General features: G+C 32.8%; 5 protein-coding genes and 1 long non-coding RNA gene across 11 annotated transcripts; 4 read left to right on the forward strand and 2 right to left on the reverse strand.

Moving 5' to 3' along the window:
• Window positions 1-10,089: 10,089 nt before the first annotated feature.
• On the reverse strand, window positions 10,090-11,026 carry LOC121225156 (uncharacterized). The gene is made up of 2 exons (XR_005923074.1): window positions 10,777-11,026; window positions 10,090-10,492 (listed from the first exon to the last, which is right to left on the reverse strand). It is a non-coding gene; the product is annotated as an uncharacterized lncRNA (long non-coding RNA).
• Window positions 11,027-27,550: 16,524 nt separating this feature from the next.
• Window positions 27,551-31,410, forward strand: LOC107936896 (uncharacterized). 2 transcript variants are annotated; one of them, XM_016869692.2, is made up of 7 exons: window positions 27,551-28,366; window positions 28,446-28,532; window positions 28,647-28,919; window positions 29,418-29,588; window positions 29,761-29,814; window positions 30,520-30,666; window positions 30,757-31,410. In XM_016869692.2, exons 1-7 carry the CDS (start codon window positions 28,124-28,126, stop codon window positions 31,132-31,134), a joined length of 1,353 nt encoding a protein of 450 aa, XP_016725181.1. In that variant the 5' UTR covers window positions 27,551-28,123; the 3' UTR covers window positions 31,135-31,410. The 2 variants fall into 2 exon arrangements, with proteins under 2 accessions (XP_016725181.1, XP_016725172.1); XM_016869683.2 differs by having other exon boundaries at window positions 27,659-28,366; window positions 29,367-29,588.
• Window positions 31,411-34,380: 2,970 nt separating this feature from the next.
• LOC107939998 (uncharacterized) lies at window positions 34,381-35,097 on the forward strand. Its single transcript, XM_016873411.2, has 2 exons — window positions 34,381-34,643; window positions 34,718-35,097. The coding sequence occupies exons 1-2, from the start codon at window positions 34,531-34,533 to the stop codon at window positions 34,938-34,940; spliced, it is 336 nt and encodes a 111-aa protein (XP_016728900.1). The 5' UTR covers window positions 34,381-34,530; the 3' UTR covers window positions 34,941-35,097.
• A 1,706-nt stretch (window positions 35,098-36,803) lies between these two features.
• LOC107936888 (exosome complex component CSL4) lies at window positions 36,804-39,253 on the forward strand. The gene is made up of 6 exons (XM_016869669.2): window positions 36,804-37,108; window positions 37,559-37,633; window positions 37,793-37,881; window positions 38,498-38,582; window positions 38,722-38,803; window positions 38,947-39,253. The coding sequence occupies exons 1-6, from the start codon at window positions 36,944-36,946 to the stop codon at window positions 39,036-39,038; spliced, it is 588 nt and encodes a 195-aa protein (XP_016725158.1). The 5' UTR covers window positions 36,804-36,943; the 3' UTR covers window positions 39,039-39,253.
• A 370-nt stretch (window positions 39,254-39,623) lies between these two features.
• On the forward strand, window positions 39,624-42,845 carry LOC107936878 (uncharacterized). The gene is made up of 9 exons (XM_016869658.2): window positions 39,624-40,018; window positions 40,102-40,161; window positions 40,289-40,336; window positions 41,162-41,294; window positions 41,391-41,467; window positions 41,887-41,985; window positions 42,077-42,147; window positions 42,234-42,324; window positions 42,396-42,845. Exons 1-9 carry the CDS (start codon window positions 39,776-39,778, stop codon window positions 42,504-42,506), a joined length of 933 nt encoding a protein of 310 aa, XP_016725147.1. The 5' UTR covers window positions 39,624-39,775; the 3' UTR covers window positions 42,507-42,845.
• A 28-nt stretch (window positions 42,846-42,873) lies between these two features.
• On the reverse strand, window positions 42,874-49,460 carry LOC107936855 (zinc finger CCHC domain-containing protein 8). 5 transcript variants are annotated; one of them, XM_041109232.1, is made up of 11 exons: window positions 49,224-49,452; window positions 48,849-48,943; window positions 48,473-48,529; window positions 47,637-48,079; window positions 47,377-47,452; window positions 47,119-47,194; window positions 46,446-46,523; window positions 45,941-46,077; window positions 44,976-45,231; window positions 44,354-44,417; window positions 42,874-43,819 (listed from the first exon to the last, which is right to left on the reverse strand). In XM_041109232.1, exons 3-11 carry the CDS (start codon window positions 48,481-48,483, stop codon window positions 43,203-43,205), a joined length of 1,758 nt encoding a protein of 585 aa, XP_040965166.1. In that variant the 5' UTR covers window positions 48,484-48,529; window positions 48,849-48,943; window positions 49,224-49,452; the 3' UTR covers window positions 42,874-43,202. The 5 variants fall into 5 exon arrangements, with proteins under 5 accessions (XP_040965166.1, XP_016725131.2, XP_016725122.2 ...); XM_016869642.2 differs by having other exon boundaries at window positions 47,631-48,079; window positions 49,224-49,451; XM_016869633.2 differs by lacking the exon at window positions 48,849-48,943 and having other exon boundaries at window positions 47,631-48,079; window positions 49,224-49,460.
• Window positions 49,461-60,948: the final 11,488 nt, after the last annotated feature.

Here is a 60,948-nt window from a genome sequence, read left to right on the forward strand (position 1 = left end):
ATTTGTAGTTATCGGGTGTATAATAAGCACTACTTTGAGGCTTTAATTGAATTATTTTTAATTGAATTTTTATATTCTATTCATCACCAATCAATCAACAACGGGATCTTTATCAAATTCGTCTTGTGTCTAGCTTCGATATCAATCGTAAATGTTGAGTTGTTGGTTCTATTGTTATTTGAGATACAACTAAAGAAACAATTGAAATCTAGAAATATAAAGCAAAGAACATAACCAAGCATTTATATAGTTCGAATCCAATCTTATATCTGCAAGGCGTTAATAGAATAATTCACTATAATCTCAACTGTACAAGAAATGATTTAAGCTTAACATTCTCACACTCATTGCAGCCTCACCCCATATAATTACAAAGATTCAACCTCCCTATTAAAATTTTTCCAGCTTAGCTGCAAATTGATAGAAAACAGTCTCATGAATGTTTCCCACAATGAACAGATTTGAGTTGTCTAATTCGTAAACAATTTTTTTATTATATAGGTTTTTGTGAACTTGTGAACCAGAGTTGTCCATTGAAATTTTGCTCGCAATTGCACTCCGAGATCTTTTACCATTGAACTTTTTCAATCACATATCTCTTTGAACAAAGCAAGTAAAGTTGTCATTGTTTGACAACATATTTTCCTTAAAAAGCACAAAATAAGCATAATCATCGAATCAAAATAAGCCAACTGCACTGACTTAATTGCAAAGTTGTTGCAACTAGCAGCATTAACATAAACAAAAACTGACAGTTTTATTTATCACTCTTGATGCATTAAACAAAAAAAGTAACTTAATATTAGTCCTTAATCTAAAGGATTTTTATCCAAAAACTATTGATCACCCTTACAGACATTGACATTTTGACCTAGAATAAGAGTAATTTTTATATCATGGTATCATATTGATACAACTTAATTATTTATATTTTATAAATTTTTAATATGTTGAATTCTTTTGATTCTCTTAGTAATTAAGGTTTGTTTACTCATACAACTCATTCGAGTTTGAATCTTCGGAGAGTAATGGTAGACTTTTATTTGGGTAACTCCCTTTAAATATAGTGTGTGGTGTGGACATATCCCTACTATGAGTGTGCGAATACATTACCAAATGAATAAATAAAATTTTAATATGTTTTAATTATTTTCTAACTAAGCCATTCAAATTATAGGTTTATGTTTTATCGAGGGTTGAAAATGGTGACTTTCTTTCTTTTTTGTAATGACTTTCTTCTCCTTCTCCTCATTATTATTATAAAAAATTATTTCATACATCAAAACTTTTTCAATTTTACAAGTGGGCTGAGAGTTTGATAAGTGTGCTATAGGATGTAGTAAAAAAATTTTAAAAATTACATAAATAAATGTAACACTTGTCACACTCTCAAGTCACTTATGTAGTCAAAAAAACTCCACGAACCATGTATCAAATAATTACCCTATTATTATATTATATATGTTATATTGTTGATGTAAAAATTTATGTGTTTATAATGAACCATATAATAATACTAGGGGTGATATCGGTTCGATTCGATCAGATTTTTAGAACTTTTTGAATTGTTCATAATAATTCGATTTGGATCAAATTTTTTTCTCAATTTTGAAGTTTAAAATTTATTTTGACAAAATAAATTTTATTTTATGGCTTTTGAATATTGTTGAACAAAATTTTAAAATATTTTTCATAAATATTTTTAAAAACAGTAATTTTTGAAGAAATTTTATATTATTTTAACTTTTTTAAATATAAAATATTTATTTTTATATAATAATAAAAAAATTATATATGAAGTAAAAATAGAATTGTTTTGATTTCGGGTAGCCACGATTTTAAAACTTACATTCTATAAACCGTCAAAATATTTTAATTTGAGTCGATTCCGCCTTAAATAACTTCATTAATAAACCTTAAAAGATAAATATTTTTAATCATACCTTTTATATGACACTTTCTATACATAAACATTGATGTGTTACTCTTTTCACTTAGTGGTCCAAAAATCTTTATTAGAAGTAAATTTTTTTATAGGATGCTCCATTTTGAGCATTGCACGTTATGTTAAGATGTTCTATTTATAATAGTGGACCTATCATTTCATACTCAATAAAAATATGCAAGCATTACTTAGCTGGAAATATAGATCAAACTAACCACTTCTACCAAAGTTTTCATCCTAATTTAAACTATTATTATTACTCCTCAAACCTGTCTTTTAGGCTCTTCAATTCAACTATATTCACATCCCTACAAACGTAACTATTAAATTGTCTTGGTTTATATTACAACTTCCCACGTTAAAAATATATATAAGTACTTTTAAGTCACACCACATGTGTAGATAGAAACATTCACAAAAGTCAATTCGATTCGATTCAAAAAATTCGATAAAAGATTCAAATTTTGAATTAAATAGTTCGAGTTATTCGGATCAACTTGAATAAAAAATCAAAATTACCGGTTTAACTCGAATATGAATTACACAATTCAAGTTATCTGAAAATCTGAATAATAAAAGGTGAAATTATGTTGTTTTAATAAATGTTTATCAATTAAGTTAAAAGGCAAAATCATTATATTGTTTATGTAGTTAAATAATCTTGTACTTATGTAAATGTAATATTGAGTATAAATAATAAGATTTGTTAATTTGACTTAATTTGACTCGATTCGAAAAAAATTCAAATTGAGTTCGATTGTTAAAATAAGATTCGTCAACTCAATTAAGTCGAAATATTTTTACTCGATTCGACTCAACTTGATCAAATGCTCACCATTGTAGTTCTCAATAGGGATGCTCGAGGGGTGAATTCTATTCCGCTTAAAATTTAGATCTGTTTCGGTGGTTTCGAATAACGCATTTTCACTTCTTTCAACAAAATTGAAGGTGCCAGACAATACCAAAACTTTAGAACTTTAGAAGAAACCCAGTTTGTAAGAGTGAAGACTGAAGAAACGTTTTTAAAAAAATATACGGTAGAAAGAGAGTCCATTTTAAAGTTAAGAAGTAGCGGTGAAAGAAAACTTAGAACAAAAAAAATATTGGTGTGTTTCTATTTTGGTCATCGAATTATAAAAATTTTCAATTTCATCGTGAACGTTATCATTTGTATTATTTTGGTCACTCCTCATTAAATTGTTTATAGAAATGGTGAGGTGACTTTTTTTTACTTGGTATAATAATATATTTAATCTTCAACACTTACATATTCTATTAAATTAACCCTAATTTTAAATAATTCAACAAATTTAACTCTTTACATTTATAGATTCAATCAATTTAGTCCTCAAACACATTATCATGCATCTAACCCCCACTCCCATTTTGCATTCATTCTTCTTCTCTTTTCTCTAAATTGGGAAAAAAAAACCTAATTATGAATCTGCTTTTCTCAAAGTAGTTTTTAAAAACTCAAAGCATTTTCAGTTTCATCTTAAAAAAACATGGCTGTCACTTCTTCTTCAATTTATTGACTTCTCGGCTTTGCAACTCCAAGAAGAAGCCATGCTCTGATCGTTCTGCCAACACTCTCGAACTGGGCCATTTTGTACCTACCACCAACACTGTCGCTGCATCTTTGGGTTTTTAATTTTGGTGCTACTATATATATATATATTGAGAATTTGGTTAGATTTGTTGAGAATTAAAATAACAATTTTTTTGGGGTGTAATTTATATGGAGGATGGTATGATTTTTACTTATAAATCTTAATGCACAGAGAAGCTTGTTAAGTTCTCTATAGTGGAATTGTGGGATTTGTTGCATTGGTCTTTAGCTTTAGAGGAATGGTAAAGAAAATGGTTTTAATAGTCACCAAGTAATCCAAAGTTGTCAAATTCATGCTAGAGCTAGGCTTATCCACGTATGAGAACTAAATTGAAAGAAATTGTAAATGTCAATGATTAAATTTGTTAAATTATTTAAATTTAGAGTTGATTTAATAAAATATACAAGTGTTGATAACTGAAGTAAACCATTTTCACTAACAATTTAACGGGATGACCAAAACAAAAATAAATAATAATATTAGTGATGAAATTGAATTTTTTTATAATTTAGTGACCAAAATAATAAAATAGGTGGGGGCAACCATTTTACTCTTACAACTACAAGACTTTCAATGATTTGTTGGGTTTGAAAATTATAGGACCTAACGAACAACATTAACTTAATAAATTCTGCCTAAACCAAAAATAAATAAATTGATAATAAATAAAATATATTATAAAATTATTTATATAAAACATCAATTAGTTTTCGACTTTTAATATGATGCAATGACGTATAGTAACTATAATCAAACCAATAATTCGTGATATTATATATGATTAACGAGTATGATTTAATATCTGTAAACATTTTTCTTATATTATATATTTTTTAAACTATTGAAAAAATGAAAATGATACATCAAATTATAGCAATATCAATACACATCGATACCAATAGCAAAACAGGACGTTTGTTGATATGGTATTAATTACCTTAATTAAAATGTGCTAAAATCTTGATATCAATATATACCCACACCACACACGCACTCACTATATCCAATTGGAGCTTCCCAAATAAAGGATTTATCATTTCTTCCCCGATGATTAGAAATCGGGTGAGTTTTATAATTAAACCAAATCAATTAAGGGTTTATTTATTTAAACAAAATAAAGTAAATTATATTCAATTCTCTTAATATTTTAATTACCCCAATTTGGGGAAAAAAATATTATAAACAATCATTTTCTTAACTTTCCACTGTTTAACCAAATAAAGATAGTGAAAAATCTTTCACATTCATTTCTTTTATTAATTTTAACTATTCAAACAGAATGCCAACAACCTAATGCCAAGAGTATTATGCTGTTAGATTAAATCTTAAACAATTCCATTCCCCATCCCCAATTATATATTTTAAAAAAAAACTATTCAAACAAAATAAACATATATCACTTCTTCTTTTTAACCTTCTCTTATTTTCCTTTACCATTATTTACCCAAAAACAGTCTAAATATATATAAGCAGCTACTTATCAGTTATCACTTAATATTAAAAAAAATATTTATTTTTGTTCTTTTAGCATTATCCTTTGAACACTTTAATTTTAAAATTTTAAAAATTATTATTTATCAAAAAATCTAATTATATTCTACACCAAACAAATTTTAGTACTTATTTAATTTATGGTATTCAATGAAACCAAGCCCTAATTAAAGTTGGGCTTTGCCAAATGGGCAAATACCCAAAATATGCAAAAGGTTCACATAACCCAATTTCCTAAGACACCGAATTAGACTCGGGCCAAAATGGGGCTCCATGCCAAGTCTTAAACAAAATAGAAGTGGAGAAAAGGAAATATATTCCTAGTGGTAAGAATAGCTGATGAACATCTCCAAGCTAGTATCATTCAAGAATAACTTATGATGTTAAACTAATTATAAGATTACCCTAAACCCTTGAATCTAGTCACATAATGGTGCTAAGGTTCATTTGATTGGTGTACTTGCTTGAACCAATCATCTTCTGTTGAACAAGCAGCCTATTAGGCCTCCCTTAACGTTTGGGTTTAGGGTACAGGTCCGATTCTATTGTGCAGAGCCCCATTCCTTTGTAAGCTGCTTGTCCACAGCAATCTAAATTCCATGTAACAAAATTTACCCCAAACATCATGTTCCTGTGACCTTTCGCTCCAAAAGGAAAGATTTTTACTTCAAATCTCATGAGCTAGTCGGGCATGTGATTTCCACCGTGGATAAACTATGGTTATTGTTATATCCCTCCATATCTAGATATGCAAAAACTTCAATTTTAAATTTTTTTTTTGTTATAGTAGAAAAATTAAAATTTTAAAATTTAGTCAGATTGTGATTTTTATAGTAATAATTTTTTCTCGAAAATTACACATGCTTTGTGTGAGACAATTCCTTGACGTTTCCGACTTTCAACCGAACATCCTTCTTCGTGATTCTCATACCACGAATCGTTTTGAATGTGAGCTTGAACAATCACGAATCAAACACAAAATTAAAAAAAAATTATTACTTTCAGTAGTAAAGTAAATCTCTCTCTCTCTATAGAAATCGATAGAATTGTTATTCCAAAAAAAATTATTTTTAGAAAATAAATTCTCACTCTTTTCGAGCAAAATAATAATATCTAAAAGTTGTATATAACTTGTGTGTGTTTTGTTTTTTAGCCCTACTAATGTCATTTATTTATAGGGAGAGACAGAAAAATGTTGGTTGAATAGTATAATACAAATAATACTTATATAATAGAAAAATTAGTATCATAGTTCAACTAGTAGAGGGGGGCGATACACCCTAGCTAAATATATACTAGGTTTGCCACGCCTCATATGTATTATGAGAGATTTTGGATCTCTCCTTATTGGGTCCAATTATATGTGATTCCTAAACTTTTAACCCAACATTTTATAAATTAATTCAACTTCATACATGTTTTTCTATTTCTCAAATAAATATTATTTATTAATTTAATTTAATTAATAATCCAATTAAATAATTTTCTCAACTCATTTCTAATTCTGTTAAAACTATGATAACTTTACCGTAAAAGAATTTATAAGAAAATATATTTAATTCTCATATTCAATGGATTCACAATAACCAATTAATTTAATTCTATTCTTGAAGTTCAATTATTTAATTAAATAATAATTCGAAAAACTTAAATTAATTCTCGGGCTATTTCCAAACTTTGTAAGAAACCACGTCCATTTTCAAATGTAACTCATTTCTCCAATGTTATCATTTCTATCTAATTTTACACATTTAATTCTATATACAATTTATTTTTTATTTTAACAAATTAACGAAAAAATCGTATAAACATAAATAATTAAAATTCAAATAATTTATGTACAAGCTCAATTTTGCCCGGGCCCATACCAGCAAAACAGATACACCAGGTCCAACTAACCCAATTACAACCCAAAATAATAACCAGCCCAATAACTTGGCCCAAACCCGAAACCCATCACAGCCCAAATACCCAAAAACACAAATCAGAAAAAATTTACCCTAACCCTAGGTGCGCCGCACCTAGGGCCTTCGTCCCTCTGCCTCTTCTGACCAGCGCCGTCTGCAGGCTGCCACCGCCACTGTCCCATCGTCCTGCTCGCGCCGCCTGCCATCTGCAAAAGAGAGAAACGAACAAGACAGAAGCAATGACAAGAAGGCTTTAAAAAGCCAAAACAAATGTAAAAAAAGGGGGGGACTTTTGTTTTTTTGAAATCGGTATACAAACAGATTGAAACCTTTGTAACGGGGGGGTTTTGATTTTCTTTTCCTTTCCTCTTTGTAACATTTTTCAGAAATAAGAAACACAAAAAAAATCAAAGGTGATTTCTGGCTCTTTTTGTTTTCGTTTTTACATATCCTTACCCCTTTTATTTTTTATTTTTTATTTTTATTTTTATTTTTTTGTTCATTTATTTATATACGTATAATATATATAACAAAAAAAAAGAAAAAAATTACCTTTTTTGAAGTTTCCGGATTCTGGGCTGAGGGAGAGGGAGAGAGATTTGAGAGGAAAATTTTTGGCTTTTCTGGAGAAGAAGAGAAAAAATGAAAATTTAAAAAAAAATTTGGTTTTTATAAAGAGAACAAAACGACGCCGTTTTAGGTCTCCCCTTTTTTGACCCGCGCGGTGACCCGACCCAGGGAAGGATCCGCGTTTTACTTTTAGGGGATATTTGCGCCATAGATCCCCCTTCCTTTGTGGTGTGTTCGATGCGATCCTTTTTATTTTTTCGATTTTGGCCACGAATTTCGTGTCTGTTTCAATTTGATCCGTGAACCCTGTGCATACGCTGCACTGTAACGGCACCGTTTAACCAACGCGGGGAAATTTCCTTTCAAGTCCCCTTCCTGTCGCGCTTCGCGATTTAATCCATTTCTTATTTTTGATTTTGCCCCTTAAGATTTTGTTTATTTTCAATTTAATCTTTTTTGTTTTAGCTATTTTACTGTTAAATTAACTATCTTTAATCTTGTTACTACTACTATATTATACCATTAGCCTTATATTATTATTGTTATATTATTATTTTTGCTTATTTAAATTTAAATATACTTGTCCTATTATTATTACTATTATAACTATTTATATACATATCTTATTATATATCTTTATATCTTATTATGTATATATATCTATATCTCTTCTTAAATATTTTTTAGCTTATATATATACATTCGTTTTACTATATATATATATATGTCTAGCTCCATTATACATTTATATATATACGCCTATAAGCTTTTATTTTATTTTATTTATTTCATATATATACATACATACATGCATATATATACACACATTATAATTTTATTCATTACTATTGTTTCATTTGGTGTCAATTTATTTATGTATTTATTTATATGCTCATTATTATTATTTACTTAAAGTACTTTAATTTTATTTGTTTATTTACTTTTATTTGTTGATTTCTTTTTATTATATTTGCCATCTATTTATTTATCTTTTCTTATTTTGCTTGTATTATTTTATTTGCATTATCATCATTATTATTATTTTACATTCATTTTTTACTCGGATTTTATCCAAAAACGGAAAATTTCAAAATAAAAATAACACTCGATATTTGAGATCTTCGAGAGAATCGAGCCCTAACGTATTGGATTCTGATTTTCTTCGTTGAATCAAAATAATCGAGGTTACTCTTTTATAAAAAAACATAAAAAGCTCATCATTGAGAATTCAATACGTCGTGTCCTAATGCATTGGATGTGACACGTTGATTTCTTAAGATGAAGATTTTTTAAAATAAATGCAATATTCAATGTTTAATATTTTGAGAAATTGTGCCTTAACGTATTGGGTTGTGATTTCTTCATTTGATTTAAACAAATTGAATATTCTTTTAAACTGTATTACACGAATCTTTTCAAACTCAAGTTTTAAACGATATCGGGAATTAAAAAAGGATCATGTCCTAACTTACTAGTTGTGATCCCTTTTTTAATCCAAGATAGTTAAATTTCTTTTAAATAAGCATTTTTCATTCGCGTATCGGGAATTTGAAACATTGTATTCTAACTTACTGGATATGATTTTTTTTCTCGATTAACGTGAAGTATGCTTCTTTTCCCAAATTTTTACTTAATACAAAGATCGTATTTTTAATTTTTCCAAGTTCTCGATTTTCGACATCAAGACATTAACTAATCAGCTAGGTACCAATTTCTGGGCGTTACGAGGGTGCTAATCCTTCCTCGTACGTAACCGACTCTCGAGCCCATTTTTTTGAATTTCGTGGACCCAACTTGTTGTTTTAATAAAATCAAACCGTTTATTAAAAACAACCCCTTTTCGAGGTGATCCAATCACACCTCATAAAAAAAAGGATTGGTGGCGACTCCCGTTTCTTTTTTTTTTTCAAAACCCAAGTCGACCCCGTTTTCATCCAAAAAATGGTGTCAACAATTTATAATTAAGTTCCAGCTATATCATGGGGCTTTTGGTGTCTCGAGCTTTCTCAAATTGCTTTTAACATTAAAAGCCTAGCGAGCATCTAGTACGGAAAGATAATTACATACATTGTTTAAGTTAATGCACCAGCCAACCATCTCTCATTTTCAAGTTGCAATCACTTAGCAATCTACACTTGATTTATAAGCATATATAGATTAGGCTGGTTCTCCAATTATTCAAAGATACCATCTACCATAAGTTTTCAGGGGTGAAATTAGAGGCTAGCCGAGGCGTGGCCCCTAAAATGAAAAATTTTTTAAATTTTAAATTAGTAAAAGTAGAATTGTATTTTGGTCCCTCTAAAAATATAAAAATTTTATTTAATCATTTAAAACTTATGAAAGTATAGATTATTAAAATGATAAATTTATATTTTTACTACCATAAAATTCATAATTTAATTTTGACCCCTAAAAGAAATTTTATTTTCGTCCCTGATAAGCTTCTGAATACAATGGGTGGATTAAGAGTAGAGGCAACGGAGTCCACAACTATTGAGCTAATTTGGTTGTGTTCTCAGCCTATAACTCTATTTTGTGAGTGCTATTTAGTACGCATTTCATGTTCAAACAAAACATATCCAAATTGATTACCATTACCACCTAGAAAGGATTGTTAGTCACTCGTTTTTTTGCCAAGGCCTTACCATTATATTACTTATTTTTTTAATAATAAAACTTGTAAAACTTTCTATTTGGTACATAGTGTACAGACCCAATTTTACCCGGGCCTAGTGCCAAAAATATTAACCCGGGGCCCAATTACAAAAACAAATACCTAATAGCCCAAGGCCTAAAATCTAAAACGGCCCATTGGGGCCCAAAAATTAAACAGCACAGCGAACCCTAGGGTTCCCTGCCCTTGCCCGCGCCGCTGCTCCCATGTGCATTGTCAGCACGCCCACCGCCCGAGGTCTTCTCTTCTGGTACGGCCTTGCACCAATGCAGCAAGTTGACTTTGCCCGAACCTGCAACACAAGAAAACAGCAAGGACAAACAGAGCAAAAAAAGCAACAAAGAAGAAACAAGAAAAAAGAAACAGATAGGACCTTGTAGTTTCAGCTATAAAGCCATTTCTCTAAAACGATTGTAAAGGGGGGATTTTGGTAAAAAAAAACACATTAGCATAAAGAAATAAAAGCAAAAAAAAAGATTCAAGGTTTTTTTTATATTAGATTCGCACTTCTTTTTTTTATTTTTTTATTTTTTTTGTACATTAAATAGAGAATAAAGGAAAGGGAAAAGAGATTACCCGAATTACCCCGTCGTTCCACCGTCTTGGGCTTCGCCGGATTGGTGTTGAAAGGAGGGGCTAAGGGCTTTCTTCTTCTTTTTTAGGGTCGAAAATCCATACCTTCAGGTTCATTTTGGAACACGGCCAAAGAGGGCCTTCTCACGCCGCATCGGCCTTTGGCCGCGGTGGTCACACGGCAAAGCGCCGTTGAGACAAGCGCCAGAGTTCAGAGAACCAAAGAGGGATGGGGAAGCTCCCTCTCTTTCTTTTTTTTATTCTTGCGGCTGTAAATGAAATTTAGGGTTTTTTTAGTTAGTTTTTATAGCATTTAAAACGGCGCCGTTTTGCCTATAGCCCACATGCACGACCCGACCCGCCAGGAGGGGATCTGCGTCTTTTCCCTTAGGGGATATTTACGCAATAGGTCCCTTCCCTTTTTGTGGCGTTTGCAATCAGGTCTTCCCCTTTTTACATCTTGGCCAAGGCATTTTAAAACAGTTTCAGTTGGGTCCGGCACAAAACGACGCGCATAGGAGTGGGGTTATTGCGCAATCAGTCCTCCAGCCTTTAAGTGCCTCGTATTTCAGCCCCCGAATCATTTTTATTTATTTGCGATTCGACCCCAAATTTTAGTTTAGTTTTCAATTTAATCCTTTATTTGTTATTTTAGTTATTTTATCATTAAATTAATTATTTTAATATTATTATTACTATTATATTACATTATTATTATCATCATTATTTTTATTTACTCATTTATGCCATTTAATTTTAAATTTAATTACATATATACATACATACATTTTATAATCTATATAGACATAGATATGTACATATTTATATAGCTCATGTATGCACCCTTATATATATATATATATTAGTTTATGATTTGTTTACATATCTGTATATATATATATCCGTATTTTCATTTTCACACACACATTAATACATACTCATATATATATATATACTTTTTATACTTTATAATTTTAATATACATACCTATACATCTTTTAGGCTTTTACAATTTTATCCATTTTCTTTATTCAATTATTCATTTACATTTTTATTATTATTCTAAAGGAATGTTTCAACTTTATTTGCTTATATTTGCTATTTTGCATGTTATTAATATGTCCCTTTTTATTCATTCATTCTTATTATTGTTGCTTGTATTATTTTTTATACTATCGCATCCAATATTATTTTATACGCATATTAACCTCGTGTTTCATCTCTACTATTTTGAGCTAGATTAATTTATCTCGATGTATAAATTTTGACTTTCAAATAAGCAAAATCTCGTGTTTAGATTTGAGAAAGTCGTACCCTAACTTCCTAGGTTTCGATTTTTCCAATATATCTAAACACACGAATGTTTTCAAACCTAAGCTTTAAACAACCTCGAAAATTAAGAAAAGTTAAGTCTTAACTTATTGGGCCTGATCCCTTTTTTCTGAAATTCGAGATAACTAAATATCTTTTAAATAAGCAAATTTTTGGCATTCATTCGCGTATCGGGAATTTGAGACATTGTGTCCTAACTTACTGGATATGATTCTCTTTCTCGAATAACGTGAAACATGCCCTTTTGCTAAAAAATTTTAATGTTTTAATACAAGGATCGTATTTTTAAAATTTTCCAAAGTTCTCAATTTTCGACATTAAGACATTAAGAAATCAACTAGGTACCAATTTTGGGCGTATCGAGGGTGTTAATCCTTCCTCGTGCGTAACCGACTCCCGAACCCGTTTTCTGAATTTCGTGGACCAAAATCGTTGTTTTAATAAAATCAAACTGTTTATTAAAACAACCACTTTTCGAGGTGATCCAATTACACCTATTTAAAAAGGATTGGTGGCGACTCCCGTTTTTTTCGTTTTCGTCAAAACCTAAGTCGACCCCGTTTTCATCCAAAAAATGATGTCAACAGCTTGGCGACTCCACTGGGGAACTTTTTTTAAAAAATAAGTGAGTCAAGCCACGAGTTGATTATCTTTTGTCTTTTTGTCGAAAGATATAAATATACGATCCTTTCATTGCATTTCATTTGTTTTGAGTTATAGTTTTCATCATGTTTTGTATTTTAAATTTTGCTGCATTGCATTGCATGACCGTTGGTCACACCTTTTAAGTGGGAGTGAGAAACTACACCTTCGTGAGGTTTTCACCTCCGCATAGGATAGTGAATCGCTTTCGGGATACATCCATACCTATGTCTTCGTGAGATTTTCATCTCTGCATGGCCATAGGGAAATGTATTCCCCTGAACCGAACTCAGTCCGTATGAGCCTATAATGGGTGAGGATCGAGGAATCTGCTGGTTCGGGTACCTTGACTTTAGAACCAACCCTCATATAGTAGACTTAGGAAGTTAACCTAGGTAGAGCCACTCCAAACCCCTAGTATCTACCTGATTAGGTACTTTTTGCTTTCTGTGCTTGCTTATGTTTTGCACTAACCCCTCTTGTTGTGTTTTGATTATGATTGCATTACATTGCATTTGCATCCTAGGAAAGATATATGGATTCAAGTTCGATTAATAAATTAGAAAGCTTGTCATGGAATACGAATTCCTTGATAAAGTGGAAAATAATACGACTTCCCGAATATATTCTGAGGAACGCAAGAAGGGCGATGGAAGAGTTCGTGACCCTGCTTCGTGGCCTGAGGATTCCAAGGCGATTGTCTAAGAGCCTTCGACATTCCAAGAAGCTGACAAGCCTTATAAAGATGGGCAAATGATGGATCGCGACCAAGATCAAAAGAAGGTGCTAGCAATGGTATCTATTGGCGAGATTACTTCAAACATGCGGATGAAGAAAAAGATCGATGTTGTTTCTTGGAATATGAAGATGAGGTCGTACATGTATCCATTTTATGTAAGGGAATTTTCTTTCTAGAAAAGTTTCCTAAATGTAATTGAATCAGAATCAACGTCTCTTTAGGCATTCATTTCATGCATTTGCATCACATTGCATTACATGCATTAAAATCCACTGAAAGAGTCTGAACGAGTAAATTTATTTCAGCTAACCTGGAAAACCAACCAACCAAACACTCTTACGATATCCAAGCAAAGGCTAGAGAAATGGAACGAAGGTTGGAAAAATTAGAGCGAATGCAGATTCAGATGCAGGAGCAATTGACTGAATTTCAACAGAAGATGAGAGATCAGATGCTAGAATTACGGAGAACTATGATAAACCAGTTCAACCGATTGCTAGCTGGAAAGTCAAAAGAAGTGAAAGACCCGATGGTTTACTTTGGGGTTGATAATAAGGATCTTGTCTATTTCTTAGATTGTACTCCGACAAGTGTTCAGGTCCAGCCAGATGGGCGTCCACAAGGAGCACTTTTTACTATCGGATCCCAATATTATCAAACTGGTACATCGACACCAGTGAATTGCCTGACAGGTTTAGGATCCAATTTGAGGAATGATTTAGCTAATCCTGTTGCTAATCTAGCCGAAATAAAGTAGATGAGGGTAGAGTACCCAGATACTACAAAGTCCCCAAGGAAGAAGGGGAATAAAAGGGATAATGTAGGCGGATATAACAAGGGCCACTCAAAACTAATCACTGTGGGCAGGCCAAAGACGGAGACCACCAACCATCAGAGCCTTTTAAAGCAAGAATCTGGAGTGAAACCAGGTACGGAGAAGCTCCAGTTCATACAAATTCCGATGTCATATAAGGAGCTGTATCAAAGCTTGTTCGATGCGCATGTTGTTGCTCCTCGTTACTTGACCCCTTTTACAACCTCCTTATCCCAAATGGTACGATATGAACGTTCAATGCGACTACCATGCGGGAATTACGGGGCATTCTGTAGAAAACTGCACTGCCTTTAAAAAGTTGGTCGAAAGGTTTATCAATATGGGAATTGTCAAATTTGATGATTCAATCAGTATAGAAAACCCGCTGCTCAATCATACGGATAATGAAGGGAATGCGATGAATGAAGAAATGTTGGGAAATGTTCACATCAGTGTCGAATCTGAAGAAACAACTGGAGAAGAGATCTTATTAGATGTTCGCCCTTCTAAACTTGAGAGTGTTCTGAATATTTAGAGCTTACTCAGAGTAATATCCAGAACACACTTGTTGCTTTTAGCCTAGAGGCAATAAGAACTCTTTTGTGAAATAGGCTCATTCTAATAAAATACATCTTTGCATTCCTTTTTGAGAAAATATTCTTTCATTCTTTTTGAATAATTATTTCTGATTATTTCATTCTTTTAGATTTTCTTCCACATCATTCATTCACAATCATATTGTATAAATAATTATTCATAAATTTATACTTTCTTTTATATATTCTTTGGTACTTATTATGAGTCCCTGGATATCAATGACGTGAATAACTCTGCTACAGACCCAGATTTTCCTTTTGAGCGAGGCATGTGTTCAGAGGGATCTCAGGGCTTTGAAAATGACAAAGATTGTAGTTTATCTCCTGACTTGTTAAGGACGGTTGAATAAGAGGATAGACAGATCCTACCTCACAAAGAATCATTAGAAATTGTGAGCGTGGTAAAGTTTAGAATTGACCTGACCGCAGAGACGAAGCAACACCTTATTAAGTGACCTCAGGGTTCAAAGATGTCTTCGCATGATCATACCAGGATATGCCCCGGGTTAAACGCCAATAATGAAATCTGCACAATAGCACAATGTTAGAAATTTACAGTATGAACGATGTAATTCTTTACCGGGGCAATGCCTTTCTCGTGGAGTCAGCATAGCTTTGTCCATTTGAAGTCGAATTTTTACCTCTTCAAGTTGTTGTTGGGTCCATCCTGATTAAAGAAGAAGATCCAAAATTTTCTGTCGTAGTTGCGCTCCTAAAGGCTCAGATCAAAAAAGTGAAGAAAAAGAAAAATCAAAATCAAAGTCAAAATGAAAATGAAAAGGAAAAAAATAAAAAAACAAAAAACAAAAAGAAGAAAGAAGAAAAAAAATCAAAATCAAGATCAAAATGAAAAGGAAACTGAGAAAAAGAAAGAAGAATGAAAAAAGAGAAATCTAGATGAAAAAATCAGAATGAAAAAGAAAAAGAAAAATAAAAGGAGAGGCCAAAGCGAAAACTCGCAAAGGGCGCTTTGTGACCAAATGAGGTTTTGAGTTGACAACCCGAAAATGGGCGACTCAAATTTCGAGCACAATGAGGCATGGACTTCACCATTATCGAAGACTTCTAATGGGCATTGCTTCATTTTGAGAGGCTACTTCATGAGCCAAAGTCATCGTATACCGATACAGAATTTCAGAGAAGAGGGTATTGGAGAATGCATTGAGCTTGAACAATGGAACGATCGCTGAGGTCTCAAATTAACTCAGAAGTGGACACCACGATTCGTCACTAAATTGCCTAGAGTTGAACAACGAAAATTGAAGGAAAATGACTGAGACTTACAATGATTGGCATGAGAAATTACTATTTGCCTTCATTGCTTGTCGAACATTTGTACCGGGGCAATACCTTTCTCTTTGGTTTGCGGGGTTTAGGTAGTTTTACCTATTGAAATCTTTGCTCTCCGGGTATTAGTTAAGTTAGAATTGGATGAAACAGAATGGATCCAATCGTGATGCGATCAGTTGAACCTAGAAAAAAGGTTAAAAGCTATTCTTCAGGGTCGGATGTACCAGAAACAAATGATACGAGCCCGTAATGAACAGTGTCATCTCAAAGAATTCCACGAGAGGGTTGTATGTCGAAAAAGATCATTCCTCTCCAAAAGGATTCCAGAGGGAAATGAATGCCAAATCGAGAATGTCCCTACGTTGTAAACAAGACATTTTTCAGAAGAGCACTGATCCTTAGTGAGATCGCTAGTCCTATAAACTCGGATCCAGTCAAGAAATGCTTCGTTTAAAGAAGAAGAAAGGACCAAGGTGAAAACCCGCAAAGGGCACTCTGAAAAAATGAAAAATGAGAATGAAAATTGAAAAAAGAAAATGAAAAATGAAAAATGGAGAGGCTAAGGGAAAAACCCGGAAAGGGCGTCTTAGGCCAAAGGGGATTTGAGTTGAAAACCCGAAAAGGGCGGCTCAAATATTGATCAGAATGGGGCATGAGGTGATCAGAGCAATTCAAATTTTGATCAAATTGGGGCATGTGGTGATCTTGCTATACCTGAATCAACATGAAGGGATAAGCGACATCTTGGGGCGTCGACAAAGCACTGTAAATCTCCTAAACACATGTTAAACTCAAAATGGTCTTCAGAAAGTTTGTACAGAAAAGTTCAAGCTGCGATATCTAAGGCACCCAATTCTCATATTATTTGTTGTTCTCGGAATACCTTTTATTCTTTTCCAAGATATACATTCCCAATCAATTTCTTTGTCATCCTTCTTTACTATTTTTGGATAACTTGTTCTTTCGAGCTATGCTCAGAACCAATTTTATTCTTATCCATTGTTATGACCCTTCTTGCGAGCATGTTGCATTGGAATAATGATTAATGGACTAATAAAACTTTTACAAAGGAAATTTTGCTTATTACTCTGAAAAGTTTCTAAATAATATAGGAGCCTAAAGTAGGACTATTGTTTAGAACACACCAATTTTAAAGGTTGGAAATTTGAGAAGGAATAATCTAAATTTAAACTTTTTCTTTGGATTTTTGTTTTCAAATGCGTTGATTGACAAGGCGCCATGTTGGTGGCAAAGCTTAAATAAACAAGCAAGCAATGATTATCAGGAAATAGTAAGAGGTTACCTCGGAGAAGAGATCCTTCATTTGCACATGAGTATGACACCTTGGGAATGGTGTGAGGAACTAGAACGATTCGCGTCCTATATCCTTGAATTGTGATAGGAGAAGATTGAGGAAAAGTCACATATTTCTACCCTTGGATTGCAGTGGGAGAATGATGGTACAAATTTTAGCGTCCCAATGGATTGAACTTTGAGGTTTACAGTGGGGGCAACCTGGCCAAATGTTTCTTCAGAAAAACTAGTCAAGCGAGAAGGCGTTGTAGCACGTCAGTCACAAAGCCTTAATAAACTTCGAGTAATGACAACCTAAGCGAGATCATTCTCGGAAAAATAAAATTTTGCATTCATGCAAACACCATTCACACATGTCTATTTAGGAGCATTTGATTCATTTTGATCATGCCATCCTAATCATTAGGCATAATTAGGTTCATTATACAGGTCATGTTCCCCAGAGAACGGATCAGCAAATATGGTAGATCTTGTCTTCCTGCATCGACAGCGAAGCAAATCAAAGAGCCAGAGATCTTATCTCCTGAGATTACAGCGGAACAGATCGAAGACACTATCCTATCTCCATGAAGTTATAGTGAAGCAGATTAAAATAAAGGATCCTATCTCTCTGAAGTTACAGTGGACAGGTTGAATATGCAAGTCTTATCTCCCTGAGGTTACAGTGGAGTAGACCGAAGAATTTTAGATCTTATCTCCCTGAGATTACAGAAGAGTAGATCGAAGGCACAAACCTTATCTCCCTGAAGTTACAGTGGGACAGGTTGAATATGCAAGTCTTATCTCCCTGAGGTTACAGTGGAGTAGACCGAAGAATTTCAGATCTTATCTCCCTGAGATTACAGAGGAGCAGATCGAAGCCACGAACCTTATTTCCCTGAAGTTACAGTGGGGCAGGTTGAATATGCAAGTCTTATCTCCCTGAGGTTACAGTGGAGTAGACCGAAGAATTTCTAATCTTATCTCCCTGAGATTACAACGGAGCAGATTAAAGCTAGTAATCCTATCTCCTTGAGATTACAGTGGAGCGGATTAAAATAAAGGATCTTATCTCTCTGAAGTTGCAGTAGAGTTGATCGTATCAGGTCTTATCTCCCTGAGATTACAGCAGAGCACATTGAAGCTAGTAGTCGTATCTCCCTAAGCAGTAGTGGTGCAGGTCAAAGATGGTAGATCTTATCTCCCAAAGCAGTAATGGAGCAGATCGAAGACGACGAATCTTATCTTCCTAAGCAGTAGTGAAGTAGATTTAAGCCACCAGTCCTATCTCCCTAAGCAGTAGTGGAGCAGGTCGAAGATGGTAGATCCTATCTCCCTAAGCAGTAGTGGAGCAGGTCAAAGATGGTAGATCTTATCTCCCTAAGCAGTAGTGGAGCAAATCGAAGACGGTGAATCTTATCTTCCTAAGCAGTAGTGAAGCAGATTTAAGCCACCAGTCTTATCTCCCTAAGCAGTAATGGAGCAGGTCGAAGGTGGTAGATCTTATCTCCCTAAGCAGTAGTGGAGCAGGTCAAAGATGGTAGATCTTATCTCCCTAAGCAGTAGTGGAGCAGATCGAAGACGGCGAATCTTATCTTCCTAAGCAGTAGTGAAGTAGATTTAAGCCACCAGTCCTATCTCCCTAAGCAGTAGTGGAGCAGGTCGAAGATGGTAGATCTTATCTCCCTAAGCAGTAGTGGAGCAGGTCAAATACGGTAGATCTTATCTCCCTAAGCAGTAGTGGAGCAGATCGAAGATGGCGAATTTTATCTTCCTAAGCAGTAGTGAAGCAGATTTAAGCCACCAGTCTTATCTCCTTAAGCAGTAGTGGAGCAGGTCAAAGATGACAATTCTTATCTCCTTAAGCAGTAGTGGAGTAGATCACATCAAGTCTTATCTCCCTAAGCAGTAGTGGAGTAGACAAAAGAAACCAATCTTATCTCCCTAAGCAGTAGTGGAGCAGATCGCACCAAGTATTATCTCCCTAAGCAGTAGTGAAGCAGACAGAAGAAACCAATCCTATCTTCGTAAAGTTGTAGTGGAGCGGATTAAAACCACAGATCTTATCTCTCTGAAGTTGCAGTAGAGCAGATCGCATCAAGTCTTATCTCCCTAACGTTGCAGCGGAATAGACTAAAACCACAAACTTCATCCCCCTGAAATTGTTGCGAAGAAAATTGAAGCTACAAGTTAAAACTCTCTAAAGTGTAGTAGAGTGGGTTGAAGCAACAAGACACAGTGGACTGGAATGAGACTACCTGAAGAAGAAGAGCACCAAGAGGTCAAGATTCGGCGAGACCGGGCAAAATTGGTCTTTCTTAGTCTTTGTTCTGTTCTCGTTACACGACAACAAGCAAAGAGGGGCAGCTGTACAGACCCAATTTTACCCGGGCCTAGTGCCAAAAATATTAACCCGGGGCCCAATTACAAAAACAAATACCTAATAGCCCAAGGCCCAAAATCTAAAACGGCCCATTGGGGCCCAAAAATTAAACAGCACAGGGAACCCTAGGGTTCCCTGCCCTTGCCCGCGCCGCTGCTCCCATGTGCATTGTCAGCACGCCCACCGCCCAAGGTCTGCTCTTCTGGTACGGCCTTGCACCAATGCAGCAAGTTGACTTTGCCCGAACCTGCAACACAAGAAAACAGCAAGGACAAACAGAGCAAAAAAAGCAACAAAGAAGAAACAAGAAAAAAGAAACATATAGGACCTTGTAGTTTCGGCTATAAAGCCATTTCTCTAAAACGATTGTAAATGGGGGATTTTGGTAAAAAAAACACATTAGCATAAAGAAATAAAAGCAAAAAAAAGATTCAAGGTTTTTTTATATTAGATTCGCACTTCTTTTTTTTATTTTTTTATTTTTTTTTGTACATTAAATAGAGAATAAAGGAAAAGGAAAAGAGATTACCCGAATTACCCCGTCGTTCCACCGTCTTGGGCTTCGCCGGATTGGTGTTGAAAGGAGGGGCTAAGGGCTTTCTTCTTCTTTTTTAGGGTCGAAAATCCATACCTTCAGGTTCATTTTGGAACACGGCCAAAGAGGGCCTTCTCACGCCACATCGGCCTTTGGCCGCGGTGGTCACACGGCAAAGCGCCGTTGAGACAAGCGCCGGAGTTCAGAGAACCAAAGAGGGATGGGGAAGCTCCCTCTCTTTCTTTTTTTTATTCTTGCGGCTGTAAATGAAATTTAGGGTTTTTTTTAGTTAGTTTTTATAGCATTTAAAACGGCGCCGTTTTGCCTATAGCCCACATGTACGACCCGACCCGCCAGGAGGGGATCTGCGTCTTTTCCCTTAGGGGGATATTTACGCAATAGGTCCCTTCCCTTTTTGTGGCGTTTGCAATCAGGTCTTCCCATTTTTACATCTTGGCCAAGGCATTTTAAAACAGTTTCAGTTGGGTCCGGCACAAAACGACGCGCATAGGAGTGGGGTTATTGCGCAATCAGTCCCCCAGCCTTTAAGTGCCTCGTATTTCAGCCCCCGAATCATTTTTATTTATTTGCGATTCGACCCCAAATTTTAGTTTAGTTTTCAATTTAATCCTTTATTTGTTATTTTAGTTATTTTATCATTAAATTAATTATTTTAATATTATTATTACTATTATATTACATTATTATTATCATCATTATTATTTACTCATTTATGCCATTTAATTTTAAATTTAATTACATATATACATACATACATTTTATAATCTATATAGACATAGATATGTACATATTTATATAGCTCATGTATGCACCCTTATATATATATTAGTTTATGATTTGTTTATATATCTGTATATATATATACGTATTTTCATTTTCACACACACATTAATACATACTCATATATATATACTTTTTATACTTTATAATTTTAATATACATACCTATACATCTTTTAGGCTTTTACAATTTTATCCATTTTCTTTATTCAATTATTCATTTACATTTTTATTATTATTCTAAAGGAATGTTTCAACTTTATTTGCTTATATTTGCTATTTTGCATGTTATTAATATGTCCCTTTTTATTCATTCATTCTTATTATTGTTGCTTGTATTATTTTTTATACTATCGCATCCAATATTATTTTATACGCATATTAACCTCGTGTTTCATCTCTACTATTTTGAGTTAGATTAATTTATCTCGATGTATAAATTTTGACTTTCAAATAAGCAAAATCTCGTGTTTAGATTTGAGAAAGTCGTACCCTAACTTACTGAGTTTCAATTTTCCCAATATATCTAAACACACGAATGTTTTCAAACCTAAGCTTTAAACAACCTCGAAAATTAAGAAAAGATTAAGTCTTAACTTATTGGGCCTGATCCCTTTTTTCTGAAATTCGAGATAACTAAATATCTTTTAAATAAGCAAATTTTTGGCATTCATTCGCGTATCGGGAATTTGAGACATTGTGTCCTAACTTACTGGATATGATTCTCTTTCTCGAATAACGTGAAACATGCCCTTTTGCTAAAAAATTTTAATGTTTTAATACAAGGATCGTATTTTTAAAATTTTCCAAAGTTCTCAATTTTCGACATTAAGACATTAAGAAATCAATTAGGTACCAATTTTGGGCGTATCGAGGGTGTTAATCCTTCCTCGTGCGTAACCGACTCCCGAACCCGTTTTCTGAATTTCGTGGACCAAAATCGTTGTTTTAATAAAATCAAACTGTTTATTAAAACAACCACTTTTCGAGGTGATCCAATTACACCTCTTTAAAAAGGATTGGTGGCGACTCCCGTTTTTTTCGTTTTCGTCAAAACCCAAGTCGACCCCGTTTTCATCCAAAAAATGGTGTCAACACATAGTGTACATCGGTTATACATATCCAACTCTCTAGACAAAGAATTATTCATTGATTGTGTTAGTATCATGAGATAATCGAGTATCAATTTGTCAGATAAATTAGAAGAACATCTTTTCAGATTTAAATTATATTATATTATTTGAGGATACTTTAATCTTTTTATTTTAACAAAAAAACTCTAACAATATGCATATGATGAAATTTAAACACACGTCAATTGGATTGGTAAAACTTTAAATTTACCCACTCAACCAAAACTTCATTTTAATATTTTTTTATACGTTTTTATTCTAATGTTACCAATAGAGTTGGTGTCACAAGTTAACTCAATATGAACTCAAGATTGATGACAACACTATTATAAATAATTGTACTTATTTAGTATTCATAATCTGATACATTTATGTGTTTAAATTTTGTTTTACTCATAATTTAATGTTTTTTACCTTTCTAATATCATACATATTTTATGTGTTATTATTAATTAATTCCAAAATATACGTTTGATTATTTATTATATGTAATTTTCAAACACACTTATATGTTCTAAATACGTGGTTTCCACGCGCATATGCGTGTGATAAAATTTATAGTATATATTGTGGTAGTTTCTAATAGTTACTTTCCCATATGATTTTTTTTTAAATCGTACTGACCTTTTTCTACTTGAATTACTATTTAATTAGTACAAAATAGTCATAATGTCAAATTTAACATTCAATATTTACATTTTTTTCAATTGGCTTTTATTCTTTTTTTTATATAGCTAAATTGACCCTCGACCTTTTAAAAAGAGTCAAATTTAACCATCAACCTTTAAAAAGATTTGAATTTTTTTTAACAGAAATACTAACTAAAACATTAAATTTTTAACATGGTAGGTCACATGACAATTCTCATAGACTTCATGCTACTTTTGTGTATTTTTATGAACTTTTTATAATTTTTTGGATTTTGGATTTTTTATTTTATTGAATATATTTACAATTTTTAAATTATTTGTTAGCATTGCATGACAAATAGTGTCATATCAGCATGAAGTACATATGGACTGCCACGTTAGCATCGTTAAAAATTAATGTTTTAGTCAATATTTCCATTTAAAAAAATGATTTAACTCTCTTTGAAAAGTTAATGGTCAAATTTAACTAAAAAATACAAGGGCTGAATTGACAAAATATGTAAACATTGAGAGTTAAATTTGACTATGCCTAAAATATACAAGTACAAAATCATTTTTAAATGTGTTTTAATATATTTTAAAGGCTTAATATAACATTTGGTACCTAAATTTGAAAATTTTTCTAATTTGATGCATAAACTTTCATTTTGGTCTGATTTGGTACCTGAATTTGTCAAACGCTATACAAAATACTCCAATATGCTAACAATGTTATTTTTGTATGAGGTAGCAAAAATAATTAATGTATGAACAACATGTGACAGATGACATGGAATTTCTTTTTTATATTTTAAATGTTCAATCACTTTTATTTTATTTTATTTTATTAATTTAAAATAATGAAGTTATTTTATTTTGGGATTGTAAAGCTCTTGTTTTCTTATTCAATATTAATTCGTTATGTATAGCTCAATACAAAATAAATTTAATACAAATTTCCTCTAATACTGACGATGTCTTGGAGGAATTGAGAGCTTTGTGAAGACCAAACTTGCTTTAAGCATGCGGTCTCTCTTGAATCATTCTTGCCATTAACGGACAAAAATAATTTCAGCCTCAATGAAAAGTAAATTTTGAGCATAATATTTATCGAAATAAAAAAAATCTAAATAAATGTATTCATTCCTACCATTAAATTCCATGCCATCTGTCACATATAAGTCATATATTAGCTATTTTTGTTCCATAAACATAACAGTACCGTTAGTGTTTTGGGGTAATTTGTAAACATTTGGCAAGTTTAGGTACCAAATTAAACCCAAAAAAACTCAAGTACTAAATTAAGAAAAAATGTCAAGTTTATTTATCAAATTGAGTCAAACATTCAAGTATCAAATTAAAAAAAGTTGTCAAATTCGAGTATCAAATAATATATTAATCCTAAGCAAGCAATTTCTTTCTATTTGAGCTTAGTTGGATCCAATTTAATTTTTTTTTGTTTTTTGTACAATAAAATTTTAAACTCACACACCTATATACACACTTATTTAAATTAACACATAAACACGACTTGCAAATACATCCTACGATTTTAGATATAATTAACACTTTTGACTTCTAATAAAAAGCTTTATAAAATTTAAATCTCAATTTTACAACCTTTCACGCTAAACATAAACATCTAATAAAAATTATTATAAACTTTATAAAACATGAATCTCAATTTTACAACAATTCACGCTAAACATAACCATTTTGGACGTGCGGTCAATTAAAACACGGTCCGATACGTTTAGTTTACTTTTTGTCTCACATTACAATATCATTATAATATTTAATTTCACCATTATCTCTATTTTTATACTAACCGTAAGTAAACACACTGCCCATCAAAATCTAAAATCTGAGTTTAGACCTTTGCCATCTATAAATTTTTTTATTATACATCTGAACTTTTTAATTATATATGCTATGATGAAGTGAAGATGAATTAGTTAATCTAAAATGATAACAGGATCAAAAAATAAATAAATTATAAATAGGGGCATATAGGTTCTTTCATGAAAACATTATTTAATTTCCTTTTGCATTTGTAATTTATTTCAGTCAAAACCATAGTTCCAGGTTGGTAGAGTTAAGGAGGCTGACAAACAAACAAAATATTTATTTAATTATTTTATGTAGTTTGAATGAAAAGTGAAGAATTCGAGGTTCCAGAATAGAAGCATTGCAATCTTCATTTAATTTCATCTCACCCCATATTAAATACCTACATTCATTTTCTTCAATTGCATTCAATATTCGTTAAAATTATTAAAATTATTCTTTTTTTATTTTTCTAAATAAAAATATATAGTAAAAAAAAGATATGCAAACCATAATATTTTTTAATTATTTTAAACTCAAATAACTCATTTTTATCAATTTACTCCCTCACATTCATTTAATGTCTTTCTAGATGGCATCTCCACATAGAGATGAGTGTTTTGCAGCACATTTCAAGGGGTTGGATTGCTTCCATTTTACATTTCCCAAAAAACAAAAATAGTTTAATCTAAACTTATTATAAAAGGAAAAAAGAAAGAAAATTACAAGCGTAGAAGCCTCCCCAATATGTTGAAATTTCAACAAACAACAGTACTCCTTTTTATTTTCCTTGCCTTTCATTAATCTCAAATCCCAAACACATGTTTGTTTTACAATTCATGTTCGAATTTCGTGACTATCATTTTTAATAATATTATCTTCAAGAGATAAACTTACATTCCCTCCTTAAAAGTGCAACGTGTCTTACCATTGCACATAATTACTTGTTAGTGTTTAATATACTACTTTATAACAACAATATTATTATATTAAATATGATAATTGTAATTTTTTTATTTATTATCAATATATTAATGAAAATTAGTATATTTAATTGTCATTGTGGTCCAAAAACAATCAAACATGTCATGACAATTAATAATTGAAATTAACCAAAACTATATATTTATATTATATAGTGAAAATTGAGGTATGAGGATGAAGAATATGGTAAGGTTTCATATTCAAAGAAAATGGAAAAAAAAATAATTATACCTAGAAATTAGGTGTGAGGAAATGTTGATGAGAAGGCATGGACATGTGGTGGCCTTAAAGGATGGATAAAAAAGATAATACCAATTGAGTGCTACTTAGAGTTCAATAAAAGGTAAAAACCAAAAGAAATGGAGAGACTGTGAAGTAAAGAAAAGCTAAAGGTAGAACAACCTGAAAAGTTGTGTATATATTTTTTAAAAATTTTAATATGATATTTATAAATAAGAAAAAAAAATCAATGCATGAATAAAAATAATTAAATAATGTTTAATCGGTGCCCACGAGTAGAAAAGTAGGGAGGGGAAAGCTAGGGTTTCATTCTCCAATGTTTTTTAAAATTGAAATGATGGTTAAATTGATTAATTCGTAGTTTTTCAGTACAATTGGTTAATTAAATTTAATTGAATATTATTTTAAAATAGAAAAAAATTAATTCAATCACCTTATCAGTCAATTAATATAAATTTATAAGTTAATCAATTCAACTGTTTGAATCGAACAATCTTGCTTTTAAGCTTGGTGCCAATAAGGGCCAGATAGGGCCCTTAAAACGGGAGTATATTACTTTTGCCCTTTAAATTCTATAAAATTATAAGTTAATAAATGGTTAAATTGTACTTTATTTCTAAAATGATAAACTTTTAGTTTCGTCCTTCAAAAATTATAAAGATATAAAATAATGCAATGAAAAAAATTGCATTTTAGCTTCATAAAAATACATATTTTAAGTTATGTAAGTCACAAGGCTCAATTTCTGATACATGGATGTGATTGGCTTACAAAGTCCAATAATAAAGTTAAAAGTCAAGCAAATCAAACTAAGATTCGATCAAAGACAATATGTGAGGATGAATCTTTTCGAGGAAACGAGGAAAAATACATGCACGGAATGAATGAAATTTATTAAAGTCGATTAAACCAAACTGTCAATTTTCAAACTGAAAAGATTAGTCAACTTGCGATAAATTTTTGGATGAAATCCAGACAATTATGGGCTTAGATGTCTATATAGCATTTGAAGATATATCTCTTAATTTTGAAACACACTTTGAATCATTCGATTTCGAGATCGGGAGCTCAAGTTATGACTGTTTTAGTGAAGATTACTCGAACATAATTTCTGGACGGGATTATTACAGAAATTACGAGTTTTGGGCTTTTAATTTGAGTTTAAATCATATTGGGTTCGGTTTTTAGACTAATTTTTATTATATATTAGCCCAATATTGTATTTTTTAGATTTTATTATTTTATTATTTCGAAATTTTAAATATTATTTAAGTATTTTAGGTTGTTTAGTAATTTTTGTTTCAATAAAATTTAGTTTAAAACTAATTCTTGTTTAGATTAATTAGAGTTTCAGTATACCTTCATGTTTTAGTTGATGCATTTAGTTAGTCTATATAAAAGTTTGAGATTATTGTTCTATTTAAAATTTTAATACTTTTTATATTAAAAATAATTATTTTTATCCTTAAAAATTAATAATTGAATATAGTTTAGCTTGATGTTTCTAATATAAAACTCTTAGCTGTAAGAGATAGAGAGAGAGAAGAAATATTAATGGGAAAGTATAAGGTGGCAGATACACACATTGAAGGAGAACTGCAATTGAAATAAAAGGGGGACCTGTTTAGTTGGGTAGGTCAGGGATTTTATTTATTGCCTTCAACTCTCTTCTTTCTTCTTCCTTCCTCATTTCTTTGCTTTTGGTGCAAATTTAACAACGCAAACGAATATTTAAAAAAAAAAATAGGGTTTCGATAAAAATATGAATATATTTAGTTCATTATATGAAACCAATGCAATTGCAGGCAATCATGATTTTGATAGTGAAATAGAAAGCTAGCCTTTCCCTTTGCCATTGCGTTTGCCTCTATTGTGTTCACTGTTTCAGGGATAATTAAACCCTTTCAACCACCTCTCTTGTCTCCGCCATTAAAGCTTCTGAAAGAAAAAAGAGAGTCAATTTTCATTCATTTAATTCCTTCGTTTCTCTGGTACAAAAGATCCAAGGGGAGATAAAGTGTTGTTTGTTTTTAGCTATTGTTTTATTTTTATAGTAATGCATTGCTAGCTTCTCCAATTTCATCACTTTCCTTTGGCACTGAATGAGATAATAATGGCTTCTAACGCTTACATTATTGCTAATAAGAGAGCCGTTTCGTCTCATCCTCATCCTCATCGTCAACCCCGTCTTCCTCTTCTTCTTCTTCTTCTGTTCTCTCTCCTTTTCATCGGGAAATTCGATCTTGTTTCGGCTCTAAATTACACCAAGTATACTAGGAAAGTGAGTAACTTGAGGCTTCAAAGAATTCAAAAACACTTGGAAAAGATCAACAAACCTGCTGTCATCACCATTGAGGTACATATATATTGCACCCTAAACTATATACATAATTATCTTTCATCTTTCTCATGGTATTTTTTTTCTTGTTTTTCAGAGCCCAGATGGAGATATCATAGATTGTGTTCATAAAAGAAAACAGCCAGCTTTGGATCATCCTCTTCTGAAAAAACATAAGATTCAGGTAAATACCCAAAAAAGGGGGTTTGATCATTTTCAATCAAACAGATATATTTACCACGAAATTTGAGTCTAGTCTTTGAATTTTGAAAGCTTTGAATGATGAAATATGTAACAGAGAGTCGCACCGGAGATGCCAAAGGTGAAAACGTTGAAAAGAGATGAAGGAAGTGGAGATTCAAAGAGGAAAGAAGGAGAAGATTTAATATGGCAAATGTGGCATAGGAATGGGACAAGATGCCCCAAAGGAACTGTTCCAATACGGCGGAGCACAACTCGTGATGTTTTGAGAGCCAAGTCGTTGTTTCACTTCGGGAAGAAACAATCTACCACCATCAACCCTACTCGCCGTGCCGACGCTCCCGACGTCGTTAGCAGTAACGGACATGAGGTACAACATCAATTTATTTTAATTTATTCAATCAATAAAATTATTAGTTATAATCAATGAAAATGAGGAACATTAAAATTTGATAAACAACATGTAGTACACAAAAAAGGGCATTGACTTACTAGGGTTCCACGCTTTTGGGTTATTGAAAAGTGTAATGACACCAAAATTAGTGGCTGAAATTTTTAATTACAAGAAAAACTGGAAAACATGTGATTGAACATCTTCTCGAAAATGGGCTATTGACCTTTCCAAATTAAATTGGAATTTTTAACCTTCTTTCAATTAATCATATACTTTATTCCTTAATCAACTCTAAAAGCATCAAGAAACAACTGTAAAATCTTCTTCTATTCTAAAATTGCATGAATAAAAATATATTAATATATTTTTAAAAAGGTCCCAAAATATTAATTCACTGTTCTCAACTCAATTTCTTGAATAAAGTCAAGAAGTAATAAGAATTGGACGGTGATGGATGCATGTGCACGTTTGCAGCATGCGATTGCATATACGGCAACATCCCAAGAGGTATATGGGGCAAAGGCTACGATAAACGTGTGGGACCCATCCATCCAAGAGGTCAACGAATTCAGCCTATCACAGATTTGGATTCTTTCGGGATCATTCGACGGCTCTGATCTCAACAGCATCGAAACTGGATGGCAGGTACTCCTTCCATTTCCTGTCCTTACATGCACATTATCATTATTCTTCACTTCAAGATTCTTCTTTGATATTTTATTTAAATAAACAAGTTGAAAATTAAAAAAAGAAAATATAAATAATGGAAAATTTAGGTGGTAGAGTATTCTGAAGTTTTGATAATTCTACTAGTCAGGTCAGTCCGGAGCTTTATGGTGACAGCAGGCCAAGACTCTTCACATATTGGACGGTGAGCTCTCCATATTTCTTTTTTATTATTATAAAATTCCACTGATCATAATCAATTAATATGTTCAAAACACTCATTACCAAAATGCGAAAGAAATTGTGTTCAATAATTAAATTAAACCAACCAACAAAGTCCCCATTATTGTTGCGGATTCTTTAAATTAACCTTCCGAACCATTTTTTTTACTTTACTATATGAATTTTCAATAATGAATGCTTCTAGGATTTGTCTAAATATTATTGATATACTATCATTAGTGGGTTGATGGAATTTGGCATTAGTTTCTCAAGGAGAATATATTTATTTTCATATAATGAAGTCAACAATATTTATATAATAATATGCTAGGAAGATGGGGATATTTATTATTAGTGAATCTCATGTAAGTTGTCACTTTCATAACTGAGGTGAAAATTAATTAGTTTTCTTTTTAATTATACTAATGGTAGGTGGATTTTACTTATTTTTATTTTATTAATAATTCGGGTTTAGTTATATCTTTTTAGATTGTAAAAATTTATTTCGAACCAACATAATGGTAGCCTAAAAGCCTTTACTTCCTTAAAATTTAATTTCAAGATCCACCACGAATAGAAATAAGCTTATCTAGTTGTATACGCAGTTAAGCATCTCTAGTTATATAATATATGGTAGAAAAAATAGTACAATGAATACAGTTATTAATTAACAAGATCTTTTTTACAGTCTGATTCCTATCAAGCAACTGGATGCTACAACCTTCTATGTGCAGGCTTTGTGCAAACAAATAGTAGAATTGCCATTGGGGCTGCCATTTCTCCTGTCTCACAATATGATGCTAATCAATATGATATTACCATCCTCATTTGGAAGGTAAATCACTTACTTTCAAATAAAAAATTGCAAATATTTAACTTAATATATGGTCGGTGTTTCAATCTAAGATTTTTTTCTCAATTTTAGGATCCTAAGCTAGGAAATTGGTGGATGGGGTTTGGTGATAATAACCTGGTAGGTTATTGGCCAGCAGAGCTATTTACTCACCTAGCAGACCATGCCACCATGGTGGAATGGGGTGGTGAAGTAGTGAACTCAAGGGCCAACGGCAAGCACACGTCTACGGAAATGGGCTCCGGTCACTTTGCTGAAGATGGGTTTGGAAAATCGAGCTATTTCCGGAACTTGGAGCTTGTTGATGCCGATAATAGCTTGAGTTCGGTCCATGACATATCAACCCTAGCTGAGAATACAAATTGTTACAATATCAAGAATTCTTACAACAATGAATGGGGAACATATTTCTACTACGGAGGGCCTGGGAACAATCCACAGTGCCCTTGAGCATCACCGTCCGATCGACTTTACGGCAAGATATGATTTTAAAGATAACGTAAAAAAAATTATTGTCAAAATATTCTTTATTTGTGTAAGTATGAATTATGCTATTCCCAGTCTTGGAATTTTGCTAATTTTGGTTAGCCTTGATTTGGTGAGGAAGGAAATGTGTATTATTAGTGAAAGAAAGACTAAAGGCAAATTGCATAAACAGGCATGGGAGTAGCAATATTTTGGGAATAGGGCATGGTTTAATGTGAAATTTTCCTCGATATTGTAACATTTATAGTACAGTTTCATTGTTGTAGACCCAAATGTTTATTGCTAAGCTAAAGTCTAAGCTTTTCGATTAGAAAAATAAAAATATATATTAATGATTAAATTTAATATCTATAACTCTTTATTGGTTACAATCTATTTATACTAAAAAAAAGGAGGTTGATTGAGTTTTAGTTCAATTGGTATGGGCATTGTTGCTAATGCAGGAGGACTTGAGTTTGAGTGCGCTGAAGCGTATTATCCTCCTATTTATGAATTCGAGAGGAGTTATGAATAATTCTAAACATTGTGTCAAAATAATAGATATGATCAAATCATATAATAAAATTATTCAAAAACAAATATTTATTTTATATAGATAAACTCCAATATTTTTATCACACATATAAACTCTTAAATTTTAATTTGTACCCCAACCCAAAGTCCCTAAACACTTGAAATAAATCAATCTCTCTCTTTTAATATTAAAAAATAAATAAATCTTTCATTCTAAAAGGTTAGGGCATTTAAAAAAATGGGCAAAGTGCAAGAAGGAAGGAGCATGTTATTCCCAAGAAATATAAAAATGGTAGGGCAGCATATTGAGTGGAGTCAAATGGATTTGAGGAAATGAAGGCAGGCAGTTGTGTGAAGTAGCATCCTATTCAATGTCATTCAATGTTTGATGTTGGGAATTGAGCCTTGTTATTTAGTTTATAGTTTTAATCTTAAAAATGAATCAATATTGCTTTTTTTAAATAAAAGAATTTCCTGGTTCCAATGAAACCTGTTAGTAACGAGTATTAGCACAAGATTATCCATTTTTGTGTTTGCAATCAAATATTTAGTAGTTGTTAAACATTCAGAAAATATTGTTCAAATTTTGTTTAGAATTTACATAATTACATGAATGGACTTAGTGATTCATCACATTAATTAATGCTTTTCTTTCATTATGGGATTAACACATGCTTTTTCATAATGTAATCATGCTTCATCCTCTTGATAGTAATTAGTTTATGTAAACATGTTTTTCAATACATGTATAGATATGTAAGCATATGCTGATAATATACTTATTATTAATTGGTTAATATATATAGTTATGTATGCATATGAACTGATTTTAAGTTTTAAAGATAATTAATAGACATGTTATAAAATTTTATTTTAATTAAGTTTTGTACCCTATATATATATGTTTTGTGGTAAATATTTTGTCATTCTCAACCGAAGCTACTCCGAGTTACCCATTGAGCAATAAAAAATGTGTGGTTGTTTTACGATCATCAACCGTTCCTGCTTCTTTGCATGCTCTGCTGACTCTGTGGAATCTTGTTTCTGTCAGAGGAAGAAGGAAGGAACCGAATGAAGCCGCAAGGCATGTTTCTTTGTTTGTAGTGGTAGCATTAGAGGGTTTTTCTCGTAGCTAGAATTTATCATGTTCGCCACTGATTTGAAGAACCACATGAAAAAGTTAGAGGATTTGAATAAAAATATAAGTCAAAAAAATACGACTCGTTTTTAAATGAATCAGGCCTTGAATAAGGTTTTTTGACCTTGGTTCAACTCAAATTTGCAACAAAAAGAAAATGTTGTTGTTTTCACTGTTTTGGTCATACTTTGCTGTCATTTCACTTTTACATTACTATTATTTTGTTGTTATTATTTGAATTTTGTATAACTCTTGTTTTATTGTTAATTTTGCCATTATTTTAGAGACATTTGCTTGCTAATTTGAACCTGTCTTAATATTATTTAAGCATAAATATTAATTTTTTAAATTTATTTTCAATTTATTGAGAAATATTTATTTTAATGTTTTTAGTGTATTTAATATATTATAATTTTTAAATTTATTTTTATATAAAATAATAATATAAAAAAATTAATACGGATGAGTACCGAACTCAAATTTTAACATTTTTATCCAAGCCAGGATTGAATAAAATTATAAACCCATTTTTTAGACCAAGCTGAACCCGAACTTAAAAACGGACCTAAAATTATGTTAAAATCCGACCCATAATTACCTCTACTCATAACAAGTTTTTAGCCTTTAATTGAACTGGGGCTCTGCCATTACAGGGCTTTTATAGATTTGAATTTGATCCATTTAGTTCAGGAAATTTTTAAATCTATCTTCTATACTATATTTAAGCTAGTTAGTATTATCCTTAATTGAATTTATAAAATATTTTTTAAAAATTATAATTAATAATATTATTATATTATTATTTACTTTTCACAGTTTTATATAATCTTTAAATGAAAATTTTTTAAATAAAAACTTTAAAGTATGAACATATGTTTAATAACATTAAAATACAAATTTACCACTACCTTACTTATATTTATTATTGAATAAATTAAAAAAAAACATTTTCTTTTATCCACGTTATAATTGTATCTAATTAACACGAATAACAGAGTAAAAGTAGATATAATCCAACCTTATTCATGGGTTATAGTTCAGTTCTCTGGCCCCTCACTTTCCTCCTGCTTTCTCAAACAAAATGTGGTCACTTCATAAAATGCAAATTCAGGGTTAGTAGAGGACAATATGTATACATACATATATATTATGTAAAAGACGTTTGATCATGCTCAAAGTACGTAAGACTGCTAATGTATTTCATTTGTTTGTTTGTATTTTTGGCAGTAAAATTAGACTAGATTTCACTCATCTCTCTTTCTGCACCTCTTCTTGAACCCAAAATTATTAGTGGAATTGAGGTTGATTGTACGGTAACGGACATGTCTATACCTAACCCAAAATACAAATGGTAAAGCTAGAAGCAGCCGCCCAAACGTTTCCAATCTTCTTTATCCACACATGTTTTAGACTAATACGAAAACGTTGGAAATAGTAATATAATAATTAAAATTAAAATAAAACAAAGTGTAAAATGGGGGGCATTGATTCGTATGGTGATAAAAATTTGCAGTAAATAACAAGTTTTCTCATCAAGGAAAGATTCCTCCATGTCCTGGCAGGCAGCTAAGCCAACCTTATTATATATACAAATATATAAAGGCAAAGCCAACGAGCATATTCGTTAATCTTGTTGTCTACTTAGCCAACTCTTTTAGTTATTCTATTCTATTCAATTCAGTTCAGTTCCGAGCCCTGTTCTGTGTGCGATGGCAACAACATCTACGCCACAACCAGATTCATCTTCAAATTTGAGTATAACAGTGGAAAGCAATCCTTCCGATTCAAGACTATCTGAACTGGGGATTCAGTCATGGCCTAAGTAAGTGTGTTTTTCATTCCTATATATGTGTTTTGTAAGTAATTAATGATGATGGGTGTTTGTGGTTGTGGTAGATGGGGATGTCCACCAGGGAAATATATGCTGAAATTTGAGGCAGAAGAGACATGTTATTTGGTGAAAGGGAAAGTGAAGGTGTACCCAAAAGGGTCGTCTGAATATGTAGAGTTTGGAGCAGGCGATCTTGTCACCATCCCTCAGGGTCTTAGTTGTACTTGGGATGTCTCCGTCTCTATTGATAAACACTATAAATTTGCTTCTTCTTCTTCTTCTTCATAAAGTCTACCATCTTCTGTACCATCTCCAATCTCTCCTTTTCTAACCTTATCTATACACGAAAGAGATTATGTACAATTAGATTCAACTGTTTCCTTCAAGTATTAGGTCATATGAATGATTTTTTTTTCTTAAATGATTAATCTAATGGTCCAAAGTTCAATTGGGAGTTAAACTCTGACCTCCTTTGATGGGATTAAATAATTTGTGGAATTTTTAAAGGTTTTTAGTTTATGACATGTGATGGCCAGCAACACTCTCTAGAAGCTCACAAACACTATACCGCTAATTGAGAATAAAATCTCCAAATAATATATTTTTAAATTTATTTTAAAACATTTATCATTATTCTAAACATCGATAATTATTTTGTTCATTATTAAAAAACTCCACAAAAAATTTTAAATAGAAAATATCTTTTTTTAATTATTTATTATACAAATAATATCATTTTAAATCTACTTCTGAAGAGAAAATTTTATGATACACTAGTCGTGACCAATGAAGCCATGCTCTTCACCAAAAAATGAAGGTTTTGTCAGACAAATGACTTGCAAACATTGCACAAGGCACCCTTAATTAGCACAACCTTGATTTCTTCTGTTCTTCTACCTTTACTTCTAAGCATTTCAAAATTCTCGGCTTTTTTTATCTGGGTTTTTCAGAAAATAAGATAAAATGTCTTTTATTTTATGGGTTTTTAGACTTATTCCACAAATGGGATATGGGTGCTGAGAAACTTGCAGCTTTTCTCTTACAGTTTATTACAATGGTTAATATTTGTTGGCCATAAATCTTCACTTGTGATGTTTCCATGGGGGAAGTAGCCGTAGAAACACTTCATTCAATCATATATAACTCCCAAGTGTTTGAATCTTTGTTGATAACGCACACTAGAACTTAGTTCTAATCACAAGTTTTGCTTTTCTTCAAATCACTCCAATGGTTGCCTGAGATGAGCGATCTTGAACTCCAAAGCAAAGCAGCACTTCATTTTACAAGAAGACGTTGAATAAATGTTAATTATCAAATTTATTCCACGTGTTAATTTAGATTGGTGGTGCACAGAGAGGGACACAAACTAAGCCAAATGAAACGACAAAACCATATTGCTAAATGTTGACTTTGCCCGTAAATTACATAATTCAAAGAAAATATTAATATTAAATTTTATATCACGAATCTAGTCTAGTGACTCAATTCATTAGTTTAACATTATTATTAATTTTAAAATGTATCTCACCTTTTTTTGCATAAATAAATATTAATTTTGAATAAAATGATTTATTATATATTAACAAATATTAATTAATTTGAATGCCCTCAAACATGCCTGCCCATTTTCTTTTTTATTTATTTATTCAGAATAGTTTATAATTTCATTATTTTAATCTAAATATCGGATAGGTGATTTTAAGAAAAAAATCGATACCAACCTTTGCAATGTCAATTTTTTTATTATATACTTAAATTTAACATAAAGATTTTAATAGGGACAACAACTAAATTTAAATTTTTAAATTCGAAATTAAAATCCTAAAATAAAAGTGAAATATAAAATTTTGAAACATATTTTAACCTTCAAATATTTATTTTAAAATTAGGCCTAAATACATTAGAAACCATTTTATTTAAAATTAATTTTGATGCCATAAAAATAAAAATGCTTTAAATAAAATAATATACGACATATTATCATTAAATTAAATAAAAAAATATAAACAACTTATAAATAAAAATATAATCAAACATTAGTAGTAAATATTATAAATAACTCTCAAATTTAAAATTTTAAGTTTAAAAGTTTAGATTCTTAGATATCGAGCATAGGATTTAAAATATAATATTTTAATGTTTACTTATAATTAATTATTATTTATGGAATATTCCCCCTTTTATTTATCAACAAGACTATAGGTAAGCGAAAGGCAGCCTCCGACCAAGAAGGAAGCAGCAAGCAAGGGCAGAGTTTGGGCTCAATTCATTGCAGAAATAAAAAATAAAAAATGGAAGAAGCAGATGAGATGGTAACGCCAGGAGAGGTATTAGGAAGAGCCACTGATCTGAAAGCAGGGAAAGGAGCGTACGCCGCCTCTCACAACAACACCATCTACGCTTCCCTTACCGGCTTCCGCCGCATCCAGGCCCCTCCTCCCGCTTCCCATGACAAGGTTTTGGGTCTTTTTTAGTTTTCTTGTTATTTTTATGTTCATCCATTAATAAAAATTCTGGGTTTTACATTTATTAGAGGGTTTTAGCTTAAATAAATATGACCCATTATTGTTTTCCCTTGTCTGGTCATATGTTGTTTCTCAAAGTAATTTTTGGGGTTTTAGTTTAGGCTACTTTGAACAATTTTTGCCCACTTTTTATTACGATATTCTTACAAATAATGTCAAAGGTTTTAGCTTTATTATGTAGGTTAGATAAATTATTCTCTCTTGCCCCCGCCCCCAACCCCACATTGGGATGGAATATATTCTTGTAAGTTTAGGTAGGTATAATTCATACTTTTAGACTTTTAATTGAATCAGTGCTTTGAGAATCAAAATTAATGTTATAGAATGTGTTACTATTCTGGACATTTGTACTGATAATAATTTTATCGTACTCATTTGCAGAGACCAACTGTGGAGGTAACTGGTCACAAAGCCCATGGTCCTGTTCCAGAACCCGGTTCGGTTGTCATTGCCCGAGTAAGTTCTAGATTCATGTTATCAAAGAAACATTTTGACATAGAATCACACTTAAGTTTTTGGTTGGAATGTATGATGTTGATTGCTTGTGCTTCTTTATATGTTGCAAGCATTTATTTACTTTGTGATATCAAAATGTTATTTTTATTTGAATAATAGGTTACTAAGGTGATGGCTAGGACAGTATCAGCTGATATAATGTGTGTTGGTCCGAAATCTGTGAGAGAAAAATTCACTGGTATAATTAGGTACATGATCTTCTTTTCTCTTTTTTTAGGACTAAGCTCGGAGTTTTCTTCTTTGAAAATAATGTAATCGTTTAACATTCAGATATTGGTTTCAATCACAATTACTCAGGAACCGGTTTGCCGATAAACATTGTTAAATGTTAAATATATCCTTGTTGTATTTGTTACCTGGAAACTTTATATATACCTTCTCCCCTCTTGTTCTAACATGAAAGAACTGCTTTCTTTCCTTTAGAACCACATGGTTTACTTTGGTTCTATAATCCAAAGGCTGTATACCCATTTGTTCTCGGGAAATTCGTTTTTCCTTGTAGCCCATGATTCATTTAATAAAAATCATGTTAGGCAGCTAGCCGTTCCATGCAACCAAGTATTCAAACCTTAAATTGGTTGATGAAATTCTCCTTGTTTAACATATCTGTCTTTTTCTCGATATGGATATATCGGCCCATTGATAGTGTGTACTGTCTATTATAAGTTTAAAAAATGCCATTTTCCCATCACCTTCGAGTTGTATAGAGTCCATGAGATTTTGTAATGTTTGATAAATTTATATACTTCTGGCTAGATGTTGCAAAAGGGTATGTATTCATTGAAAGGCTGTTTATTTTAACAGGCAACAGGATGTTAGAGCTACTGAAATTGACAAAGTGGATATGCATTTGTCATTTCGTCCTGGCGATATTGTCAGAGCAGTAGTGGTATCCTTCATGTTGTAGAATGTCTTATTCATAAATCGTAACATTTCATCCAGTCAGTTGTTATTTTAGCGAAATGTGTTGCCATGAATTTCATTTTGTTTATGCAAATGGTTTTCCTTAACATTGTTCCTTTATTAAGCTGTCTCTTGGAGATGCACGGGCTTATTACCTATCCACGGCTAAGAACGAATTAGGCGTCGTGTCTGCTGAAAGCTCAGCTGGTAAGATTGCTCTTCCTTTTCTTTTCTTTTTAACTTTGGCCTGAACCATAGATGTTTCTTATTAGTCCTATTGGCTTCCTACTGTATGCATCCAGTATTGTGTTCAACGACTACTCAACTTCTGTTTCCATTGGATACTATAGGTGCAACAATGGTTCCGATAAGTTGGACTGAGATGCAGTGCCCATTGACTGGCCAAATCGAGCTAAGGAAGGTGGCGAAGGTCGTTAACTAACCCAACTGATACCAAGCTAAGCTAGTAACAGCCTCAAATGTACTCAATTTCAAGTTTTGGCTATTTGAGAAACATGGTTTTAGGCAATTTTGTATCGCAAAGCCCTTCCCTCCCTTATATGTACCTATATTTTCAGGTTTTAACTTTCTTGTTCCATTTTGTAAAACTATATATTGGTGGAGAATTTGAAACATGTTTTCTTTGTGTTTGACTTATTGAATGATACTCCTTTTATTTTTCGAAAAGGAAAATTCCTTTGGTTTTTACTTGTACTATGGTATCCAGGATATCTTCAATTTATATATATATGTGGAAGATTATATTTATATGTGTAGGATATAAGTATTATAAGCATGGAATTTTGACAAATGAAAAGTTTGATATTTATAGACTACATAAATTTCATGTTGCACCAAAAGGAAAATTTTCATGGTGTGCATAAAGTTAGTATCCGGAAATGGATTGTAAAACGGAAATGAAATGGTACTAAAGGAGATAAAAATAGATTTTAAGTATAAAAAAAGATTTATTTCATATATAAATGAGTTAAAGATTATCCAAGATGAAAAAATTCAGATGTGGGTCTGCAATCCTAATAAAACCCCAACCCATATCCACAAGAAAACTAATTTATTTTAAAAAGAAAGGTATAAAAAGTAAGTGGAAGAAGCTAACTTCCAAAACGATCGAAAAATCCCAACAGTTTCTGGCTTTGAACAACTCAAAAACTTTGAAACATGTCTTCTTGTTCATCATCTTCTTTTTCTCTGCTTAAACCTCTAACCTTTCCTTCAACTCCATGCCCCTCTCCTGCCCTTCTATTTCACAATAATCCCAATTACATCCCCTTCAAAACCACTTCCAATCACTCCAAAACTCTCCACCTCTCAAAGCGTCTAACCATTCCATTTGCTCTCACTGAATCCGACTCTCCCAAGTCCCTTCAACCCGACCTTCAAACCCTTCTCCTGCAACTTGCTGTATGTGCTAAATTCATTGCCTTTTTTTTATCGAATTTTGTTCTTTGTATTTGTTTTCGTAATGCCATTTTGGATGGTTGCAGGATAGCTTTGATCTTCCATCGGATTACTTTTCCCAGTTACCGAACGATCTTCGTTTAGACGTAAGATGAATTTGATGACCCTTTGGGATATAATTAACAATGTTTTTTTTGGTGGGGGGGTTATGGGTTTTTTAAAGCAGGTAAAAAAATTGATGATGTTTGTGGGTATTGTAAATGTGTGTTTTAGTTGAATGATGCTGCTTTTGATCTTTCAAATGGGCCTGTGATTGATGAGGTTAGTTATCTTTACTCTTTATTTTGGTTGCTTAATTTCTTCAATTAAAGTTTCAGTCTTCAAAATTCTTTTGAGATTATTTGAAAAGGATGAATTGCAAGATTATATAGAAAGATTAAACCATATATGTTTTGCTAAAAAGGATTCTGGAATATGGTCTTGAGAAATGGGTGATGCTTTATTTCCATATTGAGAGTCTCATTGTTAATGACTCCAATTGTGTAGCATATACATAGGATGCAAACAATGGCTTCTTATCTAGTTATCTTCTTGTTAATGGTGTTGTCCCACATCGATTAATTCTTAGATTTCTCAAGGTCTTGTATTCGAGTTCATGTGTGTTATGTTCTTCCTGTCTGAATTCATATGCGGTTGTTCGTGTATAGGCCATCATCGCCCTTGTTAATTTACAAGAGAGAAATGTTATATCACATTATGTCCTAGGTTGCCTGTGATCTTGTATTCAGACTGTGCCTATCTACCTTTCTTGCCAATTGGTTTTAAATTGTAGACTAAAACACGGTTTTAGGTTGAATGCTTAACACTGACGTGTCGTTTCTAGTTCATGACAGCCCTCATTTGCAGATATCCACCATTACTAAGTCTAAGTTCGCATAATTTGATGCCTGAACCAATTTGGGGAACAATTCTCATTCTCTATCATGCTTTCAGGAATTGTACAAATTGTTCAATCAACGATAGGCATTTTGTTAGCAGCTTGTACAAGTTTCGATATCAACTATACAGTGTTGTTGATAACCTTTTTGGTACGAACCAGAATAAAACCGGTCATAAGGAACTTATCTCTTTGAATGATTTTTTCAGTGTGGTATGGAGTTGGGAGAAACATTATTAAATCTCTCAAGAGCTTGGGAGTCAGCTGATACATCAACTTCGTATGCATTAGCAAGCAAGCTCCCGTTGCTTGCCAACTCTTTGACTGACAGCGCAAAATTAGGCAAGAAAAAAGCATCTGCAAATGACATCTAAATATCAATCTTAGAGAAATTTATTTCTAAAATCTTGTTAGTTTCCAACTATTTGCTGCTTTTAGCATTTGGAAGGCGCTTGGTAGCTGCTGGAAGAAGGTTCCAGGCTATGGGACAGTATGGTCAAGGCGAACTTCAAAAGGTATTTCAAGTAACCCGGAAATAGATGCTTTTTCTTGTATCGTTGTCGATTTTATGAGCCCATATTACTCCAATTCTTCATTTTCCTTGAAACCTCCATTTCCAACGCATGTAGATTTGGAGGTATGGTCCTCTAAATGTAAGGAAAGCTTCGAAAAATTCAATATTACCCGTATCCAGTACCCTGAGTCTATGTAACATAGTCATGAACATTCTAACTTATTTTCATACTGATTGAAGAGATACTGAACTATGTATTGTAGCTCATGATCAAGAAACAAGGAAATTGCACAGAGGACCTCAACCTCAACTCAGATCACTAGTCCCATGTCCAAGTTTTCTTGATATTTTTAACCCCAACCCTAGAAAACTCTTATATTGTCTTAAAATTTGAAAAAGATTCACATTGAACCATTGTAGATAGCAAAAGCAGTGAATGCAGCTGGAAAACTTCTGTCTGCAAGTTCAATATCTGCAACAACTGAAGAACAACCAAAAACGGAAACTAGAATGTTTAAGGTAGATGGAATTTCTCCACCTGTTCTAGAACGTATATTCAATTGAATGCACCTAAAGTAATTATTGAGTAGAAGTTTTTTTCCACTTGCAGTTTGGAGAACTTCAGGTTGAGGTAACATCGGAGAAAGCTAACATTGGAGCTGCAATAGGTTTCGTTTTCGGGTAAACATCTCATTTATGCTGTAATTTCTGTTAAACATATCCTAAAACTATGTTAAATAACAGCTCTTACTAATTGAAAATTCCAGGATTCTTTCATGGCAAATAGCTCAGGGCATCCAAAGCATTCCGGAGAGTTCATTGGAATATGCAAATGACAATGCTCTGCTTCTAGCTAAGGTGCCTGAAAATTCTCTCATAACAGTTAAACTGTTGCTATTGATACTAAAACTTGAAACTCTATGATGCAGTCATTAAGAGGAGCACTACTTGCAGTTTTCTATTCATCCACAATCTTGTCCGTTTTCACCACCATTGGACTTCTCTTACTTGGAAGACAACTAAAGTCTGAGGGAAAGTAACCTTCTTCGAGCTTTCTTGCCCCGATTTTGCTTGTGAGTTGGCTAGACTTGACAATGAGCTTCCAGCAGGAATAATGGCATCAAGGACCAGGAAGGCTGCTATTCGGCCTGTCCTTCAAAATTACCAGATTCCAACTTGTTGCTGATTTCTGGTTAGTTATCTGGGTTATACATTTCCACGTCAACAAAAGAGATTTTGGTATATAAGCTGCCAATGTTTCTCAAAGTTCGATTTTAAATTATAGAATAACTCTATTAGCCTACTTCATTTGGATATTATTTGTAAGGGGCTTTGGTTTAATCTTGGGACTTGAGTGCAGATATTACCATTCTAAAGTAGATGCAAATCTAAATAGTAACAAGCAGATTATGAATTGAGATATTCGATAAATTAAGTTCAAAAATTAGGATCTTTCAAACATTACTAATATCAACCCAACTATCATCCCCAAGAAAGGAGATTATAATAAGAGCAAGATGGCAATTAATACATCTAAGGTAAACACACAATTTAAATTCACCTTAGGCCTATCTATCTAAATCATTGTACAATGATCTTCCCACTTCACTGGTGCTAAAACTATCAATGCATCCACCCTTTGTCTAGAAATCTTTACAAGTTATGTGGGCCACAAGGGGTGCTAAACAATCTTATCTAGTGACAAAATTTAAAGTTACAACAGTGCCATTCACCAGTCACCACCGGCTGTGATATCGATGGCTACTATACCGAGATGAATAATCCAAGTAGCTGTTGTCCCATCTTTCATCGGTCTCATATTCAAATCCATGAGCTCTTGGAGAATATCTTGAACCATAGGAGCCATGACTACCAAAATCTTCATATACCAAGGGGCTCCTTCTACCCCTCTCATAATACGACCTTCCTGAGGTGGGGCTTCGTGGCCTTGGAATAGGATGTCTTGGACTGTTAAAACCGTATGGTGAATCATAATTACCATACCTTGGGGGATGGGATGAGCTAACTCTGGAGTCAACTCCGGGAGGGCCTTCATCCTCATAATCACTAAAATACCTTCGTTCCAGCCCTCTGCTGCCAGATTCAGAAGAATGGTTTACTCTATGGTGCGATTGTGACCTACTCTTGAATGATTCAGAACTTGGACTAGGAGCCCAAAGTTTTTCATCTGCCTCAACAGGGATCGGTGCATTTATTCCTGGAAATTCAACTGTCATTTTCATCTGTGGTTCAGGCTGCTGCACCATCTCAGCAATTTCTCCATCTTCCTGTCCTTCATCGGTTTCCACATCAGCATATATTGTAATTCCAGATGGCTCATCCTCGTCAGGGGCTGAAAATTTTAGAGATGGTCAATTTAAAGTAGCATGAGAAAATAACAAGTCAATGTTAAAGCTGCTAACGCATAATTTAAATTGGCATACAATGGTACAATCTAGACACGGTGGTTAGAGATCAGAAGATGCGAATTTAAGAGCAAGCTATAAGGGGAAGCCATTTTTATTTGTGGCCCGGAATTCAATAAAATTTGTAGACTTCGCGTCTTTTCCTCTACCAAACACTTTGCATACTTATTTTACTTTCTTGATGCTTAAGATGTGGGGCCCTTAGGACATTGTCCCAATTATTTGCAGCAACTAGTAAATGTTTATTGGTCAACCCCTCATCTTTATCTGTAAACCATGACACATTATGTATCTCATAACTATTTATCACACAAGACAACTGAAACAGTTGGGGCAAATGGCATGGCCCTTAAGAGAAAGCAGACTGCAATTTCTTCCAATCATGATTATTTACCAATAACGTTTCAAGGCAACAGCTTCAAATAAGGTTGAAAGTCTATAGATCAGATGTGTTAAGTTACCTAGATATCCCGGTGGGTACCCAATTTCTCGCATTCTATTAAGCCACGGTGGAGGGTCGAACTCCTGTGGAAGCAAATGAATAAGGAATTTTAATTCTCAAGGGAAAAAGGCAGTCCCAATTCCATCATTATCTATGGATGAATATATTAACAAAAATGAGAAACAACTTAAACAGTTATTACTATCGAATTAAACATAAAGGCATAACTAGAGATATGGCAATATTTCATGTTTAGCCAGAAAGTGTGCTTTCCATCAAAGGAGAGAATGTTTTCTGTTAGCTATGTAGAAATAAGCCAATAGTCCATGCCCATTATGCACAACAAGAGAGAATGTGTTTGTTAGTGATGTAGAATAAGTCAATGGTCCACGGCCATTAAGAACAAAAGGAAAAGGCAGAATATGTTCGTTAGCTAATACTTGGCACAGGTTAATGGAGTGAACATGCTTGGTATTAATGCTAATCATGCAATGAGAAAATAAAACGAAAGCAAGAGAAAACTTTTGGAACTTCAGCACTGGACACAAAATCAAGTTGATTTCCAATATATTTGGGTCTATCATTAGGTACCACAAAAAGGGGGCGGTGGGAGTTGTCATGGAATGGAAGGAGAGTATTACCCCAAGGCCTAATAGTTGTCGCGTTTCAGCACCAAGAACACCAGGCTTTAGATCATCATACTTTCCACCTTGAGAGTTCTGATAATAGCGAGTTGCATTGCGAGAAGCAGCACTCTGATTACGTTTGGACTTTTGGTGTTGCTTTCGAGCATTGTTGACAGCAACATTGTCGCGAGGCTTTGGGCATTGCTTTAGGGAATGACTATAAGAACCACAGTTGAAACAACGGGAAGCCTCATCTTGTATCTCCAGGCCTCTACAAGTTGCAACATTAATAGGTAAGAGAACATTGAACATTTAAGGTGGAAGGGAAAACATAGAAGTAGGAGAGCCACTCAGGCCACAAGCTGCACCATGCTTATAGTAACATCAACCAAACAGACAACTTTTTTTGGAAAATTTAATATAATTTATTGGCAAGAAAAGGTTTCCTTGCTATGATTTCTATTTTGTATTTAATAATTACAACTGGTGATCAGTATATTAACTGATTAAACTGTCAACATACCACTTCTATATTTATTTGTGCAATGAGGATTGCTGCATTTAGATTGCAATAACTGAACAAAACAAAATTTACTAACAAAAACAAGAGGAACTTGCTAAAGCAGTTAAAGTAGACTCTGATTTCCAAAACCCACATCCAATGTATCAATCTGACCAACCAACCAATCACATATTTTGGGATAAAAGATACAGCTGCTAAATGAGTCAGCATTGCACATGCAATAAAGCAACAATAAGAATGAGCAAGAGCATAGACAAGTCGAAACAATTGTTTTGGGGAGTTTGTATGCATGCATCTATTCTAAGCACACAATCGTTTTGGATGCTATTAAGAACTATAAAAGAGCAGTCATGAAAGTGCAAGCGCATAAAATAGGCCCTTAAATCTTATAACAAACTAGCATGTCATTATCATTTACATGGTGAACAATATTACAAAAAACACAAATGATACCTACCCTTCCAAATTACTTGAAGCATCTGCTGAAGTCAAACCCATTGCAAACCCACGATCATAAAGTGGCACAATATTACCATCCAGTGGGATGAACTCCATATCATGCAGATTCCTTCTTTGATCGTCAATCCAGAATGACTACAAATCCAATAAAAAACAAAACTAATATATTGAGAGAATACAATAAACTCTAGCGCAAGAATCAGACCTTTTAAAACAGAAATTTCAGATCTCGAGATGTGCATAACATTGATAATTAGTAGGGGAGGAATGGTAAGGATTGAAATGTCAGATCCCTTTTTCAAGAGAAAGGAATTTGCTCATGATTTAGAATTCAGATAATGAAGAATTAATTACACGATAACAGATTGCCAATGATATTAAAGAAAGAGAAGGCTAAAAGGTACAAAACTGTACCTCTAATAACAACCATTCCAACAACAAAAATCTAAATACATACATCAGGCACAGAACATGGAAGTCTAGGGGATTAAAGACAAGCTTACCACGGCAGAGGGCTTATCTGCACCAACACGTAGAGCAGGAAAGTAGGTCTTTTCTCCTGATTCTGTAAGTTCATTTTCCTGACCAGATTGAATTACATTCAGTTTCATTTAATGTGAAGGATAAAAATACTGCACTGTGTAACAATATAAGGCACAGATGCATACACATGCTTATGCACCCACATGCTCAGAAATTAATCCATCTGCATATGCATATTCACTTAAATGCATACCTATTGACACGCCATCCTTCCATCAGAACAGACACAATCAGACAAATATAAATGCACCCATCCATCTATCAACACAGACTTCAGTAGGAGACACTGGTTGAGATATAATCTCTCTTTGAAAGTTACAGTTAATGATTAAATTCAAAATTCAAACAAATGAACGCACTTAGAAGTACTAGATGGTCCAAACGAACACCACAAGTTCATAAAATACCTAATTCAATCTAAAATGCAGGTACTGTAAAACAGTAATTGCCATTATATTCTCAAAAAAGGAAGAATATGATACCCTCAAGGAAAAAAACTAAAATATACAATCTGGAGATAGGGAACTATGAATGATAAATCCAAGCTATACCCTCAGTTCTAAATTAGAAAAAGGATTCAAATATGATGAATGGAGATAGAAAATTGAAAACCAAGAATTTAACCAGACATACTTGCAATGAAGAACCCTGTTCAGCTTGCCACTCTGACCACTTCTGCAAAAGCTCCTCAAGCTTCTGTTTACTAGCTCTGGAAAAAAGTAAGAGGGAGATAAGAATAAGGAATATAACCTAAAAGAATGTAAAATATAACCCAAACACACTCTATCTCAATTAATCATATTTCTGTCTATTAAACAGAACTTCAAGAAAAGGAATAAAAACATGAAACTTTTCATTCTTTGATTTTCAGAATTAATCTCCGGCCCTAACCTTGTTAAGAAATTATACACAATACGAATAGAAGGTTGCCGGTCATCAAATGTCATCCGAGGTCTCTTAACAACAGCTGACACATTGAATTATGGAAAACAAAAATCATCATGCCATAGGCTCTACGGAAATATTTACTAATGTAATATGCAATTGAGCTTATGAAACATACAAATACAGAAGCAAAGCTCTTATATGAGAGTCAGCGAATACACAAGAAAGAAAGCAACAATAACAACTGAGAAGCAGGATACAAATACCATCCATTGTGTGGTTCTGGATGGGACTTCCATTTTCGAGATCAAGACACCGCTTTTTGGTAGACATTGAAGAGCCATCCAATTTCTCTTCAACCTTAAATGATTCAGAATGAGCTCCAGAGCTAACCTCATCCAGTTTCTTTTCAACTCTAAGAGCTTCAGTTATTTCATCACTTATTTCCATGTCAGATGAATCACCAGCAAGAGTGTTGTCTACCTTTGCTTCCACAATTAAATTGTTCTGAGGATTTCTAATATCTCCTTCATTCAGCTGCAGGATCTCAGCTTTCACTTCACCATCTTTAGCCTCAGCATTATTACGTTGAGAATCTACTTGATGAAGTCCATCATCCACATCCCGAAGTTCACCACTCTCACTTCCAGACATAGAATTACTAGACGCAGGAAGGGTGATGAAATCCTGACCTCCCACACTTGTATTACTGCATTACATGATCCCTTATTAGCAAATTACAATGTAATCGACACATAACCAGCTACTATCATGAATCAATAGACGAATTATTTTCAGTGCTTTGGACCCATATATGTATTTAGAGTTTTGTATTTGGAATAGTTTTTAGTAAGGAAGAGTTCAGGTCTTCTATTATTTTCTTCTTAAAATTCATAAGCAATCTGTTATCATGAAACATTATTTTGTCATCAGTAAATTCAAAATCACGAGTGAAATTCTTTTTCTCTTCAAAAAAGCGGTTGTTCAATTATTTACTCCCTTAAATAAAACAACAAATAATGCAATAAAATTGGATATAAATGAAAAAGAAAACCTATAAAGGTTAAATAAAATGAAGGAATCTAGTTTTTGCACTACTAACCTTTCATTCATGATCTACTAATTTGGACTTGTAGAGGACTGAAGGATGCAAGTCACACTGCAAAAACAGATATCAAAACACCCATAAGAACTAAAATCCTATTCCAATCCCCTGAAATATAAAACAAGTCATATCCAAGTTTGATATCATAAACAAGGCATAGTGCAGCAGAAGAAGCAGAAGAAAAAATAAATACGTAACTCAATCAAGCACTGACAGAGAAAATAAGTCACCTAGTGAGCCCATAAAACCAAGATAATATAACCCAAATTTCCCAAACATTGAGAAGCAGATCTCCACAAATGAAAGTAATAAAGGTAACCAACCGTAACGAATATCAAATAATAAAGAGACAACAAGAAGATCAATTTAATACCAAATAAAGCTGAAATCAAATTGTTTAAGTTCCCAGATCACTTCTCATCCTCGCAAAATATCTCTTTCTTTAATGCACTTCTGAATTTAACTAAACTAAAAAAAGTTAAAAACAAAAAGAAACTTCTTTCATTATTTCCTTTACATGCAAACTATAAAACATGTTTTGCTTTTCTTTTCAGATCTCAATGGCTCATTTATGAGAGAGAGAGAAAAAGGAAAAGGAAAAGAGAAACAAACCAGCAATTTTAGGAATGAGCAACTAAAATTTTATGGGTCAACCGAAAGTTTTCAAGAAAATAAAATTGAGAAAGGAGGAAGTGGAAGAGAAAATTTTTAAAACCCTAGAAATTTCATAATTATCGAAAGAAATTACCAAAGTTGGGTGATGGAGTTATAGTGACGAGGCTGTGATTCGGGAGAAGATGACAAAGAAAAGGAAGTGCCGGCGGGGTAAGTAGGGAAATCCGGCGCGGCTGGTTGAGGTTGTGAAGAAGAAAAGATGTGAAGCAAATTGAGGTTTTTATAAATGCAAAGGCAAAAGAGAAGGAAGAAGAGGAAGCGATTGGAGGCTAAAGGCCAAGCTCAAAAATTAGGTAAAATTACAAAAATAATCACATATCTTTGTTTAAATTTATGTTTTGAAATTTTATAAATATCCTTCACGAAAAGACATTTAAGTCCAACATGACACGAAAGGAATAAAAAACAGATTATATAATATTATGTATAATTTCAATCATTTTGTGAATGATAAGGAGGAGTATAGTGAGATAATAATATGTGGAGACATTCGTACTAGGGATATGTTTTTTTTTTATATAATTAATCATTCCAAATTGTCATAGATTTCAAACTTTTGAGCTGTATTTAAATGGTTTCCCTTCTCCAACAAAAATATTGTGACTTTATCTCAACAAAAGTCCCTCCTTTAGTTTGGTCCAATCTACAGGTTTCTTTGGGTGCTACACAACCCAATAAATTGAGACTCTTTTAAAAAAATTATAAAATATAATATAATGAAATAAAAAGATATACTAGTAATTTCATTAAAATAATGCGTTTTATTACTTTAAGTGAATAAGATATTTTCTAACAAAATTCCAAAAAAAAAAAACCATTTTTCATTCAATCACATAAAGTCATAAAGAAAAAGTATGCAGTAGTATATTAGGGGGAGAAGCTAAATATAAGGTTGACTTAAATGACTTTATTAGTTAAAACTCAAAGATGCCGTCAAATTAATAATAAAAAGATTACAAGAAAGAAGAGGAAGGAGGTAGAATTATACCTACAACAATAGTAGATTCAGCAGACCACAGATGGGAGTCACCAAAGCCGACGATGACCGTCCGAAAAATTATTTTAGAATCTCAATCTCTCAAATATAAAGTAAAAATGAATAACTTCAATTGATTGGTGTTGATGGATGATGTATTACTCAAATGAAATTTGACTCTATTTAACTTGTAGAAAATTTCTTCTATTGCCATGGTTATAGGAAAATAGAGAAGGTTGAATGCTAGTAACCGTTGATTTTTTTGGGAAAATTTGAAATTCTTCATTAGCTTTAATGTTAGGGGTTGGAATTTGGAAACTAGAGGAAGTTTAGAGAAGCCAAGGAGTTGGAGATGAAGCGTTTATGGCGAAGAATTTAAGGCCCCTTTTATTTTATTTTATTTTATTTTCTTGTCTTCAATGAGGCGTCGATCAAAAGACTTAAAACGCTAAAGATTTTTTCCCCAACATTAAAAGCTGAAGAAAAATGCACTCCCAAACTACCCCCAGGGTCGGGCATGTATATCTAATAATAATCAAAAGCATAGTTCGGACTATGCTTAACCTTTTACAATAGTTAGTGAGGAAACCAGGGGCAAGTAAGAGTCTTCACCCTGACTTCTAACTTCGTCCCTAACGATGGCATTAAGGGTCAAGTCAGATTTAGTAAGGAAGGAAGGTGATACGGGGTTGTGCGCGGACCAAGATCGAGTTGCCAAGTCACGAGAAACTCCTACGAAAACCCTAAACAATTAGATCTGAAACGAAACAGAAAATTAAAAGATTAGATTTTTGAATTTTCAGATCTGAAATAAAATCCCCAAATCAGCAAAGAATCAAATTGAGAATAGAAATAAGTGTTAGGGTTCTTGAAACCCTCAAGGAGATTGTGATTCTGCCCAATTGAACACCAAGATAGTTTTCCCCAAATTTCGACAATCTAATTTCACCCAAAAAGAGTATGGAAAACCCTAGAAATTGGGGGTTTGTGGGCTGATTCCTTAAGATAGAAAAAGGCTGAAAACACAATAAGAACAGAAAATAGATTAGATAATGATTCAGCACAAGTAGAAATAAAGAAAGAATTTGACAGTAAGAAATTAAAAGATAAGTCCTAAGAAGCCTTGAAATCCCGAAAGATCTCACAACTCCCTTCAAACGGCTCTAATCTCCCCTCCAAAGAATATCAATGGCAAGAAGAAGGTTGAAGATGGCTCCCACAATCAAAAAGATTGTTAAAACAACTTCTAAAGAAAACTCAAGAGAAAATCCTTGAAGAACTCAAAGAGAATTTTCACTCAAATCAAATCTGAAATTTTCAATGTAATTGTAATGTAATGTAGGGTGGTTGGCCAAGCCATATAAATAGGCCTTTCAAATGTTTTCCTAATTTAATTAGAACACTAAAACTAAAACTAAAAAAAAAACTCCTAATTATTTTAATATGGAAATTCGGCCAAGGGTCTTTTATTTGGGACTCTTGGATAAACATTTAAACTAAGTAAAATAAATAAATAAATAAAAATAAAACTTTACAACTTGGGCCACTTTGACAATTTGGCCTGATTTTCAACTAAGTATGGGTGGATTTCTTGATTGGGTTTGGAATCTTCTTATTGGGCCTTGCCCTCAAGAATTTGGGCTTTTGTGACTCGTATCATTCCCCCCTTCCTCAAAAAGATTCGTCCTCGAATCTGAAAAATCAAATGAACTCGACTTTCCTCTATCGAACGGGACTAATGGCAATTGAGTCCACTGAAAAGAATAGCCATGAGATAGTAAATAGCAACGGAAACAAGCTTGTAGTCCAATCATAAGCATAACAGAACAGGTATAACGCATGTGAATGGACAGATTCAGATTACCATGCAAACAATCTAATTTACTCACCACTGCCTCGTCAAATATTTGAAACAAAGATGGACATGTTTTAAGGCATTCAGTCGTCTCACATTGTTCCCACAAACCATGAATAAATTGCGAGTAATAAATCAAATGGTAAACATAATCGTCACAAGTAGGTATTTGAAAAGATTTACATGGTTCACAGAGTTGCATAATCATACCATGCATTAATCGACGGTCTATAGATTCACTCACACATGCATTATCAAAAACAAGAATCTTTTTATCAACCATCAAAACAGATAGATCATCAATAAATAAAATAGGACAGTCAAGCACGTTTCGATCTAAGTGTTCATCAACACGATCTTTATCACTATCCGAGGTGTACAAAAGTGTTTCAAAGGTTTCAAGCATCTTACCTCGATAAGCAAAAGAATAAGGGTCGATTTTACCTTTTTCATTTAAAACAAACCTTCGTTCATCGGGGGCATAGTGTAGTCAAATCTCCGTTGTTGAGTTAACCTTTGTCAAATGGAACTCAAACTTCATGTACAACCACATAAACTGTTTAAGGCAAGAATATAAATTGAAAACAAATTTGGCAAATTTCGTTACCTTATTCTCCAAAACAGATTTGGACAAATTCAAGGATTTTACACAAGGTAAATCAAGAGAATAACAAATCACGCTTCTTTTCGTAATGACTTTATCAACCACAATTGAAGAGTAACAATTAATCGGATCAAAATGATGGGATCTTTTAAGAACTAAGTCACCAAAAGTTTTATCAATAATTTTCAAATCTGCACTGGACTCGGTTTCTAAAATTTCCTTACCTCGCTTACCTTCGGATCATGTAGTGTGATTTCATCTTTGCTTAAGTTGATCGTATGAAAGCGTCTTTCATTTGAGAGGTATTGAAGTTGAAAGTTATCTTTCGATCTTTCGGGAACCTGAAAAGTAGCAACACAAGAAAAATTCATATCTTGGTTAGTGGAAACATTCCTCACTAGCCTTTCCTCGTCTTTTTCTTTTGTTTCTTTTTCTAACTCATTTTCTCTTCTTTCTTCAACTTCTTTTTCAATTTTCTTTTCTGTTTCACATTCCTTTTCACTCTCAATCTCTTTTTGCTCTTTTTCATTCTCTTTTTCTTTTTCCTCACTTGTTTTAACAGAATTTCTCAGTTTGATTTGGTCCTCATGGACTTGTTCCGGAGTGAGCGGCACTAAGGTAAGTTTCTTTCCTTGATGCTTGAAAGAATACCTATTGGTACGACCATCGTGAGTGACTTTTCGATCCAGTTGCCACGGTTCTCCTAGCAACAAATGGCAGGCTTGAATAGGCATTACGTCGCACACAACTTCGTCTTGATACTTACCGATAGAAAAGGCGATGCGCACTTGTTGAGTGACCCTAAATTGGCCTTTGTTGCTAAGCCCTTGTAGTTGATAAGGTTGTGGATGCTTGGTAGTGGTTAAGCAAAGCTTTTCCACCATCGTCGTGCTGGCTATGTTCGAGCAACTTTCACCATCAATAATAACTCTACAAAGCTTACCTTGTACGTGGCAGCGAGTATGAAAGAGATGTTCTCGTTGCTGCTCGCTCTTTGGTTTTGCCAAAGATGATTGTCCATGATCATGACAATCATCATCCATTCTAGGGACACGTTGAGGGTTGCACCTATGGGGCTGGTTATCCCTATCTTTCTTAATTGGATCTCGATATTGATGTTTTTGATTCACTCGTACCTCATTCAAAGTAGTATTCAATGCTTGAAGTGTAGCATTTATTTGTGTGATTGCAGCAGTATGTCTGTCTAACTGTTGTTGGACTTTCATAAGTGCATCATTATTATCACCTTTAGACATCTTCAAAACCTGTAAAAAATAAACACTCAACACTCAAAAATAAAAGTTAGCAAACCTCACCATTAATCACTCAAAAAGAAAAATCAAATTCTCAATGAGGTCGAATTCAATCTTGTGAGTTCTTTATCAGAGTTTATATCAACCAATTAGAGAGTGTGAACCAAACTACCAAAGAATCCTAATTTGCACTAGGATGCCAAAAACTGACGAGACACCAAGTGATTCGTGTTGCACCGAGGAAGGATTGTGCACACGTTTAAATCCTACTAACACAAGAAACAAGAAGGTGTTAGATATTTTAAAAGGATAATAAAAAGCAAACAAATGAAAACCTACAGCTAAGAATCAATAAAAATTGCTGAAAACAGAAAACCCGAAAAACTGTGGAGTAACTTGACAACTTCGTTCGAGGTGTTCCTGATCTCAAAAAATCACAAAATTAAATCTCGAATGTCCTTAAATATTTAATTTTTGATCTGGAAAGTTTGGGCACCAAACTCAACCCGCTGAATTTTTTTAAAATTTTTATTGGATTTCGTCTTTTTTTTCAATTTTTTGACTTTTTGACTGATTTTTTTGCGGGAATAATTTTTTTATATTCAATCACAGTGCCAAACACATGTATGTAAAATTTCAGATCAATCGGACAACGTTTACCCACTCAAATGATTTTTTTTGAACAATTTTTCTGGGTAAAACTGCCGTTTATGCTTTAAAAAATAGAGATCAGTTTAGAAATCAACCAAGAACACCCAAAACACCCAAAATCTGATACCAAATGATACGGGGTTGCGCGCGGACCAAGATCGAGTTGCCAAGTCACGAGAAACTCCTACGAAAACCCTAAACAATTAGATCTGAAACGAAACAGAAAATTAAAAGATTAGATTTTTGAATTTTCAGATCTGAAATAAAATCCCCAAATCAGCAAAGAATCAAATTGAGAATAGAAATAAGTGTTAGGGTTCTTGAAACCCTCAAGGAGATTGTGATTCTGCCCAATTGAACACCAAGATAGTTTTCCCCAAATTTCGACAATCTAATTTCACCCAAAAAGAGTATGGAAAAACCCTAGAAATTGGGGGTTTGTGGGCTGATTCCTTAAGATAGAAAAAGGCTGAAAACACAATAAGAACAGAAAATAGATTAGATAATGATTCAGCACAAGTAGAAATAAAGAAAGAATTTGACAGTAAGAAATTAAAAGATAAGTCCTAAGAAGCCTTGAAATCCCGAAAGATCTCACAACTCCCTTCAAACGGCTCTAATCTCCCCTCCAAAGAATATCAATGGCAAGAAGAAGGTTGAAGATGGCTCCCACAATCAAAAAGATTGTTAAAACAACTTCTAAAGAAAACTCAAGAGAAAATCCTTGAAGAACTCAAAGAGAATTTTCACTCAAATCAAATCTGAAATTTTCAATGTAATTGTAATGTAATGTAGGGTGGTTGGCCAAGCCATATAAATAGGCCTTTCAAATGTTTTCCTAATTTAATTAGAACACTAAAACTAAAACTAAAAAAAAAACTCCTAATTATTTTAATATGAAAATTCGGCCAAGGGTCTTTTATTTGGGACTCTTGGATAAACATTTAAACTAAGTAAAATAAATAAATAAATAAAAATAAAACTTTACAACTTGGGCCACTTTGACAATTTGGCCTGATTTTCAACTAAGTATGGGTGGATTTCTTGATTGGGCTTGGAATCTTCTTATTGGGCCTTGCCCTCAAGAATTTGGGCTTTTGTGACTCGTATCAGAAGGTCATTTGTTTCTAAACGAGTAGAAGTGAATAATCTATGATACTGTGGTTAGAATTTTGTTCGTCATATTTTGAAGTTACAAGACTATTACAACATGCTTTCTGTAACATCTTCAAAAACCCCCTGGTCGTAAATAATATGAGATAAAATCTTACCGAAATAAGGTATAAGATCAAAGAAAACGAAAGTTGAAATATATCAAAAGAGAGTTAAATCAAGAAGTATGACATGATGTATTAAGGAATGGACTAAATCGTAAATATGTGAAAAGTTTTTGGCTCAAGTGTAAATATTCAAAATTTAGGGGATTAAAGTGTAAAAATAAGAAAGTTGAAGGACCAAAAGTGAAAATAACCCAATTTACTAAGATATGGAATTGGCATGTAAGGACCAAACTGAATAGGTGAAGAATTATGAGGGACTAAATCACAATTTTACCAAATTAAATGATGATTCAAGGATAAAATTTTAAAAGATCATGAAGGGTAAAATGGTCAATTAGCAAGAGGGAGAATTCTAGAATGTAATGATGATGTTGATGATATTTTGATAATTTTTTTAATTAGTTAAATATTATTTTATTAATATTTTACTTAGATATTTATTATTATTTTATTTAAAAAACGGTAGTATAAAAAGAAAGGAAGGATGATAATGAAGGAAATTTATCATCCTTCCAACGTGAGTGAAAGGGTGAGAAAGGAAGTTTTCTTTTCTTTACAATTTAGTCTTTTGCCATGAAAACCTATATTTTTACCCAAAATTTTTTAAAATTTCCTTGGATATTAAAGAGAGAAGATGAAGTAGAGATTTTAGAGAATATGTTCATCAATTTAGAAGTAAGAAAATAGTAGATGAAAGTGGAGAAAATGAGAAGAAAAAGGAAGGAAAGTGGTGAATATGAGAAATGCATGGAAATGAAGAAGAAATGAAGAAATTATTGACAAAGGAGGTAAGTTTCATACTAAACCTACTTGTATTTCAATAGATTGAGTTAAAGATGCTTTGAGTGAGATGTATGAAACATGTATTTAATATAAATACTAAAAATAGAAAGTATTTGATGAAGAATAGAGACTTAAAACACTAAATTGGTAAGAGAGAATGTGATTTATATGGTGAAAAGTACTAAGATTAAGAAATGAATATGTAATCTACACATAAACATAAGTGTCTAAATTGTATAGTAATCAAAAGTATGACAATTATGTGTGAATGAATGAAAGATACTAGCAAAGAACCATGGAAAAGAAAATAAATTTTTCATTAAAACAATTTGGATAGTAGCAATGACTTAACTTTGAAAATTCACCTAAAATTATAGAAATTTATTTAGAGATTGAATTAAATATGTAATTAAAGTTTATTGAGTCTAGTTTCATATGGAAGAAACGGTGAAAGAAACGGAATTTTATAGTTTGAGAGATATTAATTTTTGTGAAACAAGGTCAGAGTGAATTCGGGTTCCCCTGTTCTGACTTTGGAAAATCATAAAAAAATTCTAAAAAAAATTATTAGGGTTTTAAATTTATATTTTTAAATTCTTAATGAGCGTATTTTCAAGAGAAACAAACAGAAACATCATCCAAACCCCGTAATAAGAGATAATTAATTTTTAGTAAAGAAAGGTCGAAGCTGTCAAACAGCAGAACAGGGACAAATTTAAAGAAATTATTGTACTTATTGGCTAAGTCATAAATTCTTAAATTTTTATGGTAAAAATATATTTGAGTCTAGTTTCAAAAACGTCAAGCGGATCTTAATTTCGAATTCTGTAACTCAAGATATAAATAATTTAGTGACTATGACTCAAGTGGACAGCTTTGATATGAACACATAAGTAAATAGTGGAATTATAGATAATGTTACATATAAACATGTTATATACTAAAAGTTAAAGATTCTAACAAATATATACAAAAATGATGTGGAATGGAGAGGAGGAGGAGGAAAAAAAATGAATATATATATAGTAGATGAATTTGAAATGTTTCGAAATGGTTGTAAGTGATGGAATGATTAATACATACGAGTATGTTTAAACGAATTGATAAAATAATAAGTGAATAATTATTAATTGATGCGATATTGAATTCTTTGTTAAAATTTTATGAAGAATTAAATTGATTGGCACAATTTAAAAATAAATATGAAATATACGTAAAGTGGGTAAACTAGCAAGTCCTCCAATGGTCTTATTTGTAAAACTTTAATATTTGTGTTAATTTTATATATTTTGTTATCTTTGATTGAATGGCATGTTTTTATGAGGACTTGATATTAAAAATAGATGTAAGTGAATGATATGTAAAATGAAGTGGCGGTTATGACATCTAAATATATATCCAAGCAATGATATAACATAAATAAATAAAAATAAAGCTTTGAACTTGTAGGAAAATGGAGACGACGTTATGATGACAAGTTCGCCATGTCACAACGTGGAAACCCCAATGTCGCAACGACAGTTCAAAATTTTTTATGAACTATATGTAAGACCCAATTTCTGCCCCGGCCCAAATATTAAAACAAGATAAATAACAGTCCAATTACAAAGGAAAAATAACAGGCCCAATGTAGCCCACAGCCCAAAACTAAAAATTTTCAGCAAACCCTGGTTTGCTTCCCCAAGCTAGCCGCCGCAAGCTTCAATGCTTGGCCTGCACTCTGCCACACATCCAACGCACGCCTCTGCCACTGCGTCTGACACCTCGGCCGCCTCTACCACTGCTACCTGCAAGGAAAGGTGAACACGCAACAACTAAGAAGCTAATAAGCACAAGCAGACAACAAAAACAAACAAAAACAGTAGAATAGAGAGTTGTTCAAATCGGCTATAAAAGCCTAGATCAAATCCTTTTTTTTTTACGCACATAAGTCAATCCAAACTCAGAAACCGAATTCCAAAGGTTGATTTTAGACTATTTCTCTCCGTTTCTCTTTTGATATTTTTTCTATTTACTTATTTTTTTCTTCCAAATCCATTTTAAAAATTAACAAAGAAGATAAAAAAAAAGGAAAAGGGAATCAACTCACCTGAATAGGCCCCACTGAGTCTGTCGTTGTCATTGGCCCTTTGCCGTCGCCGGACACGGGTATAGGGAGGGGCCAAAGCTTTTCTTCTTCCCCTCGTTTCCCTGCTCCATGGCCCCGATCTCGAAATGCGCTTCAACGCGCGGCTTGAAGGCGCCCTTGCATGGCTACGGCGACCGGGTAGGGGAGGTGTGACGGCGGTGGGGTTCCAAGGCTAGGCCTGAAACCCTAGCAGAGAAAGGGGACCTCCCTTTTACTTTTTTTTTTGTGTTCTTTGACAGCAAATGAAACAGCAGGAAAAATTTTTAGTTTTTATAGTAATTGAAACGACGCCGTTTGAAGGAGGGGAGACCTGCGCATGCTTGCCCTGATGGGTAATTTGCGCCTTTGGTCCCTCCAATCTAGAGGTGCTCATGGGCCGGGCGGCCCGGCCCCGCCCGACAGCTCGCCCGAAATATGGGAGGGTTTGGGTAAAAATATAGGCCCGAAATATGGGCTTGGGCAAAAAAACGAGGCCCGTTTAGAAAACGGGCTGGGCCTCGGGTACCACTTTTTTGGCCCCAGGCCCGACCCGACCCGGCCCGATATAATAAATATATTTATTTTTTTAAATTTTTTTAATTTTAAAATATTTTTAAAATACTTTTTATTATTATTTTTTAATTTTAAAATATTTTTAAAATACTTTTTAAATTTTTTTAATTTTAAAATATTTTTAAAATACTTTTTTTAATTTTTAAAATAATTTTTTGGTATTTATTAAAAAATGGGCCGGGCCCAGGCTTATGATTTTTTTTCTCGGGCCGAGCCTGGGCAAAATTTTAGGCCCATATTTCGGGCTGGGCCGGACTCGGGCCGAAATTTTTTTATGGGCCCGGCTCGAACCCGGCCCGGCCCATGAGCACCTCTACTCCAATCCTGCGGCACATTTAATGCTGCCTTTTATTTCTTTTAATTTTGGCCGCATATTTTTCGCTTGTTCCAATCTGGTCCATGTTAAACGATGCTCGCAGGGGACCAGGAATATTGCGTAGTTAGTCCCCCATGTCCACAGCGCATTCCATTTCAGCCCCAAATCGCCTCTTTTACTTATTTGCGAATTTAAACCCCGGATTTTGGTCCCGATCTCAATTTCGTCCTATTCCATTTAATCAGTTTATTGCCCTTTATTTTTTATTTTTTTAAGGGCCCTTCTTTTACTATTATGTATTTCACGTTTTACATATATTATTTATTTTAAATGTTCCACCTAATATTTATTTAAACTTTTTATTTATATTATTTGTTTTTTAAACTACCATATATATATATTGTCCTTTCACCTTTTTTATCTTTTATTTTTAATAAAGAAAAAGATACTGTTTTTGTGTTTTTTGTTTATTTATTCATTTTAAACTATGTTAGTATTATTCATTCTTGGTTTCATATATTATTTGTTTGGAGTATTTTTATCATTCATTTCGAATTGATCTCATGAATTACTTGTTTTAGACTTTAGTTATAAAGTTGTCTTCTATTATTTCGTTTCGTTTACTTGGATTATTAACATTGATGTATTAAAATGATGCATGTGATGTGATCGATTTATTCGTTTATTTGTTTGTTTGTTTATTCAATTATTTTGTTTCGTTTATTTGTTTATTAAAATGTGGTGTGGTACGTTATAATTTGTTTATTTGCTTTCGTATTATTGCCAATCATTAACATAACATTTTGCTCATAAATTATTATTCATGTTTTATATCATCGTTGGCCACGTATGATCCTTTCAAAGTTTTCCAACGATTTCTTTTAAGGAATGGTCAAAAACACGCGTATTATTTTTAGATATTTCATCGACTTTCACCCATTCTTCAAAGGGATAATTTTAAAACAAGGCAATATTTTTCGTTTGAAAAATCGAGAAAACGTGCCCTAACGTGTTGGGTTTCGATTTCTCGTTTGACCAAATGGCCAAATATCCTTTTAAACTTTCAAAATGATAAAGGCAATATTCCGTATTTGGAAATTCGGGAAAGTCGTGCCCTAACTTACTGAGTTTCGATTTTTCTCGCATGGAATCTAAATAATCGAATATCCTTTTAAAATTGAAATAAATGAGGTTTAAAGAAAATAAAATGCAAGCTTACTCTCAAAAATACGAGATGTCATGTCCTAACTTACTGGATATTACATCTTGTTACTTCGAGATTAGGAGGCATTTTCCATTTTGATTTATTCAAGTAATTTTAAAAATAACACAATATAAAGAGGAATCGTATTTTTAAATTCTTTTCGAGTTTTTAATTTTCGACATCAAGACATTAAGTA

Source organism: Gossypium hirsutum, chromosome D13, assembly GCF_007990345.1.
Source record: "Gossypium hirsutum isolate 1008001.06 chromosome D13, Gossypium_hirsutum_v2.1, whole genome shotgun sequence".
Taxonomy (NCBI): domain Eukaryota; kingdom Viridiplantae; phylum Streptophyta; class Magnoliopsida; order Malvales; family Malvaceae; genus Gossypium; species Gossypium hirsutum.

Bases quoted from the DNA above. Each gene is read 5' to 3' on its own strand.
- LOC107936855 (XM_016869633.2), bottom strand. The intron at 45,232-45,940 runs GTAGGTATCATT...TGCAACTTGTAG, and splicing joins GCTTCAAGTAATTTGGAAGG to AGGCCTGGAGATACAAGATG. The intron at 43,820-44,353 runs GTAACTTAACAC...TAAAATTTTCAG, and splicing joins GTACCCACCGGGATATCTAG to CCCCTGACGAGGATGAGCCA.
- LOC107936896 (XM_016869683.2), top strand. From the start codon at position 28,124: ATGGCTTCTAACGCTTACATTATTGCTAATAAGAGAGCCGTTTCGTCT. The intron at 29,589-29,760 runs GTACTCCTTCCA...TCTACTAGTCAG, and splicing joins GCATCGAAACTGGATGGCAG to GTCAGTCCGGAGCTTTATGG. The intron at 29,815-30,519 runs GTGAGCTCTCCA...TCTTTTTTACAG, and splicing joins GACTCTTCACATATTGGACG to TCTGATTCCTATCAAGCAAC.
- LOC107936878 (XM_016869658.2), top strand. From the start codon at position 39,776: ATGTCTTCTTGTTCATCATCTTCTTTTTCTCTGCTTAAACCTCTAACC. The intron at 40,019-40,101 runs GTATGTGCTAAA...GGATGGTTGCAG, and splicing joins CCCTTCTCCTGCAACTTGCT to GATAGCTTTGATCTTCCATC. The intron at 42,148-42,233 runs GTAAACATCTCA...TGAAAATTCCAG, and splicing joins GCAATAGGTTTCGTTTTCGG to GATTCTTTCATGGCAAATAG.
- LOC107936888 (XM_016869669.2), top strand. From the start codon at position 36,944: ATGGAAGAAGCAGATGAGATGGTAACGCCAGGAGAGGTATTAGGAAGA. The intron at 37,882-38,497 runs GTACATGATCTT...TTATTTTAACAG, and splicing joins AAATTCACTGGTATAATTAG to GCAACAGGATGTTAGAGCTA. The intron at 38,804-38,946 runs GTAAGATTGCTC...TGGATACTATAG, and splicing joins GTCTGCTGAAAGCTCAGCTG to GTGCAACAATGGTTCCGATA.
- LOC107939998 (XM_016873411.2), top strand. From the start codon at position 34,531: ATGGCAACAACATCTACGCCACAACCAGATTCATCTTCAAATTTGAGT. The intron at 34,644-34,717 runs GTAAGTGTGTTT...TGGTTGTGGTAG, and splicing joins GGGATTCAGTCATGGCCTAA to ATGGGGATGTCCACCAGGGA.